Source organism: Arachis ipaensis, chromosome B10 (genome assembly GCF_059453495.1).
Source record: "Arachis ipaensis isolate K30076 ecotype BB chromosome B10, ASM5945349v1, whole genome shotgun sequence".
In the NCBI taxonomy this organism is placed as follows: domain Eukaryota; kingdom Viridiplantae; phylum Streptophyta; class Magnoliopsida; order Fabales; family Fabaceae; genus Arachis; species Arachis ipaensis.
The window spans coordinates 5,944,810-6,016,898 of NC_142435.1; the positions used below are offsets into that span (position 1 = coordinate 5,944,810).

The following is a 72,089-nucleotide window of genomic DNA, read 5'->3' on the forward strand; positions in this document are numbered from 1 at the left end:
ATAATATGTAATTGTTGCTGAATTGGTAATTGATGTGGTTGTAACTTGATGAATCTTGGTTGAAAATTGCTAAAATTAGTTAATAGTGAGCTAGGAAGTTCTCGTGTCTTATCTTATTCATAAAGTGTTTATGGCTTAAACTTGACTTTCATACTTATGTGATTATTTATTTATTTATTTATTTATTTTTGTTATTCTTCCATGAACAAAGAGTGAAAAAACTAAGTTCTAATTGCTCAACTTATACGTCATTGGCTTTATGATATAGTGATGGCTCTCGATTAGTTGATGCTATTTTCTTTAGATATTTCACTTTTAAGATATCAAGGAAGAAATTTTCCTTTTAAATTTATATGATTAGTATGGTAATGCTCACTTGAGAACCATGTGCTTGTACAACAAATACTGTATTGTGGCATAAACTCCTATATGTTGCATATGTTTTCTTTTATGATTATAGAACTATGTCGGAAATATTTTAAATTGCCAGCCCATTCATATTTGACACCTTGCACTGAAATTATGGGCGATGGAGATTGGAAAATTTCTTGTTTGCAATATATGAAAATTGAGGATGTCTAAACTCTAAATAAATTGATGAATGAATTTTTGTACTGTGAGTTCTTTTTGAGTTATTGGGTTTGATCTTGAGTTGTTCCATCATAGCTTGTTAATCTAAGAAATAATGGGTATGGATTGGTCATAGTTTGATCTTGAAGATGTAAAATTTATCAATTTTTTTTCTTTCTTTTCATGAGTTTCCTATTTTTAATTGATTCATTTATTTCGAATTTTATCATATGTTGCATTTGCTTGTTTTGAATCTTTCCTTTATCTGTATGCTTTGATTGATTATTTTTGAATATTTCGTTTTGTTATGGTTGTTGATGTTTATAAATAAAAAATTTCAAGTCATACTATTTTTTTTATATGCTAGCTTCTAATTTTGGATACAACATCTATGTCTTTTTTCTAATCTACTCTCAATTATTTGCAATACTCTCATTATTTTTTTGGCCCTTTTAAAGTCTTGATGATGATGATGAGGAATGGTTATGGAATAAGGAATATGGTGAAGCTTTTTTGGTGATTTCAACATTTACTTATGTCCTAAAGCCTCTCATGCTATGATGATATTGTTCTACTGGACTTTGTTTTGTTTTGTTCGTTTTCTAGTTTTGTTGAAAAAAAAATCTATATTCTATCTAGCGTTGTCACATCTTGTAGTATGATTGTTGAGCATGGTGCATACGGAGGACTAGAAATTATAACCTGTGAGAAATAGTTCTTCTAAACTCTTTTGTTTCTTTTATCTAAGTAATGGTAATCGTTAAGTTTGGGAACATTAGGTATTCTTCTTGGGATGGAATGTGTTGAAGTATGCGCTATAATCGTGCCGCATGATTTGATGTATCGTTCATTCTGCTATATTTCATATCGGAAGTTCCTTGTTTTAATTCTTGTTAAAATGAAATTTGATTATTTTGTTTCATGTCCTACATCTTATGGATATCTCGATCTTATCGTGCTTTTGGTTATCCCATAGATTCTCGACAACATAGGTGTTGATGTTGCATTTCTTTACGTGAATTATGTAACTCCTTGATGTAATCTGAACTTGCTTTACTATGATACATCATATCTTCTAGTATTTTCGAATTCTTGTTCCAAATCTTCTTTGAAAAAGTTTTTGATTTGATTCCTTTCTTGCCTTATCGTGCCCCTAATCATCCACTTAAATCTTTCAAAAAAAAAATTTTCCATTGACTTTGGTTACCTTCTTTTGGTGAACTTTGTACTTCTTTGATTCCACTTAAACTTGTTTTGACCTAATGCACTATCTTTTCTTTTATTGTTTATCAAAATTTCTTGATTCAAATTTTCTCGTTAAGATTCAATTGACTCTCTTTCTGGGACACTTCATTGTTTCTGTACATCATTGCTTAATTGCAATCTTAAGCATCCTTCCACGTTCGTGCAAACACCATCGGTGAGGTTTGCTCTTCTCTTCCTAAGTTTTGAATTCTTTTGAGTAAACTCGTGCTTGTTTCAGTGTCACGTGCCGTGCGACTCCCAGATAGCAAACGATACATTAGTTCATTAGGACACAGCTTATCAATGCTGAAGTTCGCAAAGTTGAAATTCTAAGACATGACGTAAGACTGGTTGCTTCCATGGATATATACTACAAACCAAGGAGAGTATGAAGTAAGATTGTATTTTGAGGAGATTGATGAACGAAGTAAAGAGTGCTATGTACATCTGAGCTGTCAAGGGAATGTGAGTCGGTGAATGTCAACCGCATCATTTTAAGAGAAACCTATCTTGTAATTTTTGCACCTCATTATAGTTCTTTCTCATGTTTGGTAAAGTGCTAAAACCAAGTAAAGTTTTTCAAGTTATATCAATTTTCGAGGGCGAAAATTTTTGTAAGAAGGGTAGAATGTAAAATCTCTAAAATACCCTTACTTATCTTTTTTCCAAATCAGAAACCCTAGTTCCCAAATTAGGAAACCCTGACCTTGAAACCCTTTACCCAGCCACCAGCCATACCCACAGAAGAGAGAGATGAGAGATTCAAAGAGTGAGGGAGCCGCGAGGGAAGAAGAGGAAGTAGGGGGAGACCGGACCGCGCCCAGTCATCACCGCCATGCTGCGTCCCGCTGTCACCGCCATCGCGCCTGGTGCTGCACGCCGAGCTCGTTCTGCCATCGTCAATGCTGCCACAGAGGAGAGAAGAGGGCGACGTGATGCAAGCCAAGGCCGAGAGGAAGGAAACGCCGCCATGCCTCCATCGCCATTGATCCGCCGCCGCCGCTACTAGGGTTCGTGGCCGCCACTTCTGTCACTGTCGACGAGCACGGAGAGAGAGAGAGAGAGAGAGAGAGAGAGAGAGAGAGAGAGAGAGAGAGAGAGAGAGAGAGAGAGAGAGAGATAAGAGTTCACATAGCAGAGAGGACGCGACAGAGGAGTCCGTTGAAGCTGGTCACCATCGCTGAAGCCTCCATGGTCGCTGCTGCCGACCGAGCCGGCGTTGCCGACCGAGCCGCTGCTGTTGGATCCGCCGTGGGAAGAAACGTGATGGTGGGGAAAGAATCTGTCACTGCTGCTGAGCTCTGCCCCTGTTTTTGGTTTGTCTTTCTAAAGCCGCTATTGTCATTGGAGATACATGATTGGAGGAAACCGTCACTGATGGAACTGCTGCTGCCATGGCCGCCGCGCCTCTACCGCCAAGAAACGCCTAGCTGTCGCCGTCAAAGCCAGCCTCGCCGCCGTTGTCGTAGTTGCAGATTTAGAGCTTCGAAGAGAGAGGAGTTCTCGGGGAGAGAGAAATGCCAAGGAAGAGGGACCATCCGTTGCTGCGCTGTTCCTGTTGCCGTTCGGATGTACCTGAGCCAAGCCATCGTCCTTGCCACCGGAGTTGTTGGTGTTGCTAGAGCTAAACCGCTCCTATCATTATCCCGGTCCAGCCTTTTTTCTTGATTTTGCTCTAGCTTTCATGTCCTATTATGCCACCATTTATTCTATCTTGTCCTTATTTTAATTCGATTTTAGTTTTGCCTATTTTAAATTCCCAGAACTATCGCCAACTCCATCTTGTCGCTACTCTGGTCCAAATTCTACGCAGTTTCGTACCCTTTAATTTGACACTACGGGTTTCGTCTCTTTGGTTCGTTAGGACCATGCTGTGAGTAGGCTTTACATTTATAACCGTTAAGCTTTTGGTTTATGCTATTATGAGTTTTTAATTATATTTATAAAACTATTATTGAAGAAATTTGATTTGATTAGAATAATTGATTTATTATAACTGAATAATTATTTTTATGAAATTCATACTTTAAAAATTTTACATGAGACTATATATATGTTTAATAAAGCTTTATATTATTTTAGAATATTGATTTTATTCGGATATATCCTTTTGAAATTTTAAAGTATTTGTTGGCACTCACTTTGAAATTATGAAATATGTTTTTATGATTGAGAAAATATGATTTTAAAAGATTTCTGATAAAAAAGTATTATCTGGTTGATTTGATTCGATACCTTATATATTTGAGAGATTAAAGATTTATTGTATTTGAAACTATATGTTTTGAATTGGTTTGGGAGGCTTGTATTAGAAAACCATAGTTAACGGCGATTATGACGTTAACTTAGATGTATCTAACTCAGACTCCAGCTAGCAGGGGTGTTGCTAGCCTAACGTGTAGGCCACACGTTAGATCTGTTATTCTGTTAGGACACACAAGAGGAAAGGGCTACCCATAGAGGTGGAGCCGCCCATGTGTGGACTTTTGATTTGATTTCTGTATAGAACTCCCTTGTTGATTCACCTATTATTATCAACTATTATTTTCTAATTAAAAATTACTTTAATAATGATGTTTATATGGTCTCATGTCGATTATAGATGTATTGTCTAGTCACTGAGTTGCAAAACTCACCATATTTTCTAAAAATATTTTTCAGGAGTAAATATTTGATTATGTGAGCCTTTCGATTCAAGAGTAATGATCTGCAATGGGTATCTGTTCTTTGTTGAGTTCTAAGATGTCATCTGCTCCATGTCACAGGCAGGATCCATCCATATTTATTTTATTTTTGTTTTTTAAATATATAATTATTCATTTTAGAAACTGTAAATTTATTTAAAATATTTGTAATTTTTTTATTCAACTTATATTTGAGTCGGTTAGGCTTGCTGAGGGATTATTTTCCTGAGCGCCAGTCATGGCTCATTTTCGGCCGTGACAGAGACGAGGGCATCACTTTTAGCGGATGATCTACGTAAGGTTGCTGCAAGTGTAATGTCATCTTCAAATGGAAGAGAGTATAATGATCAAGCACAAGGTTTGTTCGCGGCTAGAGGAAGGACTAATGAAAGAGGAAAAGGTAATAAGCGTGGAAAGTCTAGGCCAAAATCTAGACCTCACGCGGAGAGAACATGCTTTAAATGTGGTGAGGATGGACATTTCAAAGCAAATTGTCCAAATAAGAAGATAACTTTCAAGAAACAGAACAATGACAACCCAAAAGAAAAGCAGGAAGCAAGCTACGTCTCAAATGATGAGGAGGATTGTTACTGTGTAACAGAACAATCTCATGAAATCTTCGGTAAGTGGGTTCTTGATTCAGGAGCCTCTCACCATATGTGTCCAAATAGGAAGTGGTTTACTACCTATGAAAGCATAAATGGTGGCACAGTTTTAATGGGCAATGATCGTGCTTGTAAAACTGTGGGGTTGGGTACTATAAGAATCAAGATGCATGATGGAGGAGTAAGAACCTTAAAGGATGTGAGGCATATTCCAGACTTGCAGAAAAATCTTATCTCCATAGGTTTGTTGGAGAAAAATGGCTGCAAAATAGTTGCAAAAATGGGGTACTAAAAGTTGTTTGTGGTTCTTTGGTAGTGATGAAGGGAGTTCGTCACGGTAATCTTTATTTTCCTTTGGGAACAACAGTCACAGGTGAGTTAGCAGTTGGAATCGGTGGAAGTAGAGATCAAACAAATTGCACAAGAATATGTCACATGCGGCATGGACATATGTCAGAGAAAGGTCTATCATTGCTTTGTGGACAAGGTTTGCTGAAGAATATGAAGAAACCACAAATGGAATTTTGTGAGCATTGTGTGTATGAAAAGGCATATAGGGTGAAGTTTTCTACAAGCAAGCATAAAAGCAGAGGGTTGTTAGACTACGTGCATACTGATGTTTGGGGCCCGACTAAAGTTACTTCCAAAAGTGGTTCCAGGTATTTTGTTACTTTTGTTGATGACTATTCTAGGTATGTTTGGATTTACTTCCTCAAACATAAGAATGAGGTATTCGATACTTTTAAGCGGTGGAGAGCAATGGTTGAAAACCGAACAGGTAGGAAGCTGAAAACTCTATGATCTGATAATGGCACAGAGTACACGGATGGGGCTTTCAAGGAGTTCTGTGATCGAGAAGGCATTGCAAGACACTGGACAGTTAGAGAAACATCACAACAGAATGGAGTCGCCGAACGACTGAATCGTACGCTACTTGAGAAGGCAAGGTGTATGCGCTTTAATTCCGGGTTAGGTAGGAATGGAGGGCAAAATCGGTTGCTACAGCTTGCTACATACTGAATCGATCCCCACATTCTTCTCTAGATGGAGACACACCTTATAAGGTGTGGTCAGGGGAACATGCAGATTACGAGAAACTCAGAGTCTTTGGATGCACAACCTATTATCATGTCAAAGATAATAAGCTTGATGATAGAGCTAAGAAGGCAATCTTTTTAGGGTATCCAAGAGGGTTTCAAGGCTATCGCATTTTGGAGTGTAAATGATTCTAAGTTTGTAATTAGTAGGGATGTTACCTTTGATGAACGATCTGTGGTAGCTTTGTCTAAAGATATGGTGCCAGATGATGGTGATGTTGGAAAAACTTCAAATACTCAAGTGGTGGAGATAGAATCTAAATACCAACAAATAGACTTTAGTAATGTTCAGGTGGAGCATCCTAATGCTACTCAAGATGATGCAGAGGATGAACTTAATCATGAGGAAATTCAGCGAGAAAATGCACATGCATTACAACAGCAACAATAGGATTCTTTGGTATATACTAGGCCAAAGAGGAATTATAAATTTGATCAGAAGTTCGGGTCAGACAAGCCTTTGAGACATTATGGGCAGGTAAACTTGGTAGATTATGCACTCTCAGTGGAGGATGATGAGCCGGTCACCTTCAAACATGCTATCAAAGACAAAGATAGAGAGAGTTGGTTGGTCGCTATGGAGGAAGAGATGCAATCTCTTCATAAGAACGAGATATGAGATGTGGTCCCATTGCCCGTGGAAAAGACTGCAATTGATTGTAAGTGGGTGTATAAAAGAAAAGAAGATCTTACTAAGTCAGATGGTACAAGATTCAAAGCTAGGTTAGTAGCAAAGGGATTTGCACAGAAAGAAGGTGTTGATTACAATGAGATATTTTCTCCTGTGGTGAAACACACTTCCATACGGGTGCTTTTAAGTCTTGTCGCTTATGGTGATCTTGAGTTGGAACAACTAGACGTAAATACTGCATTCTTGCACGGTGACTTAGAGGAAGAAATCTACATGTATCAACCTGAGGGTTTCAAGGTTGAGGGTAAAGAAAGTCAGGTATGTCACTTGAGGAAATCGCTATATGGATTGAAACAATCTCCTCGGCAATGGTATAAGCGATTTGACTCCTTTATGTTAAAACAAGGTTTTTCCAGAAGTAATTATGATTGTTGTGTATACATTCGTAAGCTTCCTAGAGGTGATTATATCTATCTTCTATTGTATGTGGATGACATGCTTATTGCCTCTAAGAGCAAGGCATAGATAGATATGTTAAAGGTTCAACTTGGTAAAGAATTTGAAACAAAAGACTTGGGTGATGCACGAAAAATATTAGGCATGGAAATTAAACGAGAGAGATCAAGCCAAAAATTGTTCTTGAGCCAAAGAGGATACATTGAGCACATCATTGAAAGGTTTGAAATGAAAAATGCTAAATTAGTGGTAACGCCGTTGGCTCCACATTTCAGGCTCTCTGGTAAACAATCTCCCACAACAGCAGAGGATAAGGCTTACATGGAAAATGTACCTGATACTAGTGCAGTCAGTAGCCTAATGTATACTATGGTGTCTACACGCCCAGATATTTCACAGACAGTCAGTGTTGTTAGTAGGTTCATGGCAAACCCGGGTAAGGCACACTGGGAAGCAGTCAAGTGGATATTAAGATACTTGAAGGGTACCATTGACACATGTTTATGCTTTAGTGGAAAATCATGTCAAATCAGCGGCTTTGTTGATTCTGATTATGCTGGAGATCTAGATAGAAGACATTCTACGAATGGTTATGTATATAAAATACAAGGTGCTCCAGTTAGTTGGCGATCGATGTTACAAGCTACAGTGGCACTATCTACTACAGAAGCTAAGTACATGGCAGTAGTAGAAGGGGTGAAAGAAGCATTGTAGCTAAGAGGTCTTCTAGATGATTTAGAGTTGAAGCAAGATTGCGTGAATCTGAGTTGTGATAGTCAAAGTGCAATTCATTTGGCTAAAAATCAGGTTCATCATGCTTGTACCAAGCATATTGATGTAAGATATCACTTCGTGCGCGATGTTATAGAGAAAGGTAATATTTCTCTTATAAAAGTACACATAGATAAAAATCCTGCTGATATGCTGACTAAAGTAGTGTCAGGAAACAAGTTCTAACACTGTTTGGAATTGCTCAATATTGCTTCATGTTAGGCATTACATGGAGAAATAGAGGAATTACGATTGGTTTGATCCTGAACAACGGTACGTAGGCAGTCATTGTAAAAATGATGCAACTGGATATGAATACCACACTTTATCGTCCAAAATTTGAGTAGATTTCAAATTGTGAACGAGGTGGAGAATTGTGAGAATAAAAGAAAGGCAGAGAGAAAACAAAGGGAGGCAGACAAAGGATGGAAGAGAGAAAATGGTGGATAGTTAAAGAGCTTTTATAGGAAACTATTTTATAGTATGCTCTCTTGTTATTTATAGAAGTTAGGAAACTATATAAACGAGTGAAATCAAAATGTATTCAATTCAATTAAAATCAAAGGAATTCACATCCATAGCAATTATTCATTTTCTTTCTTTTTCTCTTTAATAATTATATAGCGAGTGTATTATTGTAAGTAACGTTCAATTTCATATTACTTTCTATCTATTAGAAGTCAAAATTCCGCTGCAGACTCAACATTGCATGTATTGAGTTTGATGTTATCTTGCTTTTGGATTTCTTCACTGTTGCTACAACCAATTGTGTGTTACAGTATACGCAAATTAATCAACTCTATGTCACTGTCATGGACATGTGAAATTTTTGGGCAATAGTTTCTCAATTTAATTAATTATGAGGGTTATATTATCTTTTAAAAAATTGATTAGTTATTCTATCAGCACTGATTCAAGTGATTCACGCATTTCACTTTTGATTTCATCTTGCAGTACTTTTTATATTTTCTAAATATTAGTGTACTTAATTAACTCAATCAACAAACATGATGGTAAAGTAATATATTACATAAAATCCCAGCCTTATTAAAGTAGACCCTTCAACAAAATGCTACTGTCTCTCAACCAAGGTTGTTTCAATACATAATGTGACTATTTTGAACCAACATTGTGGCCAATCGGTTATCTTCCTTGGACATTTGTTAGGCTCACATTATTAATGGAGCATAATCCATCACTTGTCATAGAAGACTCTATATCCAGCAAAGTCTGCCTCTGAACGAATGCTGGCTGCTTGGGAGAAGGAAGATTAACAGTCTCACTATTAAGCATTGAAACCACTGCAGTCATTGTAGGCCTATCTCTTGCAAGTTCTTGTACACACAAAAGGCCAATATGTATGCACCTCTTTATATCTTCATTGCAGATCGAATTTAATATCTCTTGATCTATCAGAGGTGGAATGTTATCAGCATTCCACAATTTCCATGCCTACAAACATCAATAAGAATGATCTAGTTATTCGATCAGTATCAAATTTGTGTCATTCAGATGAAATAAGATTTTTGTAAATAGAAGACTTACAAATCCTAAAAGACTCAAAGATTCTGCATCTTCATAAAATTTAGTGTTCTTTCTCCTACTGACAATTTCTAGTAATAAAACACCAAAGCTGAATACATCAGATTTCTCTGAAAATAGTCCTTCCATAGCATATTCTGGTGACATATAACCACTGCACAAAATTTGTCATTAAAATTCTTGACTATGAGATTATTTTATATTTAAAATTGTAAATCAAAAGAAATTCTTACTATGTTCCAACAACTCTCATAGTATTTGCCTCATTTTCAGTGTGGCAAAAAATCTTTGCCATTCCAAAATCTGAAATCTTTGGATTTAGCTCTTCGTCAAGTAATATATTGCTTAGCTTCAAATCTCTATGGATAATTCTTAGTCGAGAGTCTCTGTGAAGATAAAGTAAACCTCGAGCTATTCCTTCAATAATATGAAAGCGTTTTTCCCAATTTAATACTTGCTTACATGAATCTGCAAAAAATTAAAAGGATAAACTAGTGACGAGAATACAAATTATATATTTTTAGATGAGAATATTTTTCACCAAATAGTCGTTGCCTCTTTGATAAACATACCATATTTATCGATAAGAAAAGGGTTGATAACGAGAACTAACCAAACAGATATGCATCTAAACTTTTATTTGGCATGTATTCATACACCAAAATCTTCTCATCTCCTTCTACACAACATCCAAGAAGTCTAACAAGATTACGGTGCTGAAGTTTTGATATTACTAGAACCTCATTCATAAATTCTTCTAGTCCTTGATATGAAGCTCTTGAAAGTCTTTTAACTGCTACTTCTAGTCCATCTTCCAATGTTCCCTACAAAACATTTTCATGAACTATAGCGACACAAAAATTGTCTTTTGTGGGATGGTGAATTGCAATGTGAGGGAAAAAATACCCTGTATACTAGTCCAAATCCTCCTTGCCCCAGCTTATTAGCTAAGTGAAAGTTGTTTGTTGCAATTGCAAGCTTTCCAAACTCAAATTGGGAAAGCTCCGGGAGTTTGACTTTGCTTGGGTATTTTGTGTTGCTTATTGTAGGTATTCTGAAATTTGCTCTCTCTGTATCAAAGTACAAATTAATTAAAACAGGAAAGCATTTTTTTGGGGACAATGAATACCACATGGTCCACACTATTCATTATGTTTGTAAACTGCACAGCATATAATGCCAATAGAATAAATGATGAAACAGTAGTATTCAAGAGTCATATACAACTAACTACTAATTCTGCAGAAGCCATTAATATCATGAATTGGCAAAGCATGTAGTTTTGGTATATAGAAAGAATAATGATATATCACCTCTTATTGCAGTTTTTCTTTTCCACAGGATAAACGCGCAAATCAAAATCCCAATAGTTCCTACTGCTGAGACTGTAACTGCAATGATCACTGAGGCATGATTTTTCTTCTTCTGCTCATCTATTAATTAACCAAAGTAACAAGACAAATAAGTAAATATGAAATCATCTGCATGCACATATATGTATAAATATAATACACTTACCAAGCTCAGAAGAGGGAACACGTATATAAAGATCGGTTCCTCCCATTGAGAATCTCTGTATGTCAATCAAGTTTCCACTCCACAGCATACAACCAATTCCAACATCATAAGCATACGCTTTGCAAGAGCAGTTTCCCAAACACGCAGTTCTGCAGTCAAAGTCAATGGAAGACAACCACTCAGCATAGTCTGGAACCTTGGTATTCTGAAGCTTCACAAACCCATCTTCTACTGCTACCGATTCAACACTACTATTATTTTTTATGACTTTCTCACTCTCACACTGCACAGGTGTCTTCCTAACACAGCCGCTGCTCCAGTTTTGTTTGTTCCACTCCTCTACATTCCTTGGAACATACCCTCTCAAACAAGTGCAGATAGGTGAAGTTTTAGGGTCGCAACTTGCAAATACTCCACACTTGCCATAAACACCGCACTCAGTGTTGATAGCAGACAACATCATGGACCATTGCTTCTTTGAATAATCCCAGTAGTACTCATTTAAGTTTCCCTCAGCACCCAACGCGAACATCCTTACATTACGAATTGCATAGCTATAAGAAAGATAGTAAGTGCCGTTTCTCTCTTCATCTTTTCCACTCGTGTAGAACTTGTCAATACAAATTTGCGGTCATCTCGGGTATCCCAAGAAATATTTGACCGTTCCATGGGCCACTTCGCCAGTGAGGTTGACTCTTCCCTCTCCAGATGAACGCTTCAGGGATACTAAGGCGTTCAAGGCTCACAGAGAAGTCTCCAGTAGATGGATCATGAGGAGTTCTCCACGAGGTTAGTTTTACTTTCTTGCCGGAGATCCTGTTGGCGCTAATCTTCATGCTCTGCAGGAACGTGTCTGTGGGGTGTTGGAAACTCTGCCACAGTATCGTCCCTGTGGCGTTATCTTGCAACACAAGGTTTCCGGTGGTGAGAAGCTGAGCACTTGTGGTGTTGGGGGATGCGATGTTTGAGACGTTCGTTGACCAAAGGATCTCATTATTACGTGCATCCATGACAACAAGGTTTCCATCCTCGGATATCTTGAGCACTGCTACACTATCATCACCTTTGATAGGTTGGTCTCTGTTAGCAACCCAGACGACAGGGGGGTTGGTTATGTACCAGATTCCGAGGTAAAATGATGTTGATGAGTTGGTGGTAAGGTTGAAGAATCCAAGGTGGAACATACCATGCTTGGAGCATAAAGTTTGAGGGGACTTAAGGATATAAGAAGAGGTGATGGTGTCTAAGGAAGTGGCAAAAGTGAAGAGTAATAATAATAGAAGAAAGGATAGGTAGTGCTCCATGAAAATGCAGAGAAGGATAGATGAACGAGTATTAAAGAATGGACAGATACAATGTAACTCAATGAAGAAGGCAAGTTGATAGTCATCATGTTGCTTTAATTTTGAATCGCTTGCATTGCATGTGGAAATTTGGCATGTTACTTTGGTAAGTTAGTGAGTTAGTCCAGCCCTGTTAGAATAAAGATAATAAAGACAACTTTTGGTGTCTACAATTCCAATTTGAGAAGTGTCCTATAAGAGGGTACGATAAACTATAAGATATTCCCCAGGAGACTTGGTCAGACGATAGCATCCCATATCGTTAATGAGTGAGTAGCTAGCAATGTAGCGTTATCTCAACTTTTAATTCGACTCTGAGTTTGTCTCTTCAGTCCCTTAAGACTACGATATGAGTAGGTTTTATATTTATAACTAGGATGAGATTCGCACAATGTGCTAATGGTAAATTAATGATAGTATATAATAAATATTAAAAATGGTTATATTTTATAGTATTAAATTAAATATGTGTAACCTAAAGTTAAATTTGAAAGGTGTTTTATTTAAAATAATTTGTAGTACAAAAGATTTGGAAGTTAAAGTTGTATAAAGTGACATTTTTATTTGATAGTTTGATTTTTGCATTTGTTTTAGTTGATGGATTTAGTGTTCTTATGTGGCGCTCATGCTCCTTTTTCTTTATTAGTTATTGTCAGAATTGTTGCTTTCTTCTTTCTGTCGAGGTTATTGTGAAGGTATGTTCTTTATGAATTGTTGAGTTGTATGCACTTTCTATTTTATTGTTCCATCTTTACATGTATGTTTTTCTTCGGAAGGTGTGTCTTGAATTTGTATGGTTTTCTTTCTTCTTAATCTCTTGATGTACTTTTCCAATGACATCTACAATAAAAAGAACAAAAATGTGTAGATTTTTTTTGAATAAGTTATTTTTAATAAAAATAATTGAAATAGTATAAAATGAAATTACTTGTTAGTATTTTTCTTTAACCCACTCTGTCAGACAATGTCTCAAGTGATGCAAATTCAAAATAGTCTTGAAAAATGTTCAAAATTAGATCTTTAATTTCTTTCACAACAATTGTGAGTGAAAAGTAGGGGGTGTGCATGCCAATGAGTTATAGCTCAAATGGCATAGTCTCCCCATACTCAATTAAGAGGTTGCGGGTTCGAGTCTCCTATCTTTGGTAAAAAAAAAAGTAGGGGTGTGCATGGCCCGGTCCGGTCCGAAGACCCGGCCCGACTCCGAACACTTTAGGGGCTATTTTTGTGTGATTTCACCGGGTCTAGGGCCGGGTAAGGGTCTCAAAAATAGACCCGGTCATTATTTCGGGTCGGGTGCGGGCCATGGCTCGGGTCACCCGAAGTCGGCCCGGTCATCATACACAATTAATATTTTGTGTTATTAGTGATGGATGATGGCTATTCTTATGTGGAATTTAAGTATTGTAAACCTTAATATTTTGTGTTATTAGTTATTATAAGACTATAAATTAATATTTTATGTTTAAAATGCATAAAATTTTAGACTAATGCATAATATTGTATTATTTATATTGATTTAAATATTTGGTGTTATTAGACAATATTAGTATTGATTATGGTTATGTTTTAATTTTAGAGAAGAGTTGGTTCTTGTTATATTTTTCTAAGTGAATTTTACCATGTCAAATAATGGTTGGAGTCTTGGAAATTTGGATATTTTCACATGCTAGCTTAGAAGAAGGTATCAAGGTAATATAATGTTAACGACATGGTTTTCACCCGGTTTTTACCCGATATAATCGTGGCCCGAAAGTATATAGGTTTCATCGGGTCTAGGGCCGGGTTCGGGTCTAATAAATAGGCCCGGTATATATTTCGGGTCGGGTCTGGGTCACATCAAACCCAGTTTCACCCGGCCCATGCACACCCCTAGTGAAAAGTTTGCTTTCATTATACCTTTAATTGGCCTATACAAATCATTTGTATCTTCTATTTTAAATTTTTTATAGTATAGACTTTTTCTTTCCTGCAATATTAGTAAATCATAGTTCATAATTAGTTAAAAAAGAATAATGAATAGTATATTAAAAGAAGTATAATTTTAACGATATTAAAATATAATTATATATAAAGTATTATAAAATAATATAAAAAGTAAAAATAATTAAAGTATTTTTTTGTAAATTTAATTTTAAAAGATGATAAATATGTTTGTTTTGTACCTTTTCATCTAATATAATCATTTCTAAGCAAAGAGACTCTTCTTCATTTGTGGGTGTTAATGTTTCCTATAGATGAACCACGCGAACTTTGATAAACTAATTGTCTTTTTGTTTGGTGATATTGTCCAAAGATTGATGCTCTATTGAGTAAGTTTGACTATTTGAGATGTTGTGTAGTTCAGAAATAAATTTTTTGTGCTAAATTTGATGTCATTTGAAGGAATAGTGATAAGAGACTTATATAAATAGTTCAAATAGTATGAAATTTAAATATTTGTAACGTAAAATTTATTATGATTAATAATATTATTATTACATTTGTAATATGAATGTTTATTATATTTAATGAGTTATTTATAGAAATTAATAAATTAATTATTGGAATTATAAATTTATTGTATTGTTTATAACGGTGAGATATAATAAATATATGGATATGGGTTCAATGTCTTTGTAGGTTACAAATTTGATTACAAATTTTTGTTTTTTGTTTTGTTGTTGATTTAGAAATAATAGTTGATTTGGCAAAAACTGAGTGGTTAATTCTAATATTTTGCCAAGTAAGCAATGTTGGTGACATGGCATATTGGCATTAGTAGAAAGAAAAAAATGTTTTAAAAGTAATGTGGATAAACTTATGTATCTACTTTTATATATTAAGAATAGATTGTTTAGCTTTGTATTTATAATTATTTTGATATACGGTGTTTTGAACTTATAATTATACTTATAAGATTACTATCAACAGATTTTAAATTGGCTTGAATATTCGATTTGTTAAAGCTAAATATTTATCCTTGTTAAACTTATTTTAATATACACATAAGACTATATATTTTTATGAGACTATATGTATTATTGATGAAGCTTTATATTATTTTAAAACATTTGATTTTATTCGAATATGTATTTTTGAAGCATTGAAATATTAGTTGGTACTTACTTATTTTGAAATTGTGAAATATGTTTGAAATGTCTTAAAATTGAGAAAATATGATTGAAAAGGATTTGGATAAGAAATTATTATTTGATTTGATTTGATACCTCATATGTTTGAAAGATCGAAGAATTTGTTATATTTAAAATTATATATTTTGAATTGGTTTGGAAGGCTCGTATTAGAAAATCGTAGTTAACGGCGATTATGACGTTAACTTAGATGCATCTAACTCAGACTCCAGCTAGCAGGGGTGTTGCTAGCCTAACGTGTAGGCCACACGTTAGATCTGTTAGGACACACAAGAGGAAATGACTACCCATAGAGGTGGAGCCGCCCGAGTGTAGACTTTTGATTTGATTTCTGTATGAGAACTCTCTTATTAATTCACTTATTATTATTAACTACTATTTTCTAATTAAAATTACTTTGATAATAATGTTTATATGGTATCATGTCGATTATAGATGTATTGTCTAGTCATTGAGTTGCAAAACTTACCCCATTTTTCTAAAAATATTTTCAGCAATAAGTATTTGATTATGTCAGCCTTTCTATTCAAGAGTAATGATCTGCAATGTGTATCTATTCTTTGTTGAATTCTTAGACGTCATCTGCTCCGTATGTCACAGACAGGATCCATCAATATTTATTTATTTTATTTTTGTTTAAAATATGTAATTATTCATTCTAGAAAGTGTAAATTTATCAAAAAATATATGTAACCTTCTTATTTATCTTATATTCGAATCTGTTGATTTTGCTAGGGGACTATTTCCCTGAGCGCCAGTCATGACTCATTTTGGGATGTGACAGAGTGGTATAAAAGCTTTAGGTTAACCTGTGAAATATGGAGCAAGTGTCCTATGGTAGGATCACAATTGTATAAATAGAAGCGCGCCTATTTGTACGAATTGTGGCACTATCAGAAGCCTGTAGGAATGTCATCTTTGTCCTCTCTATGTCATTGTTGTCTTTTGGTTATTGTGATCCTGCGTCCTCTATCGCTTCTTGAAATTCCTATCCTTTTCTTATACCAATCTTGACGTATTCTTTGGTAGGTTATTTTGAACGCATTGGTGCAATGGTTTTGGTTTCGATTCTCTATCTTTTAGCTGATTCTACTCTTTCTCGCTTTTTGTGAATATTTGCTTTAATCTTCTTTATCTTCATGTTATTTTCTATGGTTTCTAATTTCAAGATTTCATCCATGATCTAAAAGATTCGATATGTTTTTTACTGTGAATTATTATCTTATTTCTTTTATAGAACTGCATTTGGATTTGTGGATTATGGATTTACTTAACTGCTAAATGAGATGCTTTGTTCTGAATTTTGATAAAAACAAGTTTGTTCTTCTTATGTTGATGATCTTTGAAGCTAACATAATTTGAACCACTCGTGATTCTTTCTTTTGAATCAATAACTATGAAAACTGTTATTCAGTTGCTCAGGTAGAAGAACTACATGACGAACATATGAATGGAGTGTTATTCTTGTTTGTTGGATTGGAATTATGATTTTCTCTATTTAAGTGTAGCAAACTTTTTTGAATGATCTGTTAATTGAATTGAAGATCTTTTCCGATCTGAAAGTTTGGTTAAGCTTTTTTAGTTTGATAATCAGTTCTGTTATAGTTTTGTTTGTTGAACATGGCTTTTCTTTCATGGGACTGTTTTCTTGATTATTCAGGCGAGATCTAGATTGTGAACACTTGCTTTTTATTGGTGATTGGAGGATGAATTTAGTTTTTGGCTAAAATCTGAAACATGAGAATTGTCTTAACCCCTTGCTTTTCTAAAAATTCCCCTATTCTCAACTATTGTTCTCATTCTCAGAGTTTTAGGAAGATTGATTTTCTTGATTTTTAGTGCTTTGTGATGCAAACTATTTTGCCTGATGAACCTTGTTATTTATCTCGTAAAAATTGTTAGTTCGTGTTTTGAAAGCAAGAAATTTGTTTTGCCAAAAGTATAGAGAACCCAACTATAAGAAAATTTGCTTTGTTAAGCCATGTTGCCGTATAGTAATAATATTGGTTTTTGGCACCAGAATTTTCCTTCCTTTGTCATATAAAATAATCTTTAGTATATTATAACTATTGGCTCACATATAAAGAAAGTTTACAGCAGCCATTGTCTTCTCTATTCTCAACATGATTTTTAAAAGGCTCGTATCTCCTTTGGTGTTCCTTTTTTTTATCTGACATTTGCAAATCTTTTGTTCTTGTTTAGGATAATATAAAGAATAGTCAAATATACTTGATGGTAATCAGTGGCTAAGAGAAGGGGGGTTAAATCTTAGCCCCTTTTTGCTGAGTGTTACTTTCTGCCCTTTAAAATAGCTTTAGGAGATTTTTCTTATTTTTGTCTCGTACCTAGTCAAGAGACGTTTTCATTTTGTCTTGTAACTAGATAAGAGATATTTTTAATTTTGTCTCCTATGCAACAGAACCAGAAATGGAGTAGAAGAGAGAGAGAGAATCACACCAAGAAGTATCCTGGTTCAGCTGCTAAGTATAATGCAGCCTACATCCAGTCTCCATCACAACAATAATGAAATTTCACTATAATCATCTTGATTACACACACCAATTCTCCCTAGGAACTACCCTTCCTATTTGGGACAAGTTCAGAATTTATCCCCAATCCTGAACTTGACTTGGTCACCTGTTAAGCTTTCAACTGCTAAATGCTAACCCAACTTACAAGGAAATTCCCACAGAATCATGATACACAACACAGATGTACAAAGGACCTCTAAGATATCTATGGATTTTTTTTTTAATTTTGTACACTCTGCCTTTTTCCACTCACTGGCTTTTCTTACAAACCTCAATCTGTTTGCCTTTTTTCACCATGAGACTCAAGACAGACAAAACTAAAGAAAATACAAAATGAAACACATTGAAGGAGAAGAACTTCTGTTAGCTTGGGTAGCTATGAGAACTCTGTGCTTTCTCTCCTTGTCTCAAGCCTTGGCCGTTCACCCTTATTATAGAAGGGGAAGCTTCCAAAATTGAAATCGGTCCAACCGAGCCAACTTCTTCTTCTTCAACATAAACCGGTTCAGACAGAGAGAAGAGAGAGGGAAACCGAAAGCAAATCAACATGTAATTACCTCTCTCTCATCCCTTCTCATCAAGCTTCATCAATCCGCCCTTCCATCTTGACTTGGTCCCCAAGAAGGATTTCTGACCCTTGATGAATACTTGATCCTTGACAGCTCCATCTGCTCCACTTCTGCTTCTTCCTCCATGTAGCTACAGTAGCTACCTTTTATGATGGTTGAACAAAAAGTAGAAACGAGCCATACCCCAGGGATCTTCTTCTCTGACCGAATTGGATTGCTACCATTTTTAGGCATGGTGATCTTGAGGTTTTTTCACCACATCTTGCCATTAGTGGTAAAGATCTCAGCCACGCCATACTGTAGATCTTCTTTTTACAAGGGCTATCATCACCTAGGCCTCTTGCTTGCTTATAGCTTCTCTGCTTCTACCTCTGATAGCTTGCATCTTCAAGCTTCTTCACTGTCAGTGAAGTGACCGAAACTAGAGAGAGAAGAGTGAAAAGCTTTCAATGGAAGTAAAGAAAGAAATTAAAATGAGTTACTTATCCACTTCCCTTCCCCCATGCCTTGTAGCGTGTGAAATCAATTAATGCCATCAAATCAATTGCATTTTCTCTTTCATATTACCAATGCAATTAAAGCAAGTTCATAAAATTTGAATTCCATTCAAAGAGGGAGTGGGTAACCGAACCAAACATGCACTACTCTTTCCTTCTTTCTTTTCAACTTTTCGGACTAAGCCTTGTTGGTCTTGTAGCAAAGATTAATTGGGCTTCACATTAATTCCCTGGCCCAATCAACATATGAATAATTCAGCCATAATGTTTAAAACATTTTTGCACTAAAGGCTGAAAGTTTTGTCAATATTTTGGGCTTTTCATTGCTTAAAGCCCAATGACCAAAATCTGCAAGCAACATAGAAATTATTAATTAAACAATTTTGAAGCAAAAATTAATTTAATAATTTCTAATTACTATTTTAATAATGTTTGATCATCATAATGAATTGAAGTTTTCCAAACTCAACAATACTGTTGCTTTGCAAGTTTATAGATTTATAGTTAAAATGATTATCTTATTAGTCAACATATTGTGGCAATTGTAAGATAATACGTATTTCATTCTTAGTAATGATTCTATTGTCCTTTCAATTAACTATCTCACATAGATCCCTAGCTACTATTGTAACTTAATTATTGCCAATAAATCTGCTATACTTTCTAATACATTAAAATTAGATCCCAGTTTATCTTTTCAGATCTTGTACTTTGATTTTGATAATCTAAGTGATACTTTTATCTCAATTTTATTACAGTATGCTTAATGTTAATTTTGCAATTTCGACTGATTTTCTTATATTCCGATAATAAGATAATAAAATACAACATGAGTTAAATGTTCCCTAGAAAGCTACAAGCCTACAATTTGTATATATGAAAACTCAGGTCAATGTATATGAAGAGAAGAGTGATAAGTGGTTTCCTACTATGATTAAACCCAAAATATGGTTATATGACTAATATTAATCGAGATCATTGAGATTTTATAAGTAACAAGCAAGTCAATTTCTTTTGTGATTAGATTTCTGAGTTTTTTGATTTGTATGTAGTGGTTATTTTTGTGTTTCCTAACCTCACTTTCGGCTTGCAAACTTGTCAAAGACTCTGTATAGAAAAAAAAAGGGCTTTTTTATGATATAATTTCCCAGGTACGACAAGAATTTTGGAGATATATTTTTTTAATATTTGGATTCAATATATATATATTTGAGTTTGTCCTTAGTTCATAAGCTTTAAGTTCAGTTTACTATTTATGAAGGTGAAGTTTTTTTTAGTGTTTTATCTTTACAAGAAATATGATCTCATACCAATTTTTTAAAATTCTTTTGCTATGTGCTTGGATTTTGTCAAAAGCAAAACAAAAAAAGTAGTTATTATAACTAATCTTAGTGTGTTAATTGTCAATACTTCAAATTTTTTAGTTTTATTATTATTGTTATTTTATAAGTGAATTTATTTGTAACTTCATACAAAGTCTAGCTGCATGATTATAGAAAATCATATGACTGTATTTTACCAACAGTGACCATAATGATTTAAATACGTAAATGTATATGTAAATCTTGGCTTAATGGACAACAAAGAGATCAATTACATTTCTTGTCATATTTTACATAATCTATCTACTATTTTGAGTTAGGAGATATCAAATTTTATATTGACATAATTATTTAATGTCTAAAATCATGATAATAATCTCAAAGGTACTTAGTTGAAGGTTTCTATAGAAAGGGAAAAGAAGCATACTGATATTTGTGATAGTAACTGTTTTCGATTTTTTATGACTGTTAAGTTGCCTATTCTAAAATGTGTTGTCGTATTTTTAATTTATGTTTTGCTTTGTTTTCTCTATTGTTGATTTTATCTTTATGTTTATACGTATCCTTACTTGTTGTACACTTAAGTATCCTCTAGTGTTTTTGAGGAAAAATATTTGCCCATGACTCCTATTAATCTTCAATTCATAAACCTTTCGTCTTTTTGTTTCAACTTGAATTTGTTTGACGTGATAGTATTTATGCTTTTATAATTTCTTTTGAAATGTTCGTCTCATATATTTTCTTTGAGATTGTGAAATGATTCTCTCTTCCATTGTAAATGGATATCCTACCTGATTATGTTCTTAATCATTCTCTTAAACCTTTGTGAACATTGCCATTGACTTTAATGGCCAGCTCTTGTGAGCTATGTACTCCTTCTATTCAGCTTGAATTTGTTTCAACCTAATACTCTATCTTTCTTTTATTGTTTCTATCGAAATTTCTTGATTCAGATTTCTTTGTTAAGATGTGATTTGACTCTCTTTCTAGCACACTTCGTTATTTCTGAACATCCTTGTTTAATTGCGATCTTACGCATCCTCCCGAATTCTTGTGAACATAATCTGAGATGCTTGTTCTTCTCTTCCTAAGTTTTATATTCCTTTGAGTAAACTTGAGATTCTATTGGTTAACATGTAATCCCTAGATATAGCAAGCAAAACATTAGTTTTTAGGACATAGCTCGTAGACCCAGAAGGTGAAACTTATAAGTGTGCGACGTCAAAAAGATTATGAAGTAGGAGTATTCGGAGGAGGAAGTTAAGGAGATTTTGGTACAAATTGAAAAGTTAGTCCTGATGTTTGACTTTCGGATCGGATGTACATTGGGAGTGATGAACAAAATAAAAAGCGCCATATGTGTTTGACTTATCAAGAGAACAAGAGTGTGAATGTTAACCACATCTTTTTAACACAAACTTATCTTGTAACTTTTTGTACCCGATTATACTTCTTTCTCATGTTTGGTAGAAGGCTAAAACCATGTAACATTTTGTATACTGTATCAATTTTCGAAGGCAAAAATTTTTGTAAGGAGGGTAAAATGTAATGTTCCAAGTTTCTATTCTTAATATATAAAAGTTGATACATAAGTTTACATACATTACTTTTAAAACATCTTTTTCTTTCTATTAATGTCATGTCAGCAACATCGCTTACTTGGCAAAATCTTAGAATTAACCACTCAATTTTTGCCAAATCAACCATTATTCTAAATCAGCAAAAAAAAAAAAAAAATTGTAATCAAATTTGTAACCTACAAAGACATTGAATCCATATCCCTATATTTATTATATCTCACCATTATAAACAATACAATAAATTTATAACTCCAATAATTAATTTATTAGTTTCTATAAATAACTCATTAAGTGTAATAAACATCCATATTACAAATGTCATAATAATATTATTAGTAGTAATAAATTTTACGTTACAAATATTCAAATTCCATACTATATGAACTATTTATATAAGTTTCTTATCACCATTCCTTCAAATAATATCAAATTTAGCATAAGAAATTTAGGACAATTTACATAAATAAAATGAAGGAGAGAAAGTGTTACGTAAATACAACAATAGGAAAAACCAGACGCAAATGCAACAAACCTCATTATATGTAATCCGCGACACCCTAACGCTGATTTCATTTACACATAATCCGCTACACTCTGTCGTGGATTACGTTCAGAAGCAAAAACACATAAACCGCTACACCCTGTAGCAGATTATGAAGAGAGAGGCCCAAAGTGTATTTCGCGAGACCCTGTAGCGGACTACGAAGGAGTTGGCTCACTATATAAACCGTGATACCCTACAACGGTTTCTTCACAATGTGGCTGTTTGGAAGATGCCTATGTGTGTGTTTGGCAAACGCGTTAGAGAAAAGAAAAGTGATTCCACCTCTGAACACACGTTCACGAGAAGCTAAAATTTGTTTCTTCTGCGTTCATGTTCATGGTGGCTGGTTACTGTTAGAAAATTAGATGAAAAATTTTCTTCGTTCCAATATTTTTTTCATCAAAATCTTTTAAATTTGTTTCAATCACTAACAAGGTGAATATTTTGATTTTCTTTATTATTTTTAGTACTCTTTCATATTTTAATTTTTATATTTTTTTGTTTATATGATATATGTGGTTGGTTTTATGGAATTTGTATTCTTTCTTATCTATATGAATTTTTTTCTATTCTTTATTTGATGTACTCTATTTTCATTTTGTATAAAAAAAATTAATTTTTTTGGGTTTGTAAAATTTGTAATTGTAATTATTATATAATACGTTTATTATCAAAATTTTGCATAATATGAATTATGATCCTATCAAAAAGTATAAAATAAATAAAAAACTAATTATAAGTAACAATAGAATCATAAATAATAAAAATTTATAGTTTAAAGTAATATTAAATTACAGAGTACTGATAAAACTAAAAAAATTATAGAATATTTTCTTTTTATTTGACATTATAAAATTTATAGTGCTCTCTTTCATATTTTTATCTTTTATTGTATTTATTTTATTTATATCATAAATAATTTTTATATTATTTCACTTCTGATTTTTCATGTATATTATTATTTTTTTCAACAACATATATTATATGAACAAAATTTCTCATCTAAACTATAAAATTCCTACAATATCCTTATTATTCTTTTTCCCAAATCTAACTCTAATTTCAAAATTAACTCACACTCTCAACTCTCACCTCACACGCTACACACATACACACATAGGAGAGGCAGAGAGAGTGAGGATCGGGAAGAAGAAGAGAGGGAAGGAAGGGACGGCGCCGGTGGGGCTGGGAGCCGTCGTCGCCGTCGTTGTCGTGGATCAGGAAGAGAGAGGGAGAAGGAGCTCAAAACAGGGAATGGGAGGATAAAGGAAGAAGCATGAGGTGGTGCTCTCCCGCCGTCGCCCCTGAAGACCATCCCTGCCGCAGTCGGAGCTTCCACTGTCGTTGTCGAGGACTCCATCGTCACCACAAGAAGCCACCGCATGTGAAAGAGAAAGACGCGACACAGAACAGAGGGAGGGAATGACATCTCGTCGCAGCCGCGCCTTGTTGCTGCCGCTGGAAGAGGAGCTTCGTCGTTGCCGTCATGGCTGTGGGTATGGGGCTTCAAAGAGAGAGAGAGAGAGGAGCTCGCTGAGGAGAGAGAAAGGCAATGGTCAGAGAGAGGAGAGTCTCGCAAGGAGGGGGAGCTGGTATGCCTCCATCGTTGCTACAGGCTGCGCCACCGCGCCTCTGGTCACCGGGAACCGTGCTGATGTCGTCGGAAGCCGCTGTTGGAAACTCTACAAGTTTGCCCTAGCTCAGCTTTGCTTATGCCTATTCTGTCCTTGTCGGTGGGGGGGTCACCGGAGCTACTAATGCTCCATCCTCTTATTTCCTTTGGTAAGACTAAACTTGTTCTGCCTTGTCTTGCCATAAAGCTCTATTATTGACTCTGTCCTATCATGTTTGCTGTCCCTTTTTGTCTTTGCTTAGTTTAAACCACCGTAGGCTATTAGATTCGCTGCCATTGTTACTGTGGTTGTTCTATGTCATTGATACTAGGGCTGTTGTTGAGGTTGCTGCAGTGAGGAATCGAAGTTGTTGCTACTACCTTGGTCCAAATTTCGTGCTCTTTCATTCCATCCTACTTCAACCTTCCTCAGGTTTTATCTTGGCACTCTGGTTTGGTTTCTTCGGTCCCTTGGGACCAATTTGTGAGTAGGCTTTACATTTATAATTATTTGATTGTGCATCTACAATTATTTTGATATATATCTATTATGATCTTTGAATTATACTCACTATATTTGCTTTGAATGATTTTAAATTGATTAGAATAATTGATTTATTAGAATTAAATAATTCATTTTTTATGAAGTTTATACTTTCGGAACTATACATGAGACTATATATTTTTTTTTTGAAGTTTTGCATTATTCCAAAATATTTAATTTTACTTGAATATCTATTTTTGAAATATTGAAGTATTTATTGGTACTCAGTTATTTTAAAATTATGAAATATGTTTGAAATGCCTTAAGATTGAGAAAATATGATTGAAAAGGATTAGATGAGAAAGTATTATTTGATTTGATTTGATTTGATACCTCGTATGTATGAAAGACTGAAGAATTGATTATATTCGAAATTATATGTTTTGAATTGGTTTGGGAGGCTCGTATTAGAAAACCGTAGTTAACGGCGGTTATGATGTTAACCTAGATGCATCTAACTCAGACCCCAGTTAGCAGGGGTATTGTTAGCCTAACGTGTAGGCCACACGTTAGATCTGTTATTCTGTTAGGACACACAAGAGGAAAGGGCTACCCATAGAGGTGGAGCCGTCCAAGTGTGGACTTTTGATTTAATTTCTGTATGAGAACTCCCTTATTGATTCACTTATTTATATAAATTATTATCTTCTAACTAAAATTATGTTTATATGGTCTCATGTGAATTATAGATGTACTATCTAGTCAATGAGTTGCAAAACTCACTCCGTTTTTTCTAAAAATATTTTCCAGGAATAAATATTTGATTATGTGAGCCTTTCTATTCAAGAATAATGATCTGCAATGGGTATCTATTCATTGTTGAGTTCTTAGACGTCATCTGCTCCATGTGTCACAGGCAGGATCCACCCATATTTATTTTATTTTTTGTTTGTTAAAAATATGTAATTATTCATTTTAGACATTGTAAATTTATTTAAAACATTTGTAATTTTCTTATTCAACTTATATTTGAGTCGGTTAGGCTTGCTTGGGGATTATTTTCCTGAGCACCGATCATGGCTCATTTTGGGCCGTGACAAAGTGGTATCAGAGCTTAGGTTTAATCTGTGTAATATGGAGCAAGTGTCCTATGATAGGATCACAATTGTATAAATAGAAGTGTGCCTATTTGTACAAATTGTGGCACTATCAGAGGGCTATAGGAATGTCATCCTTGTCTTTTTGTCATTCTTGTCTTTTGGTTCTTGTCATCATGAGTTATCTGTCGATTCTTGACACCTCTTTCCTCTTCTTTGTACCCAACATTGAGTTATTATTTGGTTGCTTTTCTTGAACTTGCTTTTGCAATGACTTCAGTTTCGGTTTTGGTTCGCGATTCCTGCCTTATAGCTAGTTCTAATCTTCCTCGTTTTTGTGAATATTTGCTTTAATCTTCTTCATATTCATGTTGTTTTCTATGGTTTCTAATTTCAAGATTTCATCCATAATCTAGAAGATTCGATATGTTTTTGCTGTGAATTATTATCTTATTCCTGTTATAGAATTGTATTTAGATTTGCGGATTGTGGATTTACTTAGCTGCTGATTGAGATGCTTTATTCTGGATTTCGATACAACAAGTTTGTTCTTCTTATGTTGATGATCTTTGAAGTTAACATAATTTTGAACCACTCGTGATTCTTTCTTTCGAATCAATAACCTTGAAAACTGTTATTCGGTTGCTCAGGTAGAAGAACTACGTGACGAACATATGCATGGAGTGTTATTCTTGTTTGCTGGATTGGAATTATAATTTGCTCTGTTTAGGTGTGGCAAATTTTTTATGATGCTTTAGTTGATTTGAAGATCTTTTTCAATCTGAAAGTTTGATTGAGTTTTTTTTTTTGTTTGATAATCTGTTCTGCTATGGTTTTGTTTGTTGAACATGGCTTTTCTTTCAAGGGTACTATTTCTTCTGGGAACTTTCAAGTTCTTCCCTTTTCAATCTTAGGGTTCATTTGATTCTAAAATTTTTGGATTTCAATTGACTCATTTTGCTTCTGCTCTGTACTGATAGTGCTTCATATTTTTCATGGTAAGAAGACTCAAAATAGCATGCAAATTATAGGGCATGAATTTTGTGCATAGAAATTTCTGTGTAGTAATCACTTCTTCAAAATCCGTGCTTTCTTTTTCTTTTTTCTTTTTTGTTTTCCTACTGGTTGATGTTGCTTTGGATTAATACTCTTACTTTGTTGTGAAAAATAACTCAAACCAGTTTAGTTTATTGTATACTAAATATTGTATTGAATTCTGAAGAAGGGTCTTTCTTTCCTCCTTCATTTGTTTTTTCAATCATGTTTTGAAATTTAAGATTCTTTGTTGTTTTTCAACACCCAAATTGAGCATTGTTTTCAATACCTTTCAAAAGTTTTGAACTTATACTTGTTAGTTAGTTCTCTCTTTTTATGCATTTTATTTGTTTGATTTTTGAAGATGGTAACATTATTTATTTATGAAAAAAGTGCTTTGAATATTCAAGCTTCCTTCTTTTGTAGACTTTTGTTTTATTCAATGCAAGTTTTATCCTTGTGCTTCTACAATGCTTTGCTTGTTTGGATTTTTATTGAAGACCCTTTACTCACAAGTTCCTAATCCGTTTATTGATTTTTAGCTGTTTTCTTATTCCAAATTTATGATAAAAAAAAAACATTTTGCTTGAAGTTTCTTTACCTTGTGCAAGTTAACCATGTTCTGATTTGAACCTTGAATTGTTGCATATGTTGGGGATTCTAGTGTTAAGTGTTATGTTAATGGGGTGCATGGGATAATGCTACTTTTTATGGTGTTTTTTTTATTGCCATGAATTAATTGGTGTAATTTTTTTTTAAAAAAAAGTTCTTTTTTTATGATATATTTTTCAAGATACGACAAGAATTTCGGAGATATATATATTTTTTTATTTTGATTCAATATATATATATATTTGAGTTTGTCTTTAGTTCAGTGAACTATTTATGAAGGTGAATTCTTTTTTTGATGTTTTATCTTTACATGAAATATGATCCCATACCAATTTTCTGAAATTCTTTTGCTATGTGCTTGGGTTATGTCAAAAGCAAAACAAAACCAAAAAAAAAAAAAAAGTTATTGTAACTGATCTAGTGTGTTAATTGCCAATACTTTAAATTTTAGTTTTATTATTATCATTATTTTATATGTGAATTTATTTGTAACCTCATACTAAGTCAAATTGCATGATTATAGGAAATCACATTATTGTATTTTACCAACAGTGACTATAATGAGTTAAATACCTAAATGTATATGTAAATTTTGTCTTAAGGGACAACAAGGAGATCAATTGCATTTCTTGTCATGTTTTACATAATCTATTTACTATTCTGAGTTAGGAGATATCAAATTTGTATTGACATAATTATTTAATGTCCAAAGTCATGATAATAATCTCAAAGGTACTTAGTTGAAGGTTTCTATAAAAAAAAAGGGAAAAAAAGCATACTGATTTTTGGGATAGTTACCGTTTTCGATTTTTTTTATGACGGCTAAGTTGCCTATTCTAGAATGTGTTGTCGTATTTTTAATTTGTGTTTTGCTTTGCTTTCTCTGTTGTTGATTTTGTCTTTTTGCTTATGCATATCCTTGCTTGATGGTACACCTAAGTATCCTCTAGAGTTTTTGAGGGAAATATTTGCATATGACTCCTATTAATCTTCAATTCATAAACCTTTCATCTTTTTGTTTCAACTTGAATTTGTTTAACGTGATAGTATTTATACTTTTATCATTTCTTTATAAATGTTCGTCTCATATCTTTTCTTCAAAATTGGGAAATGATTTTCTCCTAGTTGTATCTGTTGTAGATGGATATCCTACCTGATCGTGTTCTTAATCATTCTCTTAAACCTTTGTGAACATTGCCATCGACTTTAGTGGTCATCTCTTGTGAGCTATGCACTCCTTCTATTCAACTTGAATTTGTTTCGACCTAATACTCTATCTTTTTATTGTTTCTATTGAAATTTCTTGATTCAGATTTCGTTGTTAAGACGCGATTTGACTGTTTTTCTAGCACACATCGTTGTTTCTAAACATCCATGTTTAATTGCGATCTTACACATCCTTTCAAATTCTTGCGAACATCATCTGAGATACTTATTCTTTTCTTCCTAAGTTTTGTATTCCTTTGAGTAAACTCGAGATTCTATTGGTTAACGTGTAATCCCTAGATACAGGGAGCAATACGTTAGTTTTAGGACATGGCGACATCAAGAAGATTATGAAGTAAGAGTATTCCGAGGAGGAAGTTTAGGAGATTTTGGTACAAGTTGAAAAGTTAGTCTTGATGTTTGACTTTCGTATGTACTTTGGGAGTGATGAACAAAGTGAAAAGCACCATATGTGTTTGACTTATCAAGAGAATAAGAGTGTGTAAATGTTAACCCCATCTTTTTAACACAAACGAACCTACATTGTAACCTTTGCACCACATTATACTTCTTTTTTTCTCATGTTTGGTAAAGTGCTAAAACCATGTAAAGTTTTGCAGATTATATCAATTTTCGAGGGCAAAAATTTTTATAAGGAGGGTAGAATGTAAAATCCCTACAATACCCTTATTATTCTTTTTCCCAAATCTAACCATAATTTCAAAATTAACTCACGCTCTCAACTCTCACCTCACACGCTACACACATACACACACAGGAGAAGTAGAGAGAGTGAGGATCGGGAAGAAGAAGAGAGGGGAGGAAGGGACGGCGCCGGCGGGGCTGGGAGTCGCCGTCGCTATCGTTGTCTTGGATCAAGAAGAGAGAGGGAGCAGGAGCTTGAAACAGGGAATGGGAGGAGAAAAGAAGAAGCACGAGGTGGTGCTGTCCCGCCGTCGGCTCTGAAGACAATCCCTGCCGCAGTCGGAGCTTCCACTGCCGTCGTCGAGGACTCCATCGCTGCCACAAGAAGCCACCGCATGTGAAAGAGAAAGACGCGACACGAACAAAGGGAGGGAATGACATCTCGTCGCAGCCGTGCCTTGTTGCTGCCGCTAGAAGAGGAGCTTCGTCATCGCCGTCATGACTACGGGTATGGGGCTTCGAAGAGAGAGAGAGAGGAGCTCGCTGAGGAGAGAGAAAGGCAATGGTCAGAGAGAGGAGAGTCTCGCAAGGAGGGGGGAGCTGGTACGCCTCCATCGTTGCTACAGGCTGTGCCACCGCGCCTCTGGTCACCGAGAACTGTGCTGATGTCGCCAGAAGCCGCTGTTGGAAACTCTGCAAGTTTGCCCTAGCTCAGCTTTGCTTATGCCTGTTCTGCCCTTGCCGGTGGGGGGGGGGGGGTTACCGGAGCTGCTGATGCTCCATCCTCTTATTCCTTTGGTAAGACTAAACCTGTTCTGACTTGTCTTGCCATAAAGCTCTATTATTGACTCTGTCCTATCATGTTTGCTGTCCCTTTTTGTCTTTGCTTAGTTTAAACCACCGTAGGCTATTAGATTCGCTGCCATTGTTACTGTGGTTGTTCTATGTCATTGATACTAGGGCTGTTGTTGAGGTTGCTGCAGTGAGAAATCGAAGTTGTTGCTACTACCTTGGTCCAAATTTCGTGCTCTTTCATTCCATTCTACTTCAACCTTCCTCAGGTTTTATCTTGGTACTCTGGTTTGGTTTCTTCGGTCCCTTGGGACCAATTTGTGAGTAGGCTTTACATTTATAATTATTTGATTGTGCATCTACAATTATTTTGATATATATCTATTATGATCTTTGAATTATACTCACTATATTTGCTTTGAATGATTTTAAATTGATTAGAATAATTGATTTATTAGAATTAAATAATTCGTTTTTTATGAAGTTTATACTTTCGAAACTATACATGAGACTATATATTTTTTTTATGAAGTTTTGCATTATTCCAAAATATTTAATTTTACTTGAATATCTGTTTTTGAAGTATTGAAGTATTTATTGGTACTCAGATATTTTAAAATTGTGAAATATGTTTGAAGTGCCTTAAGATTGAGAAAATATGATTGAAAAAGATTAGATGAGAAAGTATTATTTGATTTGATTTGATTTGATACCTCGTATGTATGAAAGACTGAAGAATTGATTATATTCGAAATTATATGTTTTGAATTGGTTTGGGAGGCTCGTATTAGAAAACCGTAGTTAACGGCGATTATGACGTTAACCTAGATGCATCTAACTCAGACCCCAGCTAGCAAGGGTGTTGCTAGCCTAACGTGTAGGCCACACGTTAGATCTGTTATTCTATTAGGACACACAAGAGAAAAGGGCTACCCATAGAGGTGGAGCCGCCCAAGTGTAGACTTTTGATTTGATTTCTGTATGAGAACTCCCTTATTGATTCACTTATTTATATAAATTATTATCTTCTAACTAAAATTATGTTTATATGGTCTCATGTGAATTATAGATGTACTGTCTAGTCACTGGGTTGAAAAACTCACTCCGTTTTTTGTAAAAATATTTTTCAGGAATAAATATTTGATTATGTGAGCCTTTCTATTCAAGAGTAATGATCTGCAATGGGTATCTATTCGTTGTTGAATTCTTAGACATCATCTGTTCCATGTGTCACAGGCAGGATCCACCCATATTTATTTTATTTTTTGTTTGTTAAAAATATGTAATTATTCATTTTAGACATTGTAAATTTATTTAAAACATTTATAATTTTCTTATTCAACTTATATTTGAGTCGGTTAGGCTTGCTTGGGGATTATTTTCCTGAGCGTCGATCATGGCTCATTTTGGGCCGTGACATAAACAAACTCATTCAGATAAGAAAGAATAAAAATTTCATAAAACTAACAACATATATTATATGAACAAAATTTCTCATCTAAACCAGCCACCATGAACATGAATGCATAAGCAACAAATTTTAGCTTCACGTGAACGTGTGTTTAGAGGTGGAATCACTTCTCTTTTCTCCAACGCGTTTGCCAAACACACACATAGCCATTTTTGGATAGAGCCCGTTTAGAAAGTAGTACAAGCTACTTTTTTTTTTTTGGATTATAAAAAGTTAAAATTTGAGTGTTTGGCACTATTTTAAAAAAAATTTTTAATTTGTCAAAAAGTTAATTTGTAGTTTTTTGAAGAATTAGAAATATATGACTTCTCTACTTTTTGATAAGTCATTCTACCACTTACTTAAAAAAAATTTAATTTCAAAACAAAAAAAATCTACTTTTCTTCTTGACTCTATGAAAAATACTGATCCTTCACCACCATTTTCACACAAGGTCTGCTATTGGCCTTCCACCATCATTTCACCATTATTCTCACGCAATGTTCCAAACTTCACCATTTTCACGTAATGATTCATCTGATGGAAGTATTGATCCTCCACCACCATTTTCAGACAATATTGTATCTGAACAATCTACTGCATATATTCCTTCTAAGTTTTTTTTTATCATTTTATCACTCTATTTTTTATTATTAAATTTGTATTTAACTGTGGTATGAAATTTTAGTTTTAATTTTATTTTTTTATATGTGATTTTATAGCTTGCTATTATTTTCATAGTTAATTATAGCAAATTCTTGACCTCAATAAAGGAGAAGAGAGTTCTAATAGCCAATAGGAGTAAAAAAAAATAAAAAACAGCAACAAAATATACATTGACACACATTTTATATTTATTTTTTATTTTCACCTACCATATCATACACAATATTAGTGATTAGGTTATGTAAAATCAACATTCAATATTGGAAAGTATTTGTTATCATCGTTATTTTAATATTTATTTTCTTCTATAAAAAAATTTATTTTTTGAGTTATTTATTCAAACACTACAATTTTAAAATAAGTATTTTTATAACTAAAAAGCCAAACACAAAATAACTTATTTATAAGCTGCTATTAATAAAAATTCTTATATTTTAAATTTTTTTTTCAAAAAAACTTATTTAAATTATTTATCAAAACTGGCCATAGTCAGGTCGTCAGGGTGATAAGTCATTAACCCAAAAATTTATATATATAAAAGAAAGCTTTTGGGATTGACATTTTGGTGAAGACTGATATATGGTCATCTGGTCCGGTCCATTAGAAGAGGAGAGACAAAACAAATACGCAAGAAGGTGAGAGAAACTATGCTCCTATATTTTAGTAATGAAAGAAAAATATTAGATAATAAATATTTTATTGTATTTAATTTCATTAGGGAATCAATTAAGAGAGAAGCGAACTCTAGTCAACTAATTAAAAAATAGATATGTTACAAAAAAAATTTTTCTACTATCCTAATTTTTCGAATTTTAAAATGTTACAACCTAAAATGAGTCATAATTGATGTTTGGAAAAATAATCCCCTAACAAGTCTAATAGATTCGAATATAAATTAAATAAAAAAGTTACAAGTATTTTTAATGAATTTACAAGTTCTAGAATGAATGGTTACACATTTTTAACAAAAAGATAAAATAAATAAATATAGTTGGATCCTGCCTGTGACATATGGTGCATATAATGTCTGAAAACTGAACAAAGAATATGTATTCATTGCAGATCATTACCCTTGAATAGAAAGACTCACATAATCAAGTATTTATTTCTGAAAAATATTTTTTGAAAAAAGCAGAGTGAGTTTTACAATTCAGTAACTAGACAGTATATCTAGAGTTCATATGAGACCATATAAATATTATTATCAAAGTAACTTTAATTAGAAATTAGTAATTGATACTAATAATGTAATGTCCCAAGCTTCTTTTTTTATTATTACTACCCTACCCTCTAATTTTATCAAAATTCTTAAACTATCTTTACCCCTCTCTTTCCATCCTTAACCCTAATCCAAAAATTCCTAATTTTGTCCTAATTTCATTACAACACATACACCCACAAACAGGAAAAAGAAAAAGAAAAAGGGAGGAGAACATAAATCAGAGGGGGAGCGATTGAAAAACAAAGGAAGAAGAAGAAAGGGAGAAGAGGAGCGATTGAAAAACAAAGGAAGAAGAAGAAAGGGAGAAGAGGGAAGAGACGACGCCGGCGAGACTAGGCGCCGCTGTTGCCGTCGCAGAGAAAAGAAGAGACGCACAAGAGAGATGAGAGTGAGATCACAGACCTTCCATGGAGAAAGAAGAAAGCGCACGACGGAGAAGAGGAAGGAGGGAGTCCTGTTGTCATTGTTGTGCCCGTTGCCGCTGTTGCCGTTGATCGAGACCGTCGCCGTCCCAGTTGAAAATAGGGTAGAGAAGGAGGGCGCCAATGGGAGAGAGAAAGGGGAGCTTGTAACACCCTAACTACCAAAGCTCGCACTTCCGGCTGCGCGACTCTGATAGCTTTGGACATTACGACGACACTTATATTATTTAATACTAAAATATGAGCCTGTTTGAAACTTTAAACCGCAATACCGCTCCCAAAGATACTTTCGTTCGATAGCGTACATCCATAAATACCATTCAACTTACAACAACTCATAAATAGTACATCCATATATATACATAAATATATATAAATAATGTTACAAACATAATCCAATACAATTCCTATCCCTCTTACAGATTATATCAAATGAAGGCGAGGGTGCAGTAAGCCATAACTAAAACAATACAGAGCACCACAACAACAATTAAATAAGCTCTTCGTAACTTCTGCGCCCATATCCTGAAAGGGGAAAAATGTAGGGGGGTGAGAACATCATCCTCGAAAGGGTTCTCAGTAGAGGGTTTTTGGGAATTACTGTAATAGGATACGTGAAGATAAACCGTACCAGTGATTAATAACCGTCTTATGCCTCTTTTCAAAAACAACGGTTCACAATAAAAGTAAAGTCGGAAATCTTTTCTGAAAGAGGAACCATTCAATTCTCAAAAACTCAAAAGCCTTTCAAAACGGTTTATCTATACTGAACAAAATAGCCTTTCATATTTTATTCCAAACCAGAAACACAAAACCGAAATCAACCATCGATTCATCTCATTCCAACCACGGCCCTAGGCCCAAACAATCCAACCATCAATCAATCACCACAGTCCAACAGAGTCCCAGATGCAAACACAGATAGGAAGTTCAAGCACAAACAAACAGTTATTACAAGTAGAACAGTTAGCAATTAATCACATATGCAAACCAAGTATAATATGCACACCCAACCAATGTCACACAAATGCATATGATGCATGCCTGTCCCTAGTGGCTGATGATATCATCTGTCGGTTATAGAGCCAACCCGACAAGTCCTGGTAGCTAACCATTGGACTGTCCCTCTGTCGTGCATCCCCAACTCGAGTTATACTCATCATAAACTTGATCATAATCATGATCCATATCCATCACCCTCACTGGTGAATATTTATCCATCACCATCACTGGTGAATATTTATGGGGGCGAGCTCATCCGGGCCTTTCACAGTGCCCGGCCACACTTACGACATAGGGTCAACAGAGTATCAAGTCTCGACCTGGAGCACGTGGTGGCTAGCCACTGCTACTACCCAGGGAAACTCGTATCTCAGATAGTGGAAGTGCAACATTCACATTTATCAATGATTCAGCATAAACATGCATTCAATCTCATCCATGGATCAACATCCATCTCAGCCATCCGGCTCACGGTTCAGTCCAGAACCAGCCAATATTCATATCATACACAGCCATTCCGGCTCACGGTTCAATCCAAAACCAACCAATATGTATAATCATACACAGCCATTCCGGCTCACAACAAAACAGCACTTCCACCATTCAACATCATTAAATTCATAAAGTCGGCATTTAAGCCATAAATCATTTCCTCAATTCATTTCACTTTGAAATCGAGTTTCAACTCTTTTCAGCCTTGGCTTTAAAGATCTCATTTCTCAAATCATTTTAGGCTCATAAGCCATTTTTACTCAAGGTAAATTCCCCTTTGAAAACAATGTCACTCTCGGCATCCTCTTTCCAAACTTCCATAACCATGGCAAGTTAAAGATTCTTTTTGGAAACACTCAAAATCATCCATTCAACAATGGGATTTTATAACAAAGTTTCTCGGCAGAGTCCCAAGTCTTTAGGGGAGAATAACATATCTCATTTCGCCAAAATCATTTAAAATCATTAAAACATTGGCTTTCTGATTTGAGTAAGAAAATAGGATCTAAGCCAAACCGAGTCACGTAACCTTTACTTCTTTCAAAACCATTTCCTTTACTTAAACAAAACCGGCTTCAATTCCATAATTAAATCTGAAGCGTTTCAAACTGATAAGAGAATCATTTTTGTTGTGTTAAACTAGAGTTCAAAAGATACTTTGAATCTTATTTAAAACGTCAAAATAATGAGGCTCATCAATCGAAATCCAATTCCTTTTAAAATCACGAAAACTCTCCCAAGGGACAATCTTTGTGTTTAATAGAGAAAAACATAAACCCGCTTTACCTTTTAAAACAGCCTCAAAGCAAAATTCTCTTTCAAATGACTTGTACCCAAAGACATACTGTTCTTCTTGGAAAATAAGGATAAATCATGATTCTCTTTTCAATAATTCTTTCAAAGCATAACTTCATTGCTTTCTTAATTGCTCTAAGTAAAGGTAATAAAGAAGCCATAATTTCACAATCCTCAAAATAGATAGGAAAGGCATTAAACTCAAAATTCCCCAATTAACATTTCAAATAAGGACTCGGATTCTATAGAAATTTCGGCAGCACCTCCCCTAAAACTTGGACTTTTGCCACCCGGTTCGGGTCCCAACTAAACCGTTTCTCATTCCTTTTCAACAGCTCAAAACCAGAAATCAATTCAAAAGCAAGCTAAATCCAACAGTCGCCTCAGTGGCATATCTCAAGGAAGCCATTTCAAAAATCAACTCAATATCAACCGATTTAACTCATTTCCAAAGCTTTAAAGAATCGGTTCAGCAATAAATCATTTATCAAAACCAAATCAATTAAAGCAACACAGGCTGAATTTCAAGAGTATTCTATCTTCCACATCATCAAAATAATTGACTCAATTCAAACCAATCCTCAACGGATTAAACTCATTTCAAATCTTTAAGGAATCAACTTCAAACATTACATTTCACAAGCCACACAACAATTCGGCCAAACCAACATCCATAGTCATTCGAGTCAATCAAATAATACATAAGGCAGATACAATCACCAAATACACAATATCTCACATCAGTACCCATATGTAATAATTCCAATAATAAACTATAGTTTTTGGAAAGCGCCCCTACCTCAAAACGCAATTCCATAGCCCAAAAGTCTCATAGAGTCATCTCCGCCTCAACCCAAAACCAACTGCAGCCAGCAACTTGGCTCCACTTGCGTTCTCAACAATCTCAGCAACTCTAATCGCAACATACAACAACCAAAACTCAATCTCATAGCAATTAATGCCACAAACCTCAGCTTGAGATAACGGAACAATAACAAAAGGGCTTTCCAATTGAAACGCTTACCGAACCGAAGAAGGAACGGCTGAACCGAAACAGCGACGGTCTCCGAACTGGTTCGGCGGCAGCCCGATAGCCACCTAAAGCGGCAGCGGTGACCTGAACAACACGCAGCAACAATGAGGTTTCCGGAAACTCAACGGAAGGAGAATCAACTTAAAACCCTTACCGACAAATTTTTCGGCGACGGCAGTGGCATTCCCGGCTGCCAGGCACGGCGGCGCGACTGATTTCTCCCCCGGGAACGGCTGTGACAGGACCAGCGTCTCCTTCTTCCGTTCACAATCCCAGCGGCAACCACAGTGGTGGTTCTGGTCAGCTCTGGTGGCAGTGGGCTCCGGCAACTTGCATAATCCCGAGGCAGAAGCAGACAGCAACTCCGGTGGTCTTCTCCGGTGACGACACCAGCTACCACGAGGATGGCGGCGGTGAAACCCTAATAGCGCCGGCGCTGCACAGCAGGGACGAGGATGGAGCTTCTTCTCGGTCAGTGGTTCGCAGCTCACGGTAATGCGCGAAACACCTCCTTTGGCGGTGACTGCTCCACTCTCCACTGCGGCGGCGTCGAGGATCCAAGATGGCGACGCGATCTCAACCCCACGGACAGGACGGTGGTGATGGCAGTTCTATTCACTCACCTCCATCGCGTCTCACTCTCGACATCTCTCCTTCACCCCTCTTCGACCGGCACCAAGGTGGACTTACACGTAACGGCGGCGACTCCGGCAGTCACGGCGACGGCGCGGTGGCAGAGAAGCCCAGCGCGCGGCGCAGTCTCTTTCCTCCCCTCCTCTCCTTCTTCTCCTCCACGAATCCGTTTCTCCCTTCCCTCTCTTTCTTTCTTTCATTTTTGCAGATGTTGCTGCTGGCTGAAATGGGGAAGGTTGCGGCTGTGTGTGTGCTTAGGTTAGAGGGGCAGCAGCTGCTGCTGCTGAGTGTGAGTGAAGGAAACCGGGTCGGTTAGCGGGTTACTGGGTTAGGGTTTCATTTTCAAAAATTAGGGTTAGGGACATTTTAGTAATTTCACTTAAAAATAGGGATAATATAGTAATTAGAAATAAATTCTAATCCAATAATAATAATATATAAAATACTATTTGTTCATCAACTCTACAATTATTTTCAATAAAATGCCCAAATCAAATAATAAGAAATAATATACTTAATTTCTTCATTTTCCAAAATAACAGTATTAATATTTAAAATATTACTTATCCAACCCAAATCATATAAAATACTTATTATTTTATAATTATCAACTTTATAATTCAAATATAGAAAATAATCCAATAATTATAAAATTGGATAATAATCATAGCTTATCTCAAATCCAATAAATCAAAACTTGCCTTAATTATCTTTAATAAAATAATCTCTGAAATTAAGGCTATAAATAATTGTAGGATTTGAGACTTGATCATAATAAGACTTTTCAAAGATTCTGGGCCTTACAGAGCTCTGCTGGAGCTCATCACCGAGATGCTGCTGCCTTCCACCACCGCGAGATAGGCCAACCTTCTATTCTTCCACTGTCATTGTGGTTGCCTCCATTGCAGGTGGAGGAGGTCACTAGAGAAGATATTGTTCTGTTTTGCTTCTGCTTTTAGTTTTTCATTGGTTGTCGGAGTCTCTGGAGCCATGATTGTTGCCGCCAAGAGCCACCACTGCTATACCTTTATCTTGGTAAAACAAATCCCATTCTGCTTGTACTTGACATCTCTCTATTCATGTTCTGCTTTTATCTACCTTACTGTCTCTCTCTATTTTCGTGTTGTCTTTCTTGATTAATTTGCTTTTGCTGTTGTTTGTTATGGGCTAGAAATAGTAGCGATACTGCTGTTGTTGTCGAGATTACATCCGTGATGTGGTCGTTGCTGTTGTTTGAATTGAAGTTGCTACCACTGGTTTGGTCCAAATTCTACGTTCTTTCGTTCGATTCTATTCTATTCCAACCTGTAAAATCTGTGAAATTAATAAATAATGAGCCAATAAATTAATTATTATTTAAAGAAATTAGGACATTAAATTTTATAATTTAGGGAAGTAGAAATATTAAAAATACGAATTTTGATACTAATTTTAAAGGATTTTGTCTAAAATTGGATCAACGGGCTAAACCGATTGAACCAGACCCATATTGGGCTCAAGACCCAACCCATATAATCCCTTTCTTCCCCTTTGTAGCCACAACAGTTCTATTTTCATTTTTGGAAAGGGAATCCACAGTGAGGAGAGAGAAGAGTAAGAGAACCCTAACTCATTCCACTTCCAACTTCAAATCCTTGTAACTTTCAATCCGGAGTTCCAATTGACGAGCCGTTTGTGACCACGTGTTCATCTCAGAGTTTTCTTCATTTTTATTTAAACAAAGTGGTAAGAAATTTGTAAATTTTTCCCAGTTTCCTTCTCCCTTTCTAAATTCGCATTTTTGTATGAGTTTTGAGTGATTTTGATGATTTTGGTAGTTTAGGTACAATCTAACATGAAATAATTATTGGGTTTTACTCCAATCATTAATGGGTAAGGTAAGAAAACTCTAAACCCTTGAGATTTGTCCAATTTGGTGTGTCTTTGTACTAATTTGAGTAAATTGTATGAACTAGCTTGAGATTATGTTGAATTAGCAAATTGAAGCACTTGGAATAAAGCTTTAGTGGATGGAATTTATTGGAGTTGATTGGGAATCTTGAAGCTTGAATTTTTGGTGGTTTTGAGCTTAAAGAGGAATTGGCTAAGGTATGGTTTCGATTTTTCGTAATTAATACTTAATATATTGTGAAAACTTAGGCTAGTTGACCGTAGGATAGGATGAATATGTGAATTGTTATGTTTAGTAAATAATGAGAATAATTGTCGAATTTGATGTAAATGGGTGTTGAATTAGTTGGTTGGATTGATTAGTTATTGTATGAGCATGAGATGTGGATTTTTTATGTTTGATGTTGAAATTGGTGAGAGTTATGATTGTAAAAGTTGATTAGATTGGAGGCTTTGGATGTAGTATATTTTGGAATGAACGGATAGTGATATTAATGAGGATGTTTTTGGTAAATAATGAATTTTGAGTAATTAATGATACATGTTGATAACTATGTATATAGTTGTTTGCATATGAATTATTGTGTTGAGACGGATGAAATGTCGAGTTGGAGTAGTATTGGATGAATGAGGACTGTTGAGATATGATTGGGTGGATTTAATGCAGTTTTGGTAAGTTTTGATATGGTTTTGGATTTGGAAAGATTGGGAAAAACTTGAGTTTTAAGTTTTGGTCAAAACAGAATTTTAACGAACTTTGGCAGTCTATAACTTGAGTCTCAAATTTTGGATTTGAATAAAATCTATCTCAAATTAAGGATATTTTCAACAGCTTTAAAACGGTAAAAAAAATTTGAGGAAAATAGAATTTAGTAGAGAAAGTTATGGATATCGAAAAACAGGTGCAGAAAACTAATTTTTGTTAAGTTGCAGAATTTTGAAAATGCTGGTGCGTGTGCGCACGCACGGGGCAGAGTGTGAGATTCGGCTTGTGCGTACGCACACACTGGGAATTTGGCAAGTGTGCACATGCACACTACGGTGTGTATGCACACACATGGGAAGACTTACTGTTGCCTGCGTATGCATACCCTTGTGCATACACACACTTTTAAAAGATTGAGTGGAGTGTGCGCACGCACACATATGTGTGTACGCACACTACCCTGTTTTTCCAAAATCTCTGTTTTCCACTATTTAACTTCTCGACAATCTTGTTACACTCTGAAACTACTATGTTGAATAAAATTCACTATTTCTACACTATTAACCATTATTCTGGTTTTTTCCAAACTTCTAAAAAACTATGTTTAAAGCCTAATAGGTGGTTATTGGGTAGCGGAGTGTGGCTATGATTATGGAAAGAAGTATCTTGTTGGTAAAGAAAGAGGTAAAGTTAACAATGAATAATGGCTAGTAATGATGATATGAATTCATTGATGATAATTGCAGAAGTGTTGATTATGTTATGAGCCGGATAACTATATTGATAATGAATTATGGCTGATAATGATGATGTGATTATTGATTGATTATGTGATTTGTTGCATTTTTAAATATCTGAGGTACGAGTTTTCTTGGGTAAAAGTAGTGGCTTGCCACCATGTGCTCCAGGTTGAGACACGATACTCTGCTGACCTTATGTCGTAAGTGTGGCCGGACACTTATACCTTTCTGGATGAGCTTGCCCCCATGGATATACACAGGTGTGTGTTATATGATTATGAATGATTATGATTTGAGAGGGACAGTCCAATGGTTTGCTACCAGGACTTGTCGGGTTCGCTATATAACCGACAAATGAGACTCATCAGCCATAGGATAAACATACATCATATGCATATACGTGTTTGTTTGGTGTGCTTTGTTGAGAATGCCTAACTAAACATATGAACTACTTGTTACTTATTTATCTGTTGTATCTGCATTCAAGTTGTGATTTCTTTGTATTAATACCTGTGTTTGAAAATAAATAATTTCAGTGGAGGTTGGGAGGTTCGGAGGAGTTGGAAATGGGAGTGTTAGATTAGAAGGAAGATCCTTAGCTAGTTGCCTAAATTTTTGGTTTAGTTGTGTTTTATAAGATTGAATCAAATGTCGGAAGTTCTAGGAATGCCTTTGTCCTTCTTGGGACCTTATGTATTAATTATGTGGGTACCATTACCATACCGAGAACCTCCGGTTCTCATTCCATACGTATTTATTGTTTTTCAGATGTAAGACGTGACGCGCCTCGCTGAACGTGCTGGGTTTGTCTTCTTGGAAGCGAAAATTCGTATTTTTGGGATTTTTGTATTATGTACTTAGTTTTATATGTATTTTTTTGCTTTTGTTTCAAAACATGTTTTGTGCCTCTTAGAAGTTGATTTTAGAGAACTAGGACTTGTATTCTGTCTTTTGGATATCGTTGGGTTATATATATATATATGTGCTCTGGCCGGTCTTTGCTTCGTGGACCGAGTCAGAAGCTTTGTTATCTGTATCCTTGGAACTCTTCACTATGTATCTATAATACTTCTCTCTTATCTCTTACAGTTTACTTTTATCGACGTCGAGTGGTATGCGTTTTTTTGTTTAACGTTTTTGTTCAACTTTCTTTCAAGACTCCTAGATATATTATCCTTGTTATATTTCTATGTATATATTTTGTTTATAGAAGTCGTAGTGTCTTACCACCTTTGATTTACGATCTAGGCGTAAAGATCTGTGTGGTAAGGTATTACACAACCTTTCTCACCTTTTAATTCAACACTCTAAGTTTGGTCTCTTCAATCCCTTAGGACCACGCTGTGAGTAAGCTTTACATTTATAACTGTTTGGCTTTGCATTTATAATTATTTTGATATACGGTGCTTTGAACTTATAATTATACTTATATGATTACTATCAAAGGATTTTAAATTGGCTTGAATATTCGATTTGTTAAAGCTAAATATTTATCCTTGTTAAGCTTATTTTAATATGCACATAAGACTATATGTTTTTATGAGACTATATGTATTCTTGATGAAGCTTTATATTATTTTAAAACATTTGATTTTATTCGAATATGTATTTTTGGAGCATTGAAATATTGGTTGGTACTTACTTATTTTGAAATTGTGAAATATGTTTGAAATGCCTTAAGATTGAGAAAATATGATTGAAAAGGATTTGGATGAGAAAGTATTATTTGATTTGATTTGATACCTCGTGTTTGAAAGAACGAAGAATTTCTTATATTTGAAATTATATATTTTGAGTTGGTTTGGAAGGCTCGTATTAGAAAACCGTAGTTAACGGCAGTTATGATGTTAACTTAGATGCATTTAACTCAGACTCCAGCTAAGAGGGGTGTTGCTAGCCTAACGTGTAGGCCACACGTTAGATATATTAGGACACACAAGAGGAAATGGCTACCCATAGAGGTGGAGCCGCCTGAGTGTCGACTTTTAATTTGATTTCTGTATGAGAACTCTCTTATTGATTCACTTATTATTATTAACTACTATTTTCTAATTAAAATTACTTTGATAATAATGTTTATATGGTCTCATGTTGATTATAGATGTATTGTCTAGTCATTGAGTTGCAAAATTCACCCCGTTTTTCTAAAAAAAATTTTAGGAATAAATATTTGATTATGTGAGCCTTTGTATTCAAGAGTAATGATCTGCAATGGATATCGATTCTTTGTTGAGTTCTTAGACATCATCTGCTCCATATGTCACATACAGGATCCATCCATATTTATTTATTTTATTTTTGTTTAAAATATGTAATTATTCATTCTAGAAAGTGTAAATTTATCAAAAAATATATGTAACCTTCTTATTTATCTTATATTCGAATCTGTTAGTTTTGTTAGGGGACTATTTCCCTGAGCGTCAGTCATGGCTCATTTTGGGCTGTGACAAATAAATGAATCAATAAGAGAGTTTTCATTACAGAAATCAAATCAAATAGTCCACACTTGGGCGGCTCCACCTCTAAGGGTAGTCCTTTTTTCTTGTGTATCCAAACAGAATAACAAATCTAACTTGTGGCCTACACGTTAGGCTAGCAACGCCCATAGTAGCTAGAATCTCGATTTAACTCTTAAAATCTTCCGATATTACGATTTTAAATGAGTTTATCGATTTTACGAAATTTGTACTAAGTCTGACGATTTTACGATTTAAATCTTGTTAAGATTTTACGTTTTACGTTTTTTATTTATTTTTTCGATTTCACGTAAAATCTCGATTTTCTCTACCTTGGCAACGCCCCTATTAGTTGAGGTATGAGCCAAATGTATCTAGATTAATGTCATAACCACCGTTAACTACGGTTTTCTAATACGAGCCTCCCAAACTAATTTAAAATATATAATTTCAAACACAATACTACAAGAATATGGCCAATTAGCTACCACAAAAAAAGTCGTAAAATCATCGCTAATCTGACGTAAAATATAATTTGTGACGGATTAGCTACCGCCTAGCAACTAATGCTTTCCTCGCTAATTACAAGTCGCAGATGAGGCAAACACAATTTTAGCTACCGATTAGATAGTCGCAAATCCATCACTAAAGTAAAAGCTAATTCCATAGAAGAAATAGACTAAACGGTAGTCGCTAATTAGCGACAAACTTTACTGCGGTAGAGTCATCGCTAAATGCAAGCTAACTTCATAGACAAAATAGAATACTTAGTTGACGAATACTTAGTTGACGGTAATTAGCGAAAAATTTTTTTGCAAGTTGTCTGCTAATATGATCGCAAATCTGTCACATTTTGTAGCAAATCTATAGCTAATCTTTGAAAATCCTTAATCAAATTTGTAGGGATGTTGTCGCTAAACCAAAGCTATTCGAAATGAGAAAGTAAAATTATGAAATAGTCGCTAATGCTAGGAAATAATATGTAGTCAATTAGTTGCAATGCTTAGTTGACGCTATAATATAATGCTCGTAGATTTTTTCCCGATATAAAAGATTGTCTTGTTTTCCTTTAATTACTGTCAATTTTTAACTATCGTTTGGTTAAATCCTTCCTTACCCATTTAAGCCACGGCAAAAGGCTAGACCAATTGTAAATCTACAACTAAAGGCAGTGTTTATTTCCTCTCTTTCTTCTTTTACTTGAGAATTTGTATCTAAAATGCAAGAATAGAAATATGCATAGAAAAGATTATATCATTGAATACATATAATCATGAAGACATGAACCAGAGTGGTTAAGTTGAGTCCTGAAAATTCAAGGCACCTACGAAACTTCTCCCAAGATCATAGGCTAAGTTGCGATGGTTCCTTGTAGGCAATCACAATTATTAAGTGCAAACACCTTGTTACGTATCTAACAGATAACATGTAACCAACCAAAAAAGGAAATGACAACAATAATGAGGACTCAAATATATCAATAATTATAATGTCTCCCTGTTGAACTTCACGTATTTTCCCTTTTGCTGAGGGATTAAAAAATCACATACCAGTTAAGAGTAGCATAAACGAATTGCAATAAAATCCTCAAAATAATCAAAATTTGATGGCGGCAACAGAATCATTGAAAATCGGGCTTCTCTGGGTATGTGCAGCCAGACCTTTGGATGATTACATTTGCTGCATAGCAACCAGCTCTAACCCATTCTGAGATTATTGGCTGCTCCTGAACCAATTGTGAAAAGAATCCTCCAACAAATGCGTCTCCTACAACCACATTAAAAATAATTGAAAACGTATCATCATATAATCATGTTGATAAACCATCGACAACACACATTTTATGACAAGGAGTAGATCATTTTATCAAATGCCTTTCAAAATTCTAAGCATTCAATGTCTCGTATGCTTGATTATCGGTTGAAGTATACCAAACTCAATTTCTTTTAGTGTTAAAAATTCAGTTTGCACATATAACTTTGTTCTACATTTATCTACTAAAAGCAAAAGGGATATACCTGCTCCCTCTGTCATCCTTATAACCATCATAAGAAGGTGCCAATTAAACAGGTTTTTACCTTTTGCCGAAGCCACTTTGCTCACACGGTGCCAATTTTCATCAGAATCAATGTAAGTTAGAGCAGTCCTCTTGTCTACAGGATTGAATGGAAGAAAATGGACCTCCCTGATTCTGGCTTGAGCCTGGTCAGTCAAAACATTAAAATTATGAGTTAAATTAAACATTTTATCTGTATCCTTCTTGTCCTAAAGAGAGTGGTTTTCCTATATTTACCTCCTTTGGATCAGCAAGCATCCCAACAATTGCAGCATCTATAGCATCCTAATTTTTGGTCCTAGAGGCCCTTGCAGCAAGAAGGATAACATACTCCTTCTCAACACCCTTAGCAAATACCTCAATCAAGTTTCTATCAACATTGAGCTTATTCAATGTCAAGGTTACAGTTTTGTCACTGCAGAGGACATCCATCCCAGCCATTTCCTCAATAGTCATCATATGTTTTTAGCAATTGAGAAAATGCAGAAGTTACCAATTGCTGTAAGCACTTTCTAGAAGTGTCCAACTTGGTTAGCGTATCCACCAAATGAGCCGCTTTACTTAAGAATGTGTGCACACCAGTGGCAATCACAACTGCTTCTATCTCACCCTTCTTGACTGTTGATCTAGTAAATACTTCATCAGTGGGGTTCTTGGTCACTAGAAGAGATTCTCCTGTTAAAGCAGACTGATCAACACTTAGAGGGTCGCCCTCGAGAAGACAAGCATCGGCCGGAATGATCTCTCCTAATTTAATGTTGATTATGTCTCCTGGTACTAAAATTGCAGCATCTTGTTCACTCCAGTGACCATATCTTAAAAGACGCAATAGAAAAAAGATAACTTACACTGAACAAATAACAAAGTAACAATAACTGATTGACCATTCAATTAGATCTAAAATCATTTTAGATTTTTGACAAAGGAAATAAGAAATATTTTAAAAGTAAAAGTAAATTTTCCATAAGGTTTCAATTTGTGATACAAGCATATGTGATTAGATGCACCAGAAGCAGTGAGTAGAAACTCAAGTTAAAGGTAACCTTCGTAAATAAATTTATGTTTTTAGCATAAATAATTAGAACTAAAAATCATAACCAGATAATTAGAAAAAATACATCAGAACCAAAAATATAGAATGAATAATAAAAACAATAAGAACATAACTAAAACCCTAAACCAAAAATCAGAACCAAAAACAAGTAATCATAACAAAAATCAGAATTTAAAATCAGTTTAGAATCAATAATAATAACAGAACCGTGAAAGGTGCAGGATTCAGAAGACTCGAAATACAATACCGACAGTGACAAGAACATCAAGCAGGACCGCCAGCAACGCAACCAATAGCAGCAGCAGCCACTGAACAAAGCTTATGACAGAAGAAATCAAAGAGAGACGGAAAGATGCTGGATGGTGAGATGACGTAGACAACGGGGCTGAAATCGAAGAGACGACGAAGCCGCTGGATTGAGGCCACGACAGCGCTGGAAAAGGAGCGACGCAGAACAAAATGCGATGTGATGGAATCCGCCGCCGAAAAGTGTGGTGAGCCTCTGGTGGGAGCTTGAGGAGTGTGAGAAACTTGGAGAGGGGAGGCTGGAGACTGCGGCACTGGAGTGTGACGTGTGTGTTATGATTAGGTTTTAGTGGGCAGAGGGTAGTGCAGTTATGAGTAGTGCGGGCTAATGTTTAGCGGTTGTAGATTAGAAAATTACTGGTGATAATGAAATTTTAAATTTTTGATTTGAAGTACTGAAAACGGCACTTATATAGTTTATTTTAATTTTTTTAAATTAATATAGTTTATTTTAATTTTTGAGTTATTATTTTTTTGTTTTTAATTTTTATTTTGATTTTTTTTTAAATTACTTTTAAAAAATCTTGTATAAATAGATAAAAAATTTTAAATAAACATAAAAAGATTTATGTAAATATCAATAATATTATTAAAATAAATAAACTAAAATAATTTGTATTATTTTTTAATTTAAAAATATTTTTATATTTTATAATTTATATTTTCACCACCAAAATCTCACATATAAGTTTAATGTGAATATAAGTTATTAGATAATTTGTATATAGTAAAATTTATTTAAAATATAATTTTTAATATAACGATATATATCATATAAATAAATAATAGGGCAAAATGCACCATTAAATCAAATAGAAAATAAAATTATATGATTCTACTAAATTTAAAAATGATACCTGAATCATCCAACACTATCGAAATTAGAAAAATCAACGGCCATTCAAATTAGAAAAACCAACGGTAATTTAAATTAGATCAATTCGAATTAATAGTGATGTTTGTAATTCGAATTTGACCAATTCAAATTATACATGCATGTGGTCTTAAGGTAGTTCGAATCAGCTTGATTCGAATTATACATGCATGAGAGCTAAGGTAGTTCGAATCAGATTGATTCGAATTATACATGCATATAGTGTTAGGGTAGTTCGAATCAGAGTGACATAATTTAAATCAATTTATTAAAAAAATTAATTATTTAAATAAAAAATATATTTTATTCCATGCATTAAAAATAAAGCTAACAAAATATTTAATTATGAGACTTCTTCAAACTATTTATGAGCTATCAATTCAAATTTCATACAATACTCTTCTATCCATTCTTGATAACTAATGAATATTTTGAAAAAGTCTCGTAATTAAATATTTTGTTAGTTTTTTTTTTTTCAATGCATGGAAATATGGAATAAAAAATATATATTTTAATTTTTAAATTATTAATTTTTTTAATAAATTTATTTAAATTATGTCACAAAAATATTTTATTCCATGCAAAATAATTTTTAAAAAATGGCTTAAAAGATATTAGGAGTACTATAAAAATTTATAATATCCTAGTGACTTAGGTAAATACATGCATGTACTCAAATTTTAAATAAAATACTCTACATAGTCAATAATAATTTAAAATTAAAAAATATTTTTATAATGTAATTACCTAAGTCACTAGAATATTACAAATTTTTATAGTACTCCTAACATCTTTTAAACCATTTTTTTAAAATTGTTTTGCATGGAATAAAATATTTTTTTGACATAATTTAAATAAATTTACTAAAAAAAATTAATAATTTAAAAATTAAAAAATATATATTTTATTCCATGCATTAACAATAAAGCTAACAAAATATTTAATTACGAGACTTTTTCAAAATATTCATGAGCTATCAAGAATAGACGGAAGAGTATTGTATGAAATTCAAATTGATAGCTCATAAATATTTTGAAGAAGTCTCGTAATTAAATATTTTGCTAGCTTTATTTTTAATGCATGAAATAAAATATATTTTTTAATTTTTAAATTATTAATTTTTTTAATAAATTTATTTAAATTATGTCACTCTGATTCGAACTACCTTAACACTCATGCATGTATAATTCGAATTAAGCTTATTCGAACTACCTTAAGACCATATGCATGCATAATTCGAATTGGTCAAATTCGAATTACAAACATTACTACTAATTCGAATTGATCTAATTCGAATTACTTGATTTTCCTAATTCGAATGAGATTCATTCGAATTACATAAAAAGATGGTTTTGGGTGATTCAGGTAACGTTTTTAAATTTGGTAGAATCATATAATTTTATCTTCCATTTGGTTTAATTGTTCATTTTGCCCATAATAAATATTTGGTATTTAAATCTCATTTCGTGTATGTAATAATTTATTGACTAGTGACAAACAATTAAATAAAACTCTAATCACTTGTCAAGTTAAGGAATACCATTAAAATTAAAATTAGTACAGGTATATATATAAGATATGTTATTTTACCAATAAAAAGTGGATTTATAAATATGATAAATAGACGACCACTTTAAAATATTTTATGGCTTTTTACTTTAATCTTAATCATTCATATAAAATATTTAATAGGTCATATATCTGATCTGAATACTCTAATATATATATATATATATATATATATATATATATATATATATATATATATATTCTTGAATCTACTCGTATACATAGGTATTGATTACTTCTTGTATCAATGTAGTTTAGTTATTGAAAATTCTTTATTTATACGCATTAATTTTTTAGCTATTCTGAATAATTTATGGTCAGAGTCCAACTGGATAAATTTTTTTCTATTAAATATTGAAAAAAAACTCCAATTTTTTTAGGGTGAGCAATTTAAAAAAAAATATTAGCTAAAAAAAACTTTTAAATTAATCGTGTCACTTTTTTTAGGGACTAGTCGAATTTCAGGTCAGGTCCACAAAAAAGAAAAAATATACTAGCTTATTTTGGAAAAAAAAAAACAAGAGGCATCTGTTTGGCCTGAGAATAGACCAGCTTAATTTGCCCTTTTTTTGGTTAGTCGAGCTAAGTCGTTTAGGCTCTCTTTTCTTACAAGTTTGATTTTAGAGTTAAATACCCATCTATTTAAGTCAGGTAAATGAGCTAGTCCGACGAATTTAGCCCATTTTGACGATCCTAATTAATTCAAGAGCTAGTTCAGTTTAATCTTTATTGAATGAATTCCTAAATGATTCTAATTAACAATAAAACTTGTACGATCATATGCAAATAAATTCTCATATATAATATTTTAATTATTCTCTCGTTTAAAATAGCTTTAGATTAGTGACAGAATTGTGACAAATTACATTAGCTTGTTTGAAAAATTTGCTTAAAATTTTTTTATGGATTTATATAGAGGTTAGCGGTTATAGTAACATGAAATAAGGACAGAATAAGGGCTAACATTTTTCCTAAAAAATTAGTAGCAACATGAAATATGCGAGAAAAGTTTATCAGTTGTTAAGCGGTCACTAATTCCTCACTAAATAAGCTTTTGATTAGTGACTCAATTGCGACCAGTTACTTCTAAAATTTTCACGATTAGCTTTGTATTTGTTATAACTCTGCGACAGATTTCCAACGACATTAGCGAGTAATTTGCTACAAAATAGGTAGGATATAGCTTTTGTTTTACGACAAGATTGCATTTGCCAAGTCGCTCGCTAAAGTAAAATTGCGACAACTTAGCGACAAATGCATTTCGTCCACTAATCAGCGACTTGAAATCAGTGAATGAAGTGTTTCAGTTGTTAAATGGTCGCAAATTTCTTGCTACTTAGGTCCTAGGACTTCAATATCCGTATTTCCACTTTAGCGACTAATTAGCAAGGAACACTTCCCTAGCTAAATGGTTTATCCATTGCGACGAGTTAGCGACGACTGTTTTCTATCGCTACCCTAATTTTGAATTTTACAATATTATGTGACAAATTAGCGAGAAATTAGTTTCTCGCGAAAAATAAAAATTTTGGTGACAAATTAGCTAGAAAATTGTCCATCGCAAAATACATTTCAAGTCTTTGTGAAGGATTAGCTAGTAACATTGTTCCTCACTAATTTGCCTTTTCGTACAAAGTTGATTTAGTGACGAACTAGTGTGTGAATTGTTTCTCGCTAATTGTATGTCAAACACTTGCGACCGAATAGTGACAATAATATCCCTCGCTACTTTACTTTTATTCGATTGAACCCCTAAGTGACTGATTTGCTAGAACATTGTCACTCGCTAATTAATTTGTGACAAATTAGTGAGGAAATTTTCCCCGCTCTTTTTTTAGCTACAAAAGTCAATCTGCGAGAAACAAACTTACTCGTAAATCTCTCGCTAATCAGTCGCTTTTCTCAAGTTCGGGTATTTTGTGACCACTCATTAATTTTGTCGTTAGTGCGTCACTAATTCCTTGCAAGTAAGTGACCGATTAGTGACAACAAATATTTCTCGCAAAAATTCGTCGCTAATTTGCCAAATTCTTGTAGTATACAAATTGCTTAAATCTTTCAAATATATAAGGTATCAAATCAAATAACTCTTTCTTATCCAAATCCTTTTCAATTATATTTTTTCAATCACAAGGAATTTTAAACATATTTCACAATTTTAAAGTAAGTGAATACCAACAAATACTTTAATATTTTAAAAATACATATTCGAATAAAATCAAATATTTTAAAATAATATAAAGCTTCATCAAACATACATATAGTCTCATAAAATATATAGTCTCATGTGCATATTAAAATGAGTTTAACAAAGATAAATATTTAGTTCTAATAAATCGATTATTCAAGCTAATTTAAAATCCTTTGATAATAATCTTTGTAAATATAATTATAAGTGCAAAGCACTGTATATCAAAATAATTATAGATGCAAAATTAAATAATTATAAATGTAAAACCTACTCATAATTTGGTCCCACGGGACCAAAAAGATCGAACTCAAAGTGTCAAATTAAACGTTGAAACCCCATGGTGGTTGTTAAGGTGACAACACTAAACAAAGAAGGCAACAATGATGATAAAAGGCAACAACAGCGACACAGCAGTGGTGGACGTCAATGGCTCCAATGGCGTAGTGCAGTTTGGCAGTGAGCTTCAACTCTAGTGAACATGGAAGACTCGAGGTGACAATAACGGAGTAGAGCAAAGCAGCTCCGGCGAGCTCCATCTCCCTTCAAACCCAACAGTAGCATAACTCCCGTGGCAGCCTCCTTCCATGGTGACGGCAACAGAGGCGTTAGCACTGGTGGCCATCGCGTCCTCCTCCTCAAGCTCCGACGGGTCTGTGGAATCAGCTCGCCCTCCCTCTCTCTCTCTCTCTTTTTGCAGCTCTCTCTCTCTCTCTCTCTCTCTCTCTCTCTCAATATGCCGATGGCAACAGCAGCCCTGCCGGCGTCGTCCCCTCTTCCTCCTCTCCTTTTCTTTTTTTTTCTTTTCTCTTCTTCTGTTCTCAGTATCATTATCTTCTTCTCTTTTCCTTTCTTTTATTAAGTGTGTCGTGAGATTGTGAGAGTGAGAGATATTTGTTTTTGTGCGATTGAGTGAGAAGGATGGTGAGGTGTATGTTAATAAAGTTAAGGTTAAGGGGAAAGAAGAAAATATCAGGTGGAGTGGGTTCTACAAATTCTTTTTTTATATAATTATTATTCGGTTATTATATTCTTCCTTCTTAAAAAATTTGGCCTCCAAATTTTCAACGAATAAATCAATCACAATTATCCAATATTGTCTGCCTATGCATGAATGCTGGCTGCTTTGGCAGAGGAAGATTAACAATAACAACAACAACAAAGCCTTGTCTCATTAGGTAGGGTCGGCTACATGGATCAAATGACGCTATTGATCTCTATCATGTTTCATATCTACAGAGAAACTGTTTACATGTAGATCTCGTTTGACCACCTCATGGATGATCTTCCTAGGGCTTCTTCTGCCTTTCACTCCTTATCCATCTTCCATCTCATCCACCCTCCTAACTGGGTGCTCTGTTGGTCTTCTTCTCACATGTCTAAACCACCTGAGACGTGGTTCTACCATCTTTTCTATAATAGGTGCTACTCCAACTCTCTCTCTTATATCTTCGTTCCTGATTCTATCCAATTGCGTATGACCACTCATCCATCTCAACATCTTCATCTCTGTCACACTTAACTTATGTTCGTACTCCCCTTTGGCCGTCCAACACTCTGCATTATAAAGAATAACCGGTCTGAAAATAATGCAATAGAATTTACCTTCAAGTTTTAAAGGAATTTTTTTGTCATGTATAAAATCAGACGCACTCCGCCATTTTGACCAACCTGCTTGGATCCTATAATTTACATCATGTTCAATGTCTCCATTATCTTATATAATGCACTTAAGATACTTAAAACGTTTAACTTTTTGCAGGATGTTTTCTCCAATCTTCACCTCTGTATTAGCTTATTAAGGTCTTCCTTTCAGCGGCCGAACTTACATTCCAATATTTCGTCTTGTTACGTTATGCGCAGACCATACACTTCTAGAGCTTCTCTCCATAAATCTAACTTCTTATTTAGGTCTTTCCTTGACTCTCCCATAAGGATGATATCATCGACAAAAGGCATGCACCATGGCACAGGCTCTTGGATATACTCTGTGAGTACTTTCAAGACTAATGTGAAAATGTATGGACTTAAGGATGATCCCTGGTGTAATCCTATACCAATAGAAAATTCCTCTGTCACACCACCTTGAGTCTTCACACTAGTTGTAGCTCCATTATACATGTCTTTTAATTGCACGAGTATATACAATCATTACTCTCTTCCTTTCCAAAACCTTCCATAAGACATCTCTTGGCACCCTATCGTATGTTTTTTCCAAATCAATAAACACCATATATAGATCCATTTTATTACTACGATACCTCTCCATCATCCTTCTTAACAGATATATAATAACTTTAGTGGTAGATCTACCTGGCATAAAATTAAATTGGTTCTCTGTTACTTGTGTCTCTTGTCTCAGCCTCCGTTCTATCACCCTTTTCCATAATTTCATGGTATGGCTCATGAGGTTGATCCCTCTATAATTCTCGCAACTCTATATATCCCCCTTATTCTTGTAGATAGGTAACAAGGTGCACTTTCTCCACTCATCTGGCATCTTATTTGACCTTAAAATCTCATTAAAAAGCTTAGTTAACCAATTGATGCATTTCTCTCCAAGGCCCTTCCAAACTTCAATCGTAATATTATCAGGTCCTACTGCCCTGCCATTTTTCATCTACTTTAGAGCCTCTTTTACCTCAAAGTCTCGAATCCTTTGATAGTAGTCGAAGTTTTGATCTTCTTTCCTCGTGCATAACCGACCAAGGCTCGAAAGATTCTTCTATCCTTCATTAAATAACTCGTAGAAGTAACTCTTCTACCTTTCATTGATCTTCTTATCTTGAGTTAAAACTTCTCTGTCTTTATCTTTTATGCACTTAAACTGATCCAAGTCTCCCGTTCTTCTTTCACAGCTCTTTGCGATTCTATATATATCTTTTTCTCCTTCTTTCGTGCCTAAAGATTGGTAGAGACCCTTATATGCTCTTGTTCTTGCTTCACTTACAGCCACTTTGTATCTTTCTTAGCCGCCTTATATTTTTTCCAATTATCTGCATTGCGGCACAAAGACTACTCTTTAAAGCACTCTTTTTTTTCCTTTATCTTTTCTTGTACACTCATATTCTACCACCAGGACTCCTTGTCTGTTGGTCTATCCCTCTAGATTCACCAAAATATTTTTTGTTATTTTTCTAATAACTTTTGCCATCCTCCTCTACATCTCCTTTGCGCTTCCATCCCCTTCCTACTTTGCCTCTTCTCCTACCTGTCTTAGGAAGTTTTTTTGTTCCTCACCTGTCATCCGCCACCACCTCGTCCTTGAGTTTTTCGTATGATGTCTTTTCCTCAACTTTTACTCAATGCGAAAATCTATGTCGAGTATCATATGTTGTGTTGTTAAACTCTCTCCCGAATTAATTTTACAATTAATGCAAAATTTTCGGTCGACTCTCCTCAACAAAAAGAAGTTGAATTGTGAACCTGTCATGCCACTCCTATAGGTTATAAGATGTTCGTCTCTCTTTATAAAACATGCATTTGCGATGAGAAGATCAAAGATTGAGAAAAAGTTCAAAATAGTTTTACCCTTGGTATTGACCACCCCGAAACTATGGCCTACGTGAATACTTCTATATCTAGTCACTTCTCTTCCAATATGGCCATTTAAATCTCCTCCTAAGAAAATCTTATCTTCCTGTTAGAGTGCCTATTTCATGTCCCAAATCTCAACTTTCTATTGCTCCGACCTTTACCTTTACCTTTTTATTTGTGAACTAACTTATTTATCATTGTCTGTTCACGAAAACGCAAGAACCATTGCTCATTTGACACTACACCCGGGCACCAATTTAGAGGCTCATGCTCATGTGACACTGTACGCGAGCCATATAGCGTGTTGCTTTCGGGTAATGACCTAGCTTTAGCGCAATAACATGTTTGATCCATGTAATGAAGATTCAACTAAGTTTTTAAATTCTTGCATGTGAGAATAAAAGAAAGGCAGAGAGAAAACAAAGGAAGGCAGACAAAGGATGGAAGAGAGAAAATAGTGGATAGTTAAGGAGCTTTTATAGGAAACTATTTTATAGTATGCTCTCTTGTTATTTATAGAAGTTAGGAAACTATATAAATGAGTGAAATCAAAATGTATTCAATTCAATTAAAATAAAAGGAATTCACATCCATAGCAATTATTCATTTTCTTTCTTTTTCTCTTTAATAATTATATAGCGAGTGTATTATTGTGAGTAATGTTCAATTTCATATTACTTTCTATCTATTAGAAGTCAAAATTCCGCTGCAGACTCAACAATTGGTATTAGATCCAACATTATATTATTCATTATTTGAGTGGTAAAATTCAATTTTGAATATAATGGCTTCTACTAGTAGTAGTGTCAAAGTAGGCAAATATGAAATCGAGAAGTTCAATGGGAAAAATGATTTTTCCTATTGGAGGATGCAGATGAAAAATCTGCTTATATCACAAAAGTTACACAAGGCACTAGTGAAAAAAGAGAAAAAGCCGGAAGGAATGAAAGATGAGGATTGGGAAGAATTAGATCTTGAGGCATGGGCTGCAATAATCTTATGCCTTGAGAGGGATGTTGCTTTCTTGGTGAACGAAGAAACAACTGCAGCAGGCGTCTGGACAAAGTTAGAGAGTAACTTCATGACAAAGACTCCAACTAACAGGATCTACTTAAAATCCAAATTGTATACATGCAAGATGGAGGAAGGCACCTCAATCCGAGAATATATCAATAAGTTTGATAGGATCATATCAAACTTAAAGGATATAGATGTGAAGGTTGATGATGAAGACCTGGCACTCATATTGCTACTTTTATTTCCAAAGTCCTATGAAAATCTGGTGCAGACATTGATGCTGGTGGGTGACACTCTGACCATGGATGAGACTGTAAAATCCCTAAAATTCCCTTACTTCTCTTTTTTCCAAATCAGAAACCCTAGTTCCCAAATTGGGAAACCCTGACCTTGAAACCCTTTACCCAGCCACCAGCCACACCCACGGAAGAGAGTGATGAGAGATTCAGAGAGTGAGGGAGCCGCGAGGGAAGAAGAGGAAGTAGGGGGAGACCGGACCGCGCCCAGTCGTCACCGCCATGCTGCGTCCCGCTGTCGCCGCCATCGCGCCTGGTGCTGCTCGCCGAGCTCGTTCCGCCATCGTCAACGCTGCCACAGAGGAGAGAAGAGGGCGACGTGATGCAAGCCAAGGCCGAGAGGAAGGAAACGCCGTCGTGCCTCCATTGCGATTGATCCGCCGCCGCCGCTACTAGGGTTCGTGGCCGCCAATTCTGTCACTATCGACAAGCACGGAGAGAGAGAGATAAGAGATTGCATAGCAAAGAGGACGCGATAGAGGAGTCCGTTGAAGCTGGTCACCATCGCTGAAGCCACCATGGTCGCCACTGCCGATTGAGCCGCCGCTGTTGGGTCCGCCGTGGGAAGAAACGCGATGGTGGGGAAAGAATCTGTCACTGCTGCTGAGCTCTGCCCCTGTTTTTGGTTTGTCTTTCTAAAGCCGCTGTTGTCATTGGAGTTACAGGATTGGAAAAAATCGTCACTGATGGAATTGCTGCTGCCATGGCCCCCGCACCTCTACCGCCAAGAAACGCCTAGCCGCCGCCGTCAAAGCCAGCCTCGCCACCGTTGTCGTAGTTGCAGATTTGGAGCTTCGAAGAGAGAGGAGTTCCCGGAGAGAGAAAAACGCCAAGGAGGAGGGACCGTCCACTGCTGTGCTATTTCTGTCGCCGTTCGGATGTACCTGAGCCAAGGCATCGTCCTTGCCGCTGGAGTTGTTGGTGTTGCTAGAGTTGAACCGCTCCTATCATTATCCCGGTCCAGCCTTTTTTCTTGATTCTACTCTAGCTTTCATGTCCTATTATGCCACCATTTAATCTATCTTGTCCTTGTTTTAATTTGATTTTAGTTTTGCCTGTTTTAGATTCCCAGAACTATCGCCAGCTCCATCTTGTTGCTACTCCGGTCCAAATTCTGCGCAGTTTCGTACCCTTTAATTCGACACTCCGGGTTTCGCCTCTTTGGTCCGTTAGGACCATGCTGTGAGTAGGCTTTACATTTATAACCGTTAAGCTTTTGGTTTATGCTATTATGAGTTTATAATTATATTTATAAAACTATTATTGAAGAACTTTGATTTGATTAGAATAATTGATTTATTATAACTGAATAATTATTTTTATGAAATTCATACTTTAGAAATTTTACATGAGACTATATATATGTTTGATAAAGCTTTATATTATTTTAGAATATTAATTTTATTCGGATATATACTATTGAAATATTAAAGTATTTGTTGGCACTTACTTTGAAATTATGAAATATGTTTTTATGATTGAGAAAATATGATTTGAAAAGATTTCTGATAAGAAAGTATTATCTGATTGATTTGATTCGATACCTTATATATTTGAGAGATTAAAGATTTATTGTATTTGAAACTATATGTTTTGAATTGGTTTGGGAGGCTCGTATTAGAAAACCGTAGTTAATGGCAGTTATGACGTTAACTTAGATGCATCTAACTCAGACTCCAGCTAGACGGGTGTTGCTAGCCTAACGTGTAGGCCACACGTTAGATCTGTTATTCTGTTAGGACACACAAGAGAAAAGGGCTACCCATAGAGGTGGAGCCGCCCATGTGTGGACTTTTGATTTGATTTCTGTACGAGAACTCCCTTGTTGATTCACCTATTATTATCAACTATTATTTTCTAATTAAAAATTACTTTAATAATGATGTTTATATGGTCTCATGTCGATTATATATGTATTATCTAGTCACTGAGTTGCAAAACTTACCTTGTTTTCTAAAAATATTTTTCAGGAGTAAATATTTGATTATGTGAGCCTTTCGATTCAAGAGTAATGATCTGCAATGGGTATCTGTTCTTTGTTGAGTTCTTAGACGTCATCTGCTCCATATGTCACAGGCAGGATCCATCCATATTTATTTTATTTTTGTTTTTTTAAAATATAATATTCATTTAGAAACTGTAAATTTATTTAAAATATTTGTCATTTTTTTATTTAACTTATATTTGAGTCGGTTAGGCTTGCTTAGGGATTATTTTCCTGAGCGCCAGTCATGGCTCATTTTTGGCCGTGACAAAGTGGTATCAGTGCCTAGGTTTAATTTGTGTAATATGGAGCAAGTACCCTATGGTAGGATCACAATTGTATAAATAGAAGCGCGCCTATTTGTACAAATTGTGGCACTATCAGAGGCCTATAGGAATGTCATCGTTGTCCTCTATGTCATTGTTGTCTTCTGATTATTGTGATGATGCGTCCTCTGCCGCTTTTGCTACTCTTATCCTTTTCTTCTACCCAATCTTCGATTATCCATTGGTAGATTTCTTGAACGTGTTTTTTTCAATGGCTTCAGGTTTAGCTCCGGTTCGTAATTTCTCTTGTAGCCAGTTCTAATCTTTCTCGCTTTTGTAAATGCATACTTTATTCTTCTTCGTCTTCGTGTTCCGTACGATTCCTGATGACAAGGTTTTATGCCTTATTTAGAAGATTCGATTGGTGTTTGATGTGCATCATTATCTAAATTCCTTTATAGAACTTTATTTGAATTTACGGATTGCATAAATTTGCTTAGTTGTTGATCGAGATGCTTTGTTCTGGATATTGGAGTTTGTTCTTCTTATATTAATAATATTTGAAGTTATGAGGTTTGATTTATTTGTGATTCTATCTTTCTTTTGAATCAATAATTTTGAAAATTGTTATTCAGTTGCTCAAGGATAAGAATTATGCGATAAACATATGAATGAAGTGTTATTGTTGTTTGTTAGATTGATGATTTTCTCTTCTTAGGTGTAATGAATTATTTGGGTGATTAATTGGCTGGATTGAAAATGTTTTTCAATCTAGAAGTTCGGTTGAGTTTTTTTAATTTGCTGATCTGGTTTTATTATGGTACTATGTTGTCAAATATGACTTTTTTGTTACGGAACTATTTTTCTGATTGTTTAGGTGATATCTAGATTATGAATGCTTGCTTTTTGTTGGTGATTAGATAATGAATTTTGCTCTTGGCTAAGATCTAAAACTTGAGAATTCTCTCAACCTTAGTTTTTTTGAAAATTTTTCTGCTCTCAAGTAGTTTTTATTCTAAGAAGTTTAGAGAGATTAATTTTCTTGGTTTGTAGTGCCTTATGAGATTGGGATTATAGATCTTGCATATTGAAAAGAATTTTTATTGATTTTGAACGAAAAAGACTAGATATCTAAATTCTTAAAGCTGAACAAATTTTATATAAAAGTTTTTTTCCTTGTTATATTCAACTAATGATCATAAAGCATATGATGATTATCTTGAATATGTGTTAAATTGTAGCTTGCATGTGAGTGTTAGCCATTAATTTAGATAGTTGTTTGCTGATATACGTTGCTTGATTAGTGATTATTTCAGTAACTAACATAACAAATAAGTAATCTGGGTTAATTGCTTTTGAGGGATGCATGAGGTTATTGGTTGCTGCTGTAAAGTAGTTTAATAATATGTAATTGTTGCTGAATTGGTAATTGATGTGGTTGTAACTTGATGAATCTTGGTTGAAAATTGCTAAAATTAGTTAATAGTGAGCTAGGAAGTTCTCGTGTCTTATCTTATTCATAAAGTGTTTATGGCTTAAACTTGACTTTCATACTTATGTGATTATTTATTTATTTATTTATTTATTTTTGTTATTCTTCCATGAACAAAGAGTGAAAAAACTAAGTTCTAATTGCTCAACTTATACGTCATTGGCTTTATGATATAGTGATGGCTCTCGATTAGTTGATGCTATTTTCTTTAGATATTTCACTTTTAAGATATCAAGGAAGAAATTTTCCTTTTAAATTTATATGATTAGTATGGTAATGCTCACTTGAGAACCATGTGCTTGTACAACAAATACTGTATTGTGGCATAAACTCCTATATGTTGCATATGTTTTCTTTTATGATTATAGAACTATGTCGGAAATATTTTAAATTGCCAGCCCATTCATATTTGACACCTTGCACTGAAATTATGGGCGATGGAGATTGGAAAATTTCTTGTTTGCAATATATGAAAATTGAGGATGTCTAAACTCTAAATAAATTGATGAATGAATTTTTGTACTGTGAGTTCTTTTTGAGTTATTGGGTTTGATCTTGAGTTGTTCCATCATAGCTTGTTAATCTAAGAAATAATGGGTATGGATTGGTCATAGTTTGATCTTGAAGATGTAAAATTTATCAATTTTTTTTCTTTCTTTTCATGAGTTTCCTATTTTTAATTGATTCATTTATTTCGAATTTTATCATATGTTGCATTTGCTTGTTTTGAATCTTTCCTTTATCTGTATGCTTTGATTGATTATTTTTGAATATTTCGTTTTGTTATGGTTGTTGATGTTTATAAATAAAAAATTTCAAGTCATACTATTTTTTTTATATGCTAGCTTCTAATTTTGGATACAACATCTATGTCTTTTTTCTAATCTACTCTCAATTATTTGCAATACTCTCATTATTTTTTTGGCCCTTTTAAAGTCTTGATGATGATGATGAGGAATGGTTATGGAATAAGGAATATGGTGAAGCTTTTTTGGTGATTTCAACATTTACTTATGTCCTAAAGCCTCTCATGCTATGATGATATTGTTCTACTGGACTTTGTTTTGTTTTGTTCGTTTTCTAGTTTTGTTGAAAAAAAAATCTATATTCTATCTAGCGTTGTCACATCTTGTAGTATGATTGTTGAGCATGGTGCATACGGAGGACTAGAAATTATAACCTGTGAGAAATAGTTCTTCTAAACTCTTTTGTTTCTTTTATCTAAGTAATGGTAATCGTTAAGTTTGGGAACATTAGGTATTCTTCTTGGGATGGAATGTGTTGAAGTATGCGCTATAATCGTGCCGCATGATTTGATGTATCGTTCATTCTGCTATATTTCATATCGGAAGTTCCTTGTTTTAATTCTTGTTAAAATGAAATTTGATTATTTTGTTTCATGTCCTACATCTTATGGATATCTCGATCTTATCGTGCTTTTGGTTATCCCATAGATTCTCGACAACATAGGTGTTGATGTTGCATTTCTTTACGTGAATTATGTAACTCCTTGATGTAATCTGAACTTGCTTTACTATGATACATCATATCTTCTAGTATTTTCGAATTCTTGTTCCAAATCTTCTTTGAAAAAGTTTTTGATTTGATTCCTTTCTTGCCTTATCGTGCCCCTAATCATCCACTTAAATCTTTCAAAAAAAAAATTTTCCATTGACTTTGGTTACCTTCTTTTGGTGAACTTTGTACTTCTTTGATTCCACTTAAACTTGTTTTGACCTAATGCACTATCTTTTCTTTTATTGTTTATCAAAATTTCTTGATTCAAATTTTCTCGTTAAGATTCAATTGACTCTCTTTCTGGGACACTTCATTGTTTCTGTACATCATTGCTTAATTGCAATCTTAAGCATCCTTCCACGTTCGTGCAAACACCATCGGTGAGGTTTGCTCTTCTCTTCCTAAGTTTTGAATTCTTTTGAGTAAACTCGTGCTTGTTTCAGTGTCACGTGCCGTGCGACTCCCAGATAGCAAACGATACATTAGTTCATTAGGACACAGCTTATCAATGCTGAAGTTCGCAAAGTTGAAATTCTAAGACATGACGTAAGACTGGTTGCTTCCATGGATATATACTACAAACCAAGGAGAGTATGAAGTAAGATTGTATTTTGAGGAGATTGATGAACGAAGTAAAGAGTGCTATGTACATCTGAGCTGTCAAGGGAATGTGAGTCGGTGAATGTCAACCGCATCATTTTAAGAGAAACCTATCTTGTAATTTTTGCACCTCATTATAGTTCTTTCTCATGTTTGGTAAAGTGCTAAAACCAAGTAAAGTTTTTCAAGTTATATCAATTTTCGAGGGCGAAAATTTTTGTAAGAAGGGTAGAATGTAAAATCTCTAAAATACCCTTACTTATCTTTTTTCCAAATCAGAAACCCTAGTTCCCAAATTAGGAAACCCTGACCTTGAAACCCTTTACCCAGCCACCAGCCATACCCACAGAAGAGAGAGATGAGAGATTCAAAGAGTGAGGGAGCCGCGAGGGAAGAAGAGGAAGTAGGGGGAGACCGGACCGCGCCCAGTCATCACCGCCATGCTGCGTCCCGCTGTCACCGCCATCGCGCCTGGTGCTGCACGCCGAGCTCGTTCTGCCATCGTCAATGCTGCCACAGAGGAGAGAAGAGGGCGACGTGATGCAAGCCAAGGCCGAGAGGAAGGAAACGCCGCCATGCCTCCATCGCCATTGATCCGCCGCCGCCGCTACTAGGGTTCGTGGCCGCCACTTCTGTCACTGTCGACGAGCACGGAGAGAGAGAGAGAGAGAGAGAGAGAGAGAGAGAGAGAGAGAGAGAGAGAGAGATAAGAGTTCACATAGCAGAGAGGACGCGACAGAGGAGTCCGTTGAAGCTGGTCACCATCGCTGAAGCCTCCATGGTCGCTGCTGCCGACCGAGCCGGCGTTGCCGACCGAGCCGCTGCTGTTGGATCCGCCGTGGGAAGAAACGTGATGGTGGGGAAAGAATCTGTCACTGCTGCTGAGCTCTGCCCCTGTTTTTGGTTTGTCTTTCTAAAGCCGCTATTGTCATTGGAGATACATGATTGGAGGAAACCGTCACTGATGGAACTGCTGCTGCCATGGCCGCCGCGCCTCTACCGCCAAGAAACGCCTAGCTGCCGCCGTCAAAGCCAGCCTCGCCGCCGTTGTCGTAGTTGCAGATTTAGAGCTTCGAAGAGAGAGGAGTTCTCGGGGAGAGAGAAATGCCAAGGAAGAGGGACCATCCGTTGCTGCGCTGTTCCTGTTGCCGTTCGGATGTACCTGAGCCAAGCCATCGTCCTTGCCACCGGAGTTGTTGGTGTTGCTAGAGCTAAACCGCTCCTATCATTATCCCGGTCCAGCCTTTTTTCTTGATTTTGCTCTAGCTTTCATGTCCTATTATGCCACCATTTATTCTATCTTGTCCTTATTTTAATTCGATTTTAGTTTTGCCTATTTTAAATTCCCAGAACTATCGCCAACTCCATCTTGTCGCTACTCTGGTCCAAATTCTACGCAGTTTCGTACCCTTTAATTTGACACTACGGGTTTCGTCTCTTTGGTTCGTTAGGACCATGCTGTGAGTAGGCTTTACATTTATAACCGTTAAGCTTTTGGTTTATGCTATTATGAGTTTTTAATTATATTTATAAAACTATTATTGAAGAAATTTGATTTGATTAGAATAATTGATTTATTATAACTGAATAATTATTTTTATGAAATTCATACTTTAAAAATTTTACATGAGACTATATATATGTTTAATAAAGCTTTATATTATTTTAGAATATTGATTTTATTCGGATATATCCTTTTGAAATTTTAAAGTATTTGTTGGCACTCACTTTGAAATTATGAAATATGTTTTTATGATTGAGAAAATATGATTTTAAAAGATTTCTGATAAAAAAGTATTATCTGGTTGATTTGATTCGATACCTTATATATTTGAGAGATTAAAGATTTATTGTATTTGAAACTATATGTTTTGAATTGGTTTGGGAGGCTTGTATTAGAAAACCATAGTTAACGGCGATTATGACGTTAACTTAGATGTATCTAACTCAGACTCCAGCTAGCAGGGGTGTTGCTAGCCTAACGTGTAGGCCACACGTTAGATCTGTTATTCTGTTAGGACACACAAGAGGAAAGGGCTACCCATAGAGGTGGAGCCGCCCATGTGTGGACTTTTGATTTGATTTCTGTATAGAACTCCCTTGTTGATTCACCTATTATTATCAACTATTATTTTCTAATTAAAAATTACTTTAATAATGATGTTTATATGGTCTCATGTCGATTATAGATGTATTGTCTAGTCACTGAGTTGCAAAACTCACCATATTTTCTAAAAATATTTTTCAGGAGTAAATATTTGATTATGTGAGCCTTTCGATTCAAGAGTAATGATCTGCAATGGGTATCTGTTCTTTGTTGAGTTCTAAGATGTCATCTGCTCCATGTCACAGGCAGGATCCATCCATATTTATTTTATTTTTGTTTTTTAAATATATAATTATTCATTTTAGAAACTGTAAATTTATTTAAAATATTTGTAATTTTTTTATTCAACTTATATTTGAGTCGGTTAGGCTTGCTGAGGGATTATTTTCCTGAGCGCCAGTCATGGCTCATTTTCGGCCGTGACAGAGACGAGGGCATCACTTTTAGCGGATGATCTACGTAAGGTTGCTGCAAGTGTAATGTCATCTTCAAATGGAAGAGAGTATAATGATCAAGCACAAGGTTTGTTCGCGGCTAGAGGAAGGACTAATGAAAGAGGAAAAGGTAATAAGCGTGGAAAGTATAGGCCAAAATCTAGACCTCACGCGGAGAGAACATGCTTTAAATGTGGTGAGGATGGACATTTCAAAGCAAATTGTCCAAATAAGAAGATAACTTTCAAGAAACAGAACAATGACAACCCAAAAGAAAAGCAGGAAGCAAGCTACGTCTCAAATGATGAGGAGGATTGTTACTGTGTAACAGAACAATCTCATGAAATCTTCGGTAAGTGGGTTCTTGATTCAGGAGCCTCTCACCATATGTGTCCAAATAGGAAGTGGTTTACTACCTATGAAAGCATAAATGGTGGCACAGTTTTAATGGGCAATGATCGTGCTTGTAAAACTGTGGGGTTGGGTACTATAAGAATCAAGATGCATGATGGAGGAGTAAGAACCTTAAAGGATGTGAGGCATATTCCAGACTTGCAGAAAAATCTTATCTCCATAGGTTTGTTGGAGAAAAATGGCTGCAAAATAGTTGCAAAAATGGGGTACTAAAAGTTGTTTGTGGTTCTTTGGTAGTGATGAAGGGAGTTCGTCACGGTAATCTTTATTTTCCTTTGGGAACAACAGTCACAGGTGAGTTAGCAGTTGGAATCGGTGGAAGTAGAGATCAAACAAATTGCACAAGAATATGGCACATGCGGCATGGACATATGTCAGAGAAAGGTCTATCATTGCTTTGTGGACAAGGTTTGCTGAAGAATATGAAGAAACCACAAATGGAATTTTGTGAGCATTGTGTGTATGAAAAGGCATATAGGGTGAAGTTTTCTACAAGCAAGCATAAAAGCAGAGGGTTGTTAGACTACGTGCATACTGATGTTTGGGGCCCGACTAAAGTTACTTCCAAAAGTGGTTCCAGGTATTTTGTTACTTTTGTTGATGACTATTCTAGGTATGTTTGGATTTACTTCCTCAAACATAAGAATGAGGTATTCGATACTTTTAAGCGGTGGAGAGCAATGGTTGAAAACCGAACAGGTAGGAAGCTGAAAACTCTATGATCTGATAATGGCACAGAGTACACGGATGGGGCTTTCAAGGAGTTCTGTGATCGAGAAGGCATTGCAAGACACTGGACAGTTAGAGAAACATCACAACAGAATGGAGTCGCCGAACGACTGAATCGTACGCTACTTGAGAAGGCAAGGTGTATGCGCTTTAATTCCGGGTTAGGTAGGAATGGAGGGCAAAATCGGTTGCTACAGCTTGCTACATACTGAATCGATCCCCACATTCTTCTCTAGATGGAGACACACCTTATAAGGTGTGGTCAGGGGAACATGCAGATTACGAGAAACTCAGAGTCTTTGGATGCACAACCTATTATCATGTCAAAGATAATAAGCTTGATGATAGAGCTAAGAAGGCAATCTTTTTAGGGTATCCAAGAGGGTTTCAAGGCTATCGCATTTTGGAGTGTAAATGATTCTAAGTTTGTAATTAGTAGGGATGTTACCTTTGATGAACGATCTGTGGTAGCTTTGTCTAAAGATATGGTGCCAGATGATGGTGATGTTGGAAAAACTTCAAATACTCAAGTGGTGGAGATAGAATCTAAATACCAACAAATAGACTTTAGTAATGTTCAGGTGGAGCATCCTAATGCTACTCAAGATGATGCAGAGGATGAACTTAATCATGAGGAAATTCAGCGAGAAAATGCACATGCATTACAACAGCAACAATAGGATTCTTTGGTATATACTAGGCCAAAGAGGAATTATAAATTTGATCAGAAGTTCGGGTCAGACAAGCCTTTGAGACATTATGGGCAGGTAAACTTGGTAGATTATGCACTCTCAGTGGAGGATGATGAGCCGGTCACCTTCAAACATGCTATCAAAGACAAAGATAGAGAGAGTTGGTTGGTCGCTATGGAGGAAGAGATGCAATCTCTTCATAAGAACGAGATATGAGATGTGGTCCCATTGCCCGTGGAAAAGACTGCAATTGATTGTAAGTGGGTGTATAAAAGAAAAGAAGATCTTACTAAGTCAGATGGTACAAGATTCAAAGCTAGGTTAGTAGCAAAGGGATTTGCACAGAAAGAAGGTGTTGATTACAATGAGATATTTTCTCCTGTGGTGAAACACACTTCCATACGGGTGCTTTTAAGTCTTGTCGCTTATGGTGATCTTGAGTTGGAACAACTAGACGTAAATACTGCATTCTTGCACGGTGACTTAGAGGAAGAAATCTACATGTATCAACCTGAGGGTTTCAAGGTTGAGGGTAAAGAAAGTCAGGTATGTCACTTGAGGAAATCGCTATATGGATTGAAACAATCTCCTCGGCAATGGTATAAGCGATTTGACTCCTTTATGTTAAAACAAGGTTTTTCCAGAAGTAATTATGATTGTTGTGTATACATTCGTAAGCTTCCTAGAGGTGATTATATCTATCTTCTATTGTATGTGGATGACATGCTTATTGCCTCTAAGAGCAAGGCATAGATAGATATGTTAAAGGTTCAACTTGGTAAAGAATTTGAAACAAAAGACTTGGGTGATGCACGAAAAATATTAGGCATGGAAATTAAACGAGAGAGATCAAGCCAAAAATTGTTCTTGAGCCAAAGAGGATACATTGAGCACATCATTGAAAGGTTTGAAATGAAAAATGCTAAATTAGTGGTAACGCCGTTGGCTCCACATTTCAGGCTCTCTGGTAAACAATCTCCCACAACAGCAGAGGATAAGGCTTACATGGAAAATGTACCTGATACTAGTGCAGTCAGTAGCCTAATGTATACTATGGTGTCTACACGCCCAGATATTTCACAGACAGTCAGTGTTGTTAGCAGGTTCATGGCAAACCCGGGTAAGGCACACTGGGAAGCAGTCAAGTGGATATTAAGATACTTGAAGGGTACCATTGACACATGTTTATGCTTTAGTGGAAAATCATGTCAAATCAGCGGCTTTGTTGATTCTGATTATGCTGGAGATCTAGATAGAAGACATTCTACGAATGGTTATGTATATAAAATACAAGGTGCTCCAGTTAGTTGGCGATCGATGTTACAAGCTACAGTGGCACTATCTACTACAGAAGCTAAGTACATGGCAGTAGTAGAAGGGGTGAAAGAAGCATTGTAGCTAAGAGGTCTTCTAGATGATTTAGAGTTGAAGCAAGATTGCGTGAATCTGAGTTGTGATAGTCAAAGTGCAATTCATTTGGCTAAAAATCAGGTTCATCATGCTTGTACCAAGCATATTGATGTAAGATATCACTTCGTGCGCGATGTTATAGAGAAAGGTAATATTTCTCTTATAAAAGTACACATAGATAAAAATCCTGCTGATATGCTGACTAAAGTAGTGTCAGGAAACAAGTTCTAACACTGTTTGGAATTGCTCAATATTGCTTCATGTTAGGCATTACATGGAGAAATAGAGGAATTACGATTGGTTTGATCCTGAACAACGGTACGTAGGCAGTCATTGTAAAAATGATGCAACTGGATATGAATACCACACTTTATCGTCCAAAATTTGAGTAGATTTCAAATTGTGAACGAGGTGGAGAATTGTGAGAATAAAAGAAAGGCAGAGAGAAAACAAAGGGAGACAGACAAAGGATGGAAGAGAGAAAATGGTGGATAGTTAAAGAGCTTTTATAGGAAACTATTTTATAGTATGCTCTCTTGTTATTTATAGAAGTTAGGAAACTATATAAACGAGTGAAATCAAAATGTATTCAATTCAATTAAAATCAAAGGAATTCACATCCATAGCAATTATTCATTTTCTTTCTTTTTCTCTTTAATAATTATATAGCGAGTGTATTATTGTAAGTAACGTTCAATTTCATATTACTTTCTATCTATTAGAAGTCAAAATTCCGCTGCAGACTCAACATTGCATGTATTGAGTTTGATGTTATCTTGCTTTTGGATTTCTTCACTGTTGCTACAACCAATTGTGTGTTACAGTATACGCAAATTAATCAACTCTATGTCACTGTCATGGACATGTGAAATTTTTGGGCAATAGTTTCTCAATTTAATTAATTATGAGGGTTATATTATCTTTTAAAAAATTGATTAGTTATTCTATCAGCACTGATTCAAGTGATTCACGCATTTCACTTTTGATTTCATCTTGCAATACTTTTTATATTTTCTAAATATTAGTGTACTTAATTAACTCAATCAACAAACATGATGGTAAAGTAATATATTACATAAAATCCCAGCCTTATTAAAGTAGACCCTTCAACAAAATGCTAATGTCTCTCAACCAAGGTTGTTTCAATACATAATGTGACTATTTTGAACCAACATTGTGGCCAATCGGTTATCTTCCTTGGACATTTGTTAGGCTCACATTATTAATGGAGCATAATCCATCACTTGTCATAGAAGACTCTATATCCAGCAAAGTCTGCCTCTGAACGAATGCTGGCTGCTTGGGAGAAGGAAGATTAACAGTCTCACTATTAAGCATTGAAACCACTGCAGTCATTGTAGGCCTATCTCTTGCAAGTTCTTGTACACACAAAAGGCCAATATGTATGCACCTCTTTATATCTTCATTGCAGATCGAATTTAATATCTCTTGATCTATCAGAGGTGGAATGTTATCAGCATTCCACAATTTCCATGCCTACAAACATCAATAAGAATGATCTAGTTATTCGATCAGTATCAAATTTGTGTCATTCAGATGAAATAAGATTTTTGTAAATAGAAGACTTACAAATCCTAAAAGACTCAAAGATTCTGCATCTTCATAAAATTTAGTGTTCTTTCTCCTACTGACAATTTCTAGTAATAAAACACCAAAGCTGAATACATCAGATTTCTCTGAAAATAGTCCTTCCATAGCATATTCTGGTGACATATAACCACTGCACAAAATTTGTCATTAAAATTCTTGACTATGAGATTATTTTATATTTAAAATTGTAAATCAAAAGAAATTCTTACTATGTTCCAACAACTCTCATAGTATTTGCCTCATTTTCAGTGTGGCAAAAAATCTTTGCCATTCCAAAATCTGAAATCTTTGGATTTAGCTCTTCGTCAAGTAATATATTGCTTAGCTTCAAATCTCTATGGATAATTCTTAGTCGAGAGTCTCTGTGAAGATAAAGTAAACCTCGAGCTATTCCTTCAATAATATGAAAGCGTTTTTCCCAATTTAATACTTGCTTACATGAATCTGCAAAAAATTAAAAGGATAAACTAGTGACGAGAATACAAATTATATATTTTTAGATGAGAATATTTTTCACCAAATAGTCGTTGCCTCTTTGATAAACATACCATATTTATCGATAAGAAAAGGGTTGATAACGAGAACTAACCAAACAGATATGCATCTAAACTTTTATTTGGCATGTATTCATACACCAAAATCTTCTCATCTCCTTCTACACAACATCCAAGAAGTCTAACAAGATTACGGTGCTGAAGTTTTGATATTACTAGAACCTCATTCATAAATTCTTCTAGTCCTTGATATGAAGCTCTTGAAAGTCTTTTAACTGCTACTTCTAGTCCATCTTCCAATGTTCCCTACAAAACATTTTCATGAACTATAGCGACACAAAAATTGTCTTTTGTGGGATGGTGAATTGCAATGTGAGGGAAAAAATACCCTGTATACTAGTCCAAATCCTCCTTGCCCCAGCTTATTAGCTAAGTGAAAGTTGTTTGTTGCAATTGCAAGCTTTCCAAACTCAAATTGGGAAAGCTCCGGGAGTTTGACTTTGCTTGGGTATTTTGTGTTGCTTATTGTAGGTATTCTGAAATTTGCTCTCTCTGTATCAAAGTACAAATTAATTAAAACAGGAAAGCATTTTTTTGGGGACAATGAATACCACATGGTCCACACTATTCATTATGTTTGTAAACTGCACAGCATATAATGCCAATAGAATAAATGATGAAACAGTAGTATTCAAGAGTCATATACAACTAACTACTAATTCTGCAGAAGCCATTAATATCATGAATTGGCAAAGCATGTAGTTTTGGTATATAGAAAGAATAATGATATATCACCTCTTATTGCAGTTTTTCTTTTCCACAGGATAAACGCGCAAATCAAAATCCCAATAGTTCCTACTGCTGAGACTGTAACTGCAATGATCACTGAGGCATGATTTTTCTTCTTCTGCTCATCTATTAATTAACCAAAGTAACAAGACAAATAAGTAAATATGAAATCATCTGCATGCACATATATGTATAAATATAATACACTTACCAAGCTCAGAAGAGGGAACACGTATATAAAGATCGGTTCCTCCCATTGAGAATCTCTGTATGTCAATCAAGTTTCCACTCCACAGCATACAACCAATTCCAACATCATAAGCATACGCTTTGCAAGAGCAGTTTCCCAAACACGCAGTTCTGCAGTCAAAGTCAATGGAAGACAACCACTCAGCATAGTCTGGAACCTTGGTATTCTGAAGCTTCACAAACCCATCTTCTACTGCTACCGATTCAACACTACTATTATTTTTTATGACTTTCTCACTCTCACACTGCACAGGTGTCTTCCTAACACAGCCGCTGCTCCAGTTTTGTTTGTTCCACTCCTCTACATTCCTTGGAACATACCCTCTCAAACAAGTGCAGATAGGTGAAGTTTTAGGGTCGCAACTTGCAAATACTCCACACTTGCCATAAACACCGCACTCAGTGTTAATAACAGACCACATCATGGACCATTGCTTCTTTGAATAATCCCAGTAGTATTCATTTAAGTTTCCATCAACACCCAACGCGAACATCCTTAGATTATGATTTGCATAGCTATAAGAAAGATAGTAAGTGCCGTTGCTCTCTTCATCTTTTCCACTCATGTAGAACCCGTCAATATAATTTGCGGTCATGTCAGGTATCCCAATAAATATTTGACCGTTCCATGGGCCACTTCGCCAGTGAGGTTGACTCTCCCCTCTCCAGATGAACGCTTCAGGGATACTAAGGCGTTCAAGGCTCACAGAGAAGTCTCCAATGGATGGATCATGAGGAGTTCTCCACGAGGTTACGTTTACTTTCTTGCCGGTG

The 72,089-nt window shown here is 35.0% G+C and overlaps 3 protein-coding genes and 4 pseudogenes across 7 annotated transcripts in view; 2 read left to right on the forward strand and 5 right to left on the reverse strand.

Annotated features, from left to right (window-relative positions):
* Window positions 1–9,106: 9,106 nt before the first annotated feature.
* On the reverse strand, window positions 9,107–11,254 carry LOC148579027 (G-type lectin S-receptor-like serine/threonine-protein kinase SD1-13). Its single transcript, XM_088504374.1, has 7 exons — window positions 11,120–11,254; window positions 10,915–11,034; window positions 10,508–10,671; window positions 10,215–10,425; window positions 9,835–10,069; window positions 9,605–9,755; window positions 9,107–9,511 (listed from the first exon to the last, which is right to left on the reverse strand). The coding sequence occupies exons 1-7, from the start codon at window positions 11,205–11,207 to the stop codon at window positions 9,203–9,205; spliced, it is 1,278 nt and encodes a 425-aa protein (XP_088360500.1). The 5' UTR covers window positions 11,208–11,254; the 3' UTR covers window positions 9,107–9,202.
* LOC148579028 (S-locus-specific glycoprotein S6 pseudogene) lies at window positions 9,107–12,487 on the reverse strand (annotated as a pseudogene). Its single transcript, XR_015905050.1, has 7 exons — window positions 11,120–12,487; window positions 10,915–11,034; window positions 10,508–10,671; window positions 10,215–10,425; window positions 9,835–10,069; window positions 9,605–9,755; window positions 9,107–9,511 (listed from the first exon to the last, which is right to left on the reverse strand). The product of XR_015905050.1 is annotated as an S-locus-specific glycoprotein S6 pseudogene (transcript).
* A 10,665-nt stretch (window positions 12,488–23,152) lies between these two features.
* On the forward strand, window positions 23,153–24,338 carry LOC148579029 (uncharacterized; annotated as a pseudogene).
* Window positions 24,339–29,035: 4,697 nt separating this feature from the next.
* Window positions 29,036–30,040, forward strand: LOC148579030 (uncharacterized; annotated as a pseudogene).
* Window positions 30,041–37,008: 6,968 nt separating this feature from the next.
* Window positions 37,009–37,833, reverse strand: LOC148579031 (uncharacterized; annotated as a pseudogene).
* A 7,245-nt stretch (window positions 37,834–45,078) lies between these two features.
* Window positions 45,079–47,393, reverse strand: LOC148579032 (uncharacterized). 4 transcript variants are annotated; one of them, XM_088504396.1, is made up of 4 exons: window positions 46,991–47,393; window positions 45,923–46,500; window positions 45,708–45,831; window positions 45,079–45,396 (listed from the first exon to the last, which is right to left on the reverse strand). In XM_088504396.1, exons 2-4 carry the CDS (start codon window positions 45,941–45,943, stop codon window positions 45,251–45,253), a joined length of 291 nt encoding a protein of 96 aa, XP_088360522.1. In that variant the 5' UTR covers window positions 45,944–46,500; window positions 46,991–47,393; the 3' UTR covers window positions 45,079–45,250. The 4 variants fall into 4 exon arrangements, with proteins under 4 accessions (XP_088360522.1, XP_088360519.1, XP_088360525.1 ...); XM_088504393.1 differs by having other exon boundaries at window positions 46,987–47,382; XM_088504399.1 differs by having other exon boundaries at window positions 45,923–46,462; window positions 46,991–47,326.
* A 21,813-nt stretch (window positions 47,394–69,206) lies between these two features.
* The window catches only part of LOC107622249 (G-type lectin S-receptor-like serine/threonine-protein kinase At1g11300), a 3,488-nt gene continuing 605 nt past the window's right edge, over window positions 69,207–72,089 (reverse strand). Inside the window, exons 1-7 of the mRNA XM_021114857.2 lie at window positions 71,278–72,089; window positions 71,073–71,192; window positions 70,666–70,829; window positions 70,373–70,583; window positions 69,993–70,227; window positions 69,763–69,913; window positions 69,207–69,669 (exon numbers count right to left, since the gene is read on the reverse strand). The exon at window positions 71,278–72,089 is cut by the window's right edge and continues 605 nt beyond it. Of these exons, the coding sequence (XP_020970516.2) occupies window positions 69,361–69,669; window positions 69,763–69,913; window positions 69,993–70,227; window positions 70,373–70,583; window positions 70,666–70,829; window positions 71,073–71,192; window positions 71,278–72,089 (2,002 nt within the window). The 3' untranslated portion in view covers window positions 69,207–69,360. The remainder of the gene's footprint in view (window positions 69,670–69,762; window positions 69,914–69,992; window positions 70,228–70,372; window positions 70,584–70,665; window positions 70,830–71,072; window positions 71,193–71,277) is intronic.

Coding starts and splice junctions, on each gene's coding strand:
- LOC148579027 (XM_088504374.1), bottom strand. CDS start 11,207: ATGCTGTGGAGTGGAAACTTGATTGACATACAGAGATTCTCAATGGGA. Junction 10,672..10,914: donor AAGAAAAACTGCAATAAGAG/GTGATATATCAT, acceptor ACTTTGATACAG/AGAGAGCAAATTTCAGAATA. Junction 9,512..9,604: donor CTTTGAGTCTTTTAGGATTT/GTAAGTCTTCTA, acceptor TGATGTTTGTAG/GCATGGAAATTGTGGAATGC.
- LOC148579032 (XM_088504396.1), bottom strand. CDS start 45,943: ATGCTTGCTGATCCAAAGGAG. Junction 45,832..45,922: donor TGCTTGCTGATCCAAAGGAG/GTAAATATAGGA, acceptor TTGACTGACCAG/GCTCAAGCCAGAATCAGGGA. Junction 45,397..45,707: donor CAAAGTGGCTTCGGCAAAAG/GTAAAAACCTGT, acceptor ATGTGGTTGTAG/GAGACGCATTTGTTGGAGGA.